The sequence below is a fragment of the Citrus sinensis genome, chromosome 3, assembly GCF_022201045.2.
Source record: "Citrus sinensis cultivar Valencia sweet orange chromosome 3, DVS_A1.0, whole genome shotgun sequence".
NCBI classification, from domain to species: domain Eukaryota; kingdom Viridiplantae; phylum Streptophyta; class Magnoliopsida; order Sapindales; family Rutaceae; genus Citrus; species Citrus sinensis.
The window spans coordinates 22,288,807-22,360,895 of record NC_068558.1 but is presented as its reverse complement, the minus strand read 5'-3'; the positions used below and the strand labels follow the sequence as shown (position 1 = coordinate 22,360,895).

The 72,089-nt window shown below is 34.5% G+C and overlaps 5 protein-coding genes across 6 annotated transcripts; 2 read left to right on the top strand and 3 right to left on the bottom strand.

The window, feature by feature from the left end:
* Positions 1 to 3,042: 3,042 nt before the first annotated feature.
* LOC102610782 (DNA polymerase epsilon subunit B) lies at positions 3,043 to 7,341 on the bottom strand. The gene is made up of 13 exons (XM_006478038.4): positions 6,989 to 7,341; positions 6,699 to 6,876; positions 6,146 to 6,299; positions 5,926 to 6,057; positions 5,438 to 5,515; positions 5,252 to 5,356; positions 5,062 to 5,142; positions 4,846 to 4,976; positions 4,642 to 4,736; positions 4,470 to 4,569; positions 4,090 to 4,204; positions 3,862 to 3,972; positions 3,043 to 3,456 (listed from the first exon to the last, which is right to left on the bottom strand). Exons 1-13 carry the CDS (start codon positions 7,152 to 7,154, stop codon positions 3,316 to 3,318), a joined length of 1,587 nt encoding a protein of 528 aa, XP_006478101.2. The 5' UTR covers positions 7,155 to 7,341; the 3' UTR covers positions 3,043 to 3,315.
* Positions 7,342 to 30,873: 23,532 nt separating this feature from the next.
* Positions 30,874 to 36,268, bottom strand: LOC102611084 (glutamate decarboxylase 5-like). The gene is made up of 6 exons (XM_006478039.4): positions 36,036 to 36,268; positions 34,688 to 34,892; positions 34,289 to 34,489; positions 33,664 to 34,132; positions 31,982 to 32,034; positions 30,874 to 31,570 (listed from the first exon to the last, which is right to left on the bottom strand). The coding sequence occupies exons 1-6, from the start codon at positions 36,119 to 36,121 to the stop codon at positions 31,088 to 31,090; spliced, it is 1,497 nt and encodes a 498-aa protein (XP_006478102.2). The 5' UTR covers positions 36,122 to 36,268; the 3' UTR covers positions 30,874 to 31,087.
* A 1,924-nt stretch (positions 36,269 to 38,192) lies between these two features.
* On the top strand, positions 38,193 to 42,718 carry LOC102621629 (uncharacterized). Its single transcript, XM_052438790.1, has 5 exons — positions 38,193 to 38,499; positions 39,279 to 41,594; positions 41,692 to 41,746; positions 41,933 to 42,276; positions 42,365 to 42,718. Exons 2-5 carry the CDS (start codon positions 39,279 to 39,281, stop codon positions 42,368 to 42,370), a joined length of 2,721 nt encoding a protein of 906 aa, XP_052294750.1. The 5' UTR covers positions 38,193 to 38,499; the 3' UTR covers positions 42,371 to 42,718.
* An 8,189-nt stretch (positions 42,719 to 50,907) lies between these two features.
* On the top strand, positions 50,908 to 55,371 carry LOC102611388 (uncharacterized). Its single transcript, XM_006478040.4, has 5 exons — positions 50,908 to 51,233; positions 51,557 to 51,618; positions 51,703 to 53,856; positions 53,965 to 54,043; positions 54,132 to 55,371. Exons 1-5 carry the CDS (start codon positions 51,092 to 51,094, stop codon positions 54,755 to 54,757), a joined length of 3,063 nt encoding a protein of 1,020 aa, XP_006478103.2. The 5' UTR covers positions 50,908 to 51,091; the 3' UTR covers positions 54,758 to 55,371.
* A 15-nt stretch (positions 55,372 to 55,386) lies between these two features.
* LOC102611683 (putative D-cysteine desulfhydrase 1, mitochondrial) lies at positions 55,387 to 64,491 on the bottom strand. 2 transcript variants are annotated; one of them, XM_025098418.2, is made up of 10 exons: positions 64,126 to 64,485; positions 63,947 to 64,012; positions 63,374 to 63,647; positions 63,160 to 63,270; positions 61,898 to 61,989; positions 60,308 to 60,400; positions 59,845 to 59,902; positions 57,624 to 57,737; positions 56,306 to 56,403; positions 55,387 to 55,907 (listed from the first exon to the last, which is right to left on the bottom strand). In XM_025098418.2, exons 1-10 carry the CDS (start codon positions 64,233 to 64,235, stop codon positions 55,703 to 55,705), a joined length of 1,221 nt encoding a protein of 406 aa, XP_024954186.2. In that variant the 5' UTR covers positions 64,236 to 64,485; the 3' UTR covers positions 55,387 to 55,702. The 2 variants fall into 2 exon arrangements, with proteins under 2 accessions (XP_024954186.2, XP_024954187.2); XM_025098419.2 differs by lacking the exon at positions 57,624 to 57,737 and having other exon boundaries at positions 64,126 to 64,491.
* Positions 64,492 to 72,089: the final 7,598 nt, after the last annotated feature.

Sequence of the window (72,089 nt, the reverse complement as noted above, 5' to 3'; positions counted from 1 at the left end):
AACTCAAATTCTTTGACACCTGCATCTTTAACTACAAGAATATACAATTATAAGGTCTCTTGTAAACTTTGTTACAGCAGCAGTTTCACAGTGTTCATCAACCAATCAAATGAATCTTCTTCTCAAATAGGCCTCAAACAATCGAATAATGTTTAAGGTACTGTTATTTTTCTAACAGAGACAAAAATTCTTCCCAGTTGGTCACCAAAAATCTTCATATAATGAATGCCGTTATGAACATGTTAACTAATTAGAGATCAGGGTTTCTGAGGCTAGAAGTTTTTTCTAATTTCTTAACTGCAAAACTGCCACAAACCAACTTGTGCACCATTCATAGAGATTTCTTTTGCTTCTTCAGCTAGCTTAACTCAAAAACAAAAACCAAAAAAGTACAGATACCTAACTATCAAAACTGTGTAATTTTGAGTTTTTCACATCCCTGTAACTACCTATCTTCTCATTTCTATACTCAGTAGGTGTCAAAACCATCTTTTTCCCCACCAATTGGACTCCGTTTGGAAACATAAATGGCAAAGAGATTATATTAAATGAAAATTCTTTCTTTTTGTTTGTGGAACTAGAAAACACAATGCAAAAAAATAATAAAAAAATTCCTTGAGTGAAGATCACTTTTGAGCTTTGTGGGTATTAGGTAGAAGACAGAGATGTTAATGTCAAAACTGTTGGCATAGATACATTCCTTTAAATGGATTTTTATACTAACCTTGATGGAATATAACACCTTTACATCATTTAATACAACTGAATTACTTCTATTATATGCCTCCTCCAGGATCAAAGGATATAACTCCTTTTCAAGTGGGATGAACAGGCTATTATCCCACCTTTTTCTATTAATACATAAATTTTGAAAAACAAAAACAAGAATTAAATCATCTAAAAAAAGAGACTATGAAAGGGATCCTCAGAAAACGAGCATCAACATCAGTAAGTTATTTTTTGCAATTAATATATGAGAAAATCCCACTATCGAATTGGACGTGTAGTTGAAGAAAACTTTATCTTTATTGCAGTAGGAAAATCTATCAATAGCATGAAGAACAAGTGCACTCAAATACCATTGCTTTCGGCTCAAGTGTTGATTGATGCAATAAACTCACAAGTCCAGCATGATGCAATGTGTTGTCAAGTTCAAGTTTGACAAATAGAGAGCTGATATCCATATATCAAATAACTACCTCATCTCCGAGAATCATAAGGAAAAGGAATCATAAAGTTTTCAAGAGTAATAAAGAATGCGGCAGCATTCACTCTTTTAGCCACTAATATGATGACAAGTTCACCTCCTATCCCAGATTTTTCGTGATCAAATAGTTAAGTTCCATGCCACGGTGTATTCCACAAAGTTAAAATGATTATATTTTTGTTTGCGTGTATACAAAGATATACCGACAAGCCATTCTGTTCCACAAAATCTTTGATTCTTATGATATAACATTCAAGGTTTAATGATACTAACTAGAAAATGGAGTGCTCAAACAAGAAACACATAATAATAGCAAGGAACTTTTCAGTTTTTTATCCACCAGTTGATACTATTAATCAAACACAAAGTTTATTAGTTAGTTATCAGTTCTTGAGGAGTCCCCATTCACTTCCCAACCAATTTAATCAATAATATCAACGAACACTAAGTGATTGAATACCACTGAATATTAACACGGTCATTTGTTTTCTCCTTCTCTATACCGTGACTATTCATTCCCGTAATAACAAAACCCCCCAACCACATAAGCTACTTTTTCAGAATTAGTATGACAGGAGTACCTCAAGCTAAAATCACATACAGAAAAGACCTCAATATTTGGATGACAAATGTTAAGTCCATTAAGAGATTAGATAAGCATACAGCTAATACTAAAATGAAAAAAGAAAAATGCAAACATAACATGCTTCAAAGATAGGGCTACAAAGTGACTTATAAAACAACTGGGATTACCTCTCTAGGATTAGCTAAAAATTTGGCATCAACTTACTGTCACAGCCAATCTAATAAGGAAAGCACCACTATGGTTTGGTGGGAAAAAAAATTAAAAAAAAAATAATAATTCCTGAATTTTTATTCAATATACAACACATTCCCACATTATGTAACACGTCTCTCAGTTCAACAACCTAGCAATATCAAAGAATACAGTTCCATGAAATTATAATAAAATATGATAATTCCTTATACATATTAGAACTTATAACTTTTCCATAAAAATTAAAAAAAAAATTGATTAGAACAGATTGGCGATTATTAATAGGATAATTTTTCCATAATTCAATTTTAAAAGAAACTTGAAACAAAAGTTGATTCTTTAGTGAGTTAAAAAATGAAGTAATTTAAATTATTTAAAACTTTTATATGAAAAAGATGTTTTCAATGAATTGATAATAGCAGAAACACTAATGAATCTTGAAGAATGGTACTCAAAATGGACAAGCTTAGGCCAAACATAAAAGGCAAAGTACTTGCAACAGCAGGATCATGCTCGAGTTATTTCTTATTATATTGCAAGTAATGAAAAATAAACAAATGGGTTGAAAAATTTTACGTTCATGAAATATGTCAGCGGAGTTTGTTCATCCTCTTCTTTACACAAAGCTGATAAGCTAGTCAGTAGGATATGATTCTCATATTTCGACCCATGAAAAGACATTCATACAATGTTAAGCATGAAAGCAAATTCAATTCTGTGTAACATTAAAGCTAATTAAGTTCCCAACTCTTAAAAAACTCGTCGTTTCTTTGGGTAAGCTTTGTAAAACCCAAATGGCAGTCTACCACACTATGCAGGGACAACATTGCCATTGAAGCTACTAACATCAATTAAATCCAAAAGCGCTACATTATACTGATGTAGTAAGACGAAGTATGAAGCGTTTTGTTAAACTAATTGTTTAGGTCCTCATTACCAATGTTCAGTGATAGTAAGGCTCTATTATAAACATTTTTGGTCCTGACTTTGATGAATATTTACTAATGATATTTTCTAAGGAGCATATATCCAACACAGAGATTTTACAGAGTAAAAAAAAAAGAAAATCAAAAGGTGTTTATTAATATATAATATCCAGCTATCACAGAAATGCAACATGCTTTCTCCAAGATCTGAATAAAATAATTTACAAGAGTTATAGTGACCAGCAAGGTTAGTCTGCAACTAAAAGTCACGATACTAAAGGAACTATAATCATGGATAAAATTGCTAAACTACAATGCAGAAGATGGTTTTACACCCTCAGTTAAACAATGAAATTCACCTTATCAATCTAAAAGACATAGAAGATATAGCTTCTTTATGATACTCACAAGGCTGAAAATTCAACTTCCTGAGTACAAGGACGATATGCTACAAAGGTACTATCACTTGAGAAGGAACCAGGATTAAAACAAGTGATTCCAGTGTATTTAAATGCCTTCTGCTCGCTTTTATCAGCTAAAACTATCTGCATGAAGGAATGAAATAAATATCAGTTTTTCTCTCCTCAGTTCTGATGGAAAAGTTTATTTCGGAATTTTTGAGTAAATTTTAAAATAATGGTTAATTGCTTTCTCCATACTTAGCACAGGCAACAAATCAAATTTTTTCTATTTGTCTACACAATAAATATTCCCTAGATTAAAAAATGTTCAAATCTAATGTTTCCATAATGACTTGATAGGCTGTTGCCTGCTTGGGTTCTAGTTTTAAATTATAGTGGGTGGTGATATACAAACTATTATATGCAGCCTGCATTCCTGTCATTCACATGGAATCTAAGGATGAATAAGTAACATAATGCTGCATCAAATAGAGTGATCATAATCCCATCAAAATTAAATTAAAAACACAAACGTAATGGGAGTAATACCGCATGTGGAGTCGGATACAGATGAAGAGAGTGATCATAATTCCAAATAATGGGCTGTACCGTAAGAGGGAGTGGACACAGATGACTCTGGTGTGTTATGGTTGCAACAAGCTGCAGCAGAAACACAGAAAACTAGTTAGTAGGATGACCCAATATCCGCAGATGATAAGTCAGTTCGCAGAATGTTTACAAGAACTAGATTGGGGGAGGATTAGAGAAGAAAAATACATGCTCAAAAGGATCATCAGTTTCTTCTCTAGATGGAGGGATCAAACATGAACGACGCATTCGGTATAGAAGATCCTGGCGAAAAAACACAATTTCTTGGGTGTAGAACTTGATTCTGTGTTCAAACATGAGAATTTATAACACGTTGAAACAGTTAGATCTGAAAGTTACTATAGTGAATTCGCAAGGCACCAAATTTTAAACAGCAAGATTCAACTCAAAAGAAGAGCATCCTCTGTAATCCAACATTACACAGTCCATGGAATTCAAAGACCATGTATTTAAGACACCGCTGACTAAAAACTCTAAGGGATCTCTTCTAGATAACAATAAACTATGTTCATCAATGATTTAACTGGACAGTGATCAGAAAGTTTAACCTGCAAGGATTACTCGAAAATATGGCATTTGGGATGTATTTTTTAAGCTCCTCAGTCAGATATTTTGGTAAAGCACACCTGGGAAGAACGGTTGACGGGCCTGAAATTGTCAAACAGCTAAGTTCTATGCACGAAAATATTAAGGAAGCATGCAATAATCAATGTAACATACCTGCATCATCAGGACCAGGAATAAACAGAAACCGACTATGCTCTTTTAGACGTGGATGGGCTGCAATCATTTGCCCGAGTTTGCCAAACTGCAATCTATATCCAGGTTGCGTGTTTTTATTTTCATTTATGCTAGAAACAAAATTATATGCTTATAGAATGACGAGAAAACAAAAATCATTCACCTAAGACTAAAATCATTCACCTGAGACTAGAAAAGGAATGAAAGGAGAGATTGCACGGGTGAGAACAGAAGTTTCCCATAAATACAAATAATGAAGGAACCACCTCCACACTCTCAAAACCATCAAGGACAACCTCCAGCTTTCCCATAACCTTCTCTAAGGACAGGACAGTCAAATGATTAAGCCATGGCATTCTGATAAAATAAGAGTGAAAAGTAGTAGAAGTTGTGGTTCACCTCTTCATTGTCCAACCAAATGTCAGAGAGTATAACAAACATGTCATTGGCTGCTCTCTTTTCCAGATCAGCAAGTCTGAGCTATAAACAACGTAATAGGAAAACCATGATCAATCATATTACTTAATTGCTACTCGAAGAAGTTCCAGAAGAAACATCAGATATGTATTATCAAAGCTGATAAGGATACAGTATCCTCTTTTTTTAGTGTACCACCACCAAAGAAGTCATATCCTGCAAGCAGTTTGAGTGACTGATCCCTGTCCTCGAGTGGAGGAAATCCACATGTAATTACCTGCATGATAAAACAACTATTGGCATAAAACCAATAAAGACAGATATAGCAACTTTTTCTCAAGAGGACGCACATCTCTACCTGAAAAATACCATCTACAAGCATCTCCCCTTCTGCTACAACAATGGTGTTTTCTGTAAAAAACCCAGTGGTGATCTTGTAATAATTGTTAATGAAAACAATGATTTTGCATCTCCATTATGACTGCAACAAATTAAAGAATTTAAGATTTTTGAATATGAGTGAATTTGAAGAAAAAAAAAAAAAAAGGAATTCTAAGATCCAATGATACTGAAAGTAAATTTTGAAACAAAATCAACAACTAAGGAGGTTCTTAACACACAAAGACAACATTCAAGAACTGCAGAAGAGTACAATGGGCGGCAGTAAAATGGCTTCAAATTGGACAAAAAGCAAACAGAGTCGAAGAAATGTTTTGGAAGAAGAGAAAACTAGAAAGCTGATATTCACAAACAAGTTGTAGTACAAAAAAAAATGCCACCGTGAAGTAAAAGCATTAGGAACTAAGTCTGGAAAATGATAGCTAGTGCATTGAAGGCAAAGGATATTGCTTTAGACAGATCAATTTCCACTGAAGCAGCAAGATCTTCCAAATAGAAGTGGCCATCCTCCAACTGAGATATTACGCCCATCACCCATCTTCTCCCCGTTTGCCCAACCAAAGACTGAATTGTTGAAATCTGTCCAGCACCAAAAATAGCACCATATTTTTTTTGGAGATATGCAGTCCAAAACAGAATAAGAGCGCGAGAGAGGAGAGAGAACAACCTCACAACTTCCAAATTCTGAGTTTACAACATCAAAAGAGGGTCTGGAGAAATGTTGGTCACGAGAAACCCTCTGAAATAACAACAGAAACCTATCCCGGTACAATGCTGCTTTTGCAGAAGCCTCACCATGAATAGGCAGGCTGCCCGCATGCCTAAAATCAAAACAACACTAACTTCAATGCCATAAATCACTAATACAATTTAAATTCCATTATATCATCTTCCTTCTCTTCTCCTCAATTTCCAAATTTACAATTACACAATTTTGCAACCTGAACTAGAATCTGAATCATTACACACATTTGGTCTCTGATTTAGAAAACTCTTCAAAAATTAGTATCCAATCTTACATAGAGTCTCGAACAGAATCAGCAAAAATAATCATTTTTTATTTTAAAAATTTTTCTTCTTCATCATTTGCTTTCAGAGCTAAAGAAGTGTATCTGAATTGCAAATCAAACATGCACATAGGCTCGCTTTACAAAAATTTTAAAAATGCAATACATAGCAGGTGATAATAAATAGGAAAAACTGCATAAGCATAAACGTACTGATAAAAGTGTTTCTTGATAGAATCGTATCGAAATTTAGGAACCAAAAAGGCATCAATTACACGAATAGCAGAATGATTAGAAGCAGAGCCACTATCTCCCTCGGCGGCAGCCTCTGCTTGTAACAAAACACTAGTCACTCGATTCACGGATTCTTTATCTATTATCGAAGACTTCACTGCCAATTAATTCAACATTTAAAACAGAAATCAATCAAGCAAACACAAAAAAAAAAAAACCTAAATTAAATTACATAAAAAAGGAAAAAATAATGAATTGATAATACGTACAAGAGGATTCGTGTTCGAACTGATCAAGGAGGAGATCGATGGCCTCGTCTTCGGCGTCGGGAAAACGATTGACGAAAGAGAGAATTTCATCGAGAGCATCCATTCTGAGGCCGTATCCTCTGATTTTCATTTTTTTTTGTATTTTTTTTCTCGTCTGTCCACTCATTTTGATTTTTTTTTTTTAACTAACTTTTCAGTATGATTGGTTTGGATCTCTCGTTCTTTCTTTCAATGTTAGCTTAGCTATTGCCTGCCTAATGGCCACTGCTGCTCATTCGCTCTGCTTTTGAGCGGGAAATAAACGGCGGGAATATTTTTAATTATTTTATTTCTTCTAAACCCTAAATACCATCTCCTGATAGTGTGCCAGTACTAGGCGTGTTCGCGGATCGAATTTTACGGATTAGACATTAATTTATATCTGATCCATGATTTTATGGATTATAATTTTTTAATCTAATCTAATACACAGATTGATAAAATTCAATCCAAATCCAATCCATACATCTGTGGATCGGATGCGGATTTAACTCAATCCATATCCAATCCATACATTTGCGGATTGAATGAGGATTTGACTCAATCCATATGCAATCCACCATTTTGCGCATTAGTTTTCGAATTAAAAATTTTTAGTTCTCTCCAACTAATGAAATAAAAAAATCTAATATAAAAATAATTTTGCTACCAATTAAATTTAAAATTGAATAAAATTTAAATAAATTAATTGTTTAAATAAAGCTAAAATAATACATTTAAAGTTTCAAAATATAACACATCGAGACTAATTATTCAAATAAAGCTACAATAATATGTTCAAAGTTTCAAAATATAACACACCAAGCTTAATTGTTCAAATAAAGTTATAATAATACGTTAATATAACACCGAAATTAATTGTTCAAATAAAGCCACAATTAATTGAAATGGCGAAATTTCGGAAACCAAACACAGTCTAATCCTTCACTAGGGCTGTTGCGTCTGTCGAAAAGTGGTGATTACGGAGCCATCCACGATGGGAACCAAGAGAAGCCGTACGGATGACGATCTTGAAGGTTGTGATAGTGAAATTGTTCAGCTGGAATCAATGAATATGAAGTGGCTCGATGGACTTGGGAAAGAAGATGGCTTGCTCTCGCCGGAATCGCGCGGCCGATGTCCTTTAAATCTGTGTCGAGAGTGTATCCAACTAGTATTGAGTGTTGCTAGTGTGTGTGACGGCAGGAAAGCTTAGGGTTTTTTGTTTGCAAATTGTTGGTGACTTGGCGTTATGTTACTTTGCTTTTGCTAGTGCATGTGACTTTGCTTTTATTTTATTTTACAATTTTTACAAGTTATATTTGTATATTTGATTATTTAATTATTTTTCATTTTATATTATTATTGGGTAATGGTTAAGATATGTTATAGTGCTTAGTAACTATGCAATGTCTAATTAAATTTATAATTTTATATATATATATATATATTTGCGGATTCACGGATTTCTGTGGATTTACAGAAGTAAATCCATATCCAATTCATCGACTGTGGATTTTTAAATTTTCAATCCATATCCAATCCACCAATCCACGGATCGGATTTATACGGATCAGATTCAGCGGATCGGACGAATTGAGCAGATTGGATTGGATTCTGAACACTCCTATGTGCTACACACAGCCCAAAAATAAGGTTGCACGTTTAATGGTCCAAATATAATGCGTAGATTAAATAAAGCTTTTTTTTTTAATCAAATTTTTGGGTGGAGATATTTTCCACCTACAATTTAATCCACCGCATTACAAATAAAATTCACATTTTTTAAATTTAAAATCAATAAAAAGTTTAAATAATTAATTAACTATATTATTTTCTTTATATAAATTTCTTGACCACTATTGACTACTAAATTTAAATCCACTAAAACCCTCACTGAATAGAGTTGGTAAAATTTATGGCTCGAGCATGTCCCTTATTGAGGTCAGGCTAGGCTTTTTTCAAGCTGAGCTTAAAAGTCTGAATTTATGTGTTGCATTTTTCTAGAAATTCTTTTCATTATATTTTACAATTTAATAATATATAAAATTTTGTTTTTGCTAGATTAAGCTTTAAAAGTTTGAATTAAAATGATTTAAAATTTTAAATATATGTTATAGGTGGGTTAAATAAATGTTAAAAGGTATATTTTAATTAAAATAAAATATTTTTTTTTTAGACATTTATCAAGTTTTGGGGTTAAGCTCGAGCTTTTTCAATGAGACCTGAGCTCAGCCTGAGTGTTTAAAGAATGTGGTTGAATCAAGCTTAAAACACCTGGATTCAGGTCGGACATGCTATTTCTACCATCCCTATCACTAAACCCACATTTGGATTAAATTTTAGATTTCTAAAATATCCATAGACGACAGTTGGAAAAACTTGGGCAGCGGATGAATTTCTAGGCGCCTCTGAATAAGAAAAATACATTGTTAATAAGTTGTGCTGAGCTTTTACTTTAAAACTACTTACTTTTTTTCACCTTTTATTTGCCGTAAATTTATGCAATATATCAATCCACTTTTTTCGGAGATGATACTTGTAATAAGATTGGATGATGCACTTGGTGTAATATACTAGTTTTTGGTGGATTTTTAGAGATGATATGTAGAAAATATTATGTTCGATATAGAAATATTTAATTTGATTTATTTTCATTAGATTGTGTTTCCTATAATTACTAAACAAAATAAAATGAATTGATTTAGCAGAATGGGGAAATAAGCCTATAAATTTGTAGGGAAATTAATGGAATTAAAAATGGTTACAAGGTTATTTACGGTTGAGATTTTGGCTACAAAAAGTGCCAGTAGAATAGAAGAGTTCTTTTAAATTTATTTGCGAGGCTACTTAGTGCAACCACTATTATTTGGCTCATTTTTTTTTATCAAATTTAATTCATATATTGCTTTAGCACAGTTTTAACCAAATTGAAGGCATACATTGCTTAGCTAGAATTTCAATAATAATTAAAACAATTATGATTATTGATATAATAATTAACAACCTGAAACCAAATATTTATAGATTCAATCATATTTTTTTAATAAAAAGCGAGTATTATGTTTCAGGGGTTAAAATTAAAGATAACACACTAAGAGGCTTGGGTAGTCCTCCAAGCAAATGCAAGATTTAGAACACTTAAGAGCAAATTTGATTTAGATCACTTAAGAGCAAATTTAGCTTAGAATATGTCGAAATCGGAAGCTGTCGTGCTGGAATTAGCCTCTGTTCCTAAGAAATGATCAAAATCACTACGTATATGATATATGCCTAAAACATATTGAGTAACCAGCAATGAATTTGACTCCACCACCAATGGTGACAAACTAGTCTCACTAGCAAGTCGTACGTCGAAGCGAAGTACTTTAGTCTTTGCAATATTCACATCATCTGAAAAAAACCCCTGATCTATGTAAATAAAGGTAAATTGATTAGCACTTGGCTCATTTTTTTTAATCAAATTATAATATTTAGTACTACTTTTATATTTAAATCACCTATATAATAGCATTCCAATGAAGATGAATCATGAAGATAAAACGCGAAATTAATGAACTCATTTTGTAGAAATTACTTACTATCAAATAAGATAATGTTAGTAACTGAACAAGAAACCTCTTATTGTACACTTGAGTTGTTAAAAAATATCTGAAAATTTAACCATTAATCTTAATGCAGGGACCATTAAAAAGAAAACTAATGCTAACTAGAAACTTGCTGCAATAAACATTAAACATGGAATTATAAAATTGCAATCCTAGAAATCATGAAAATCACGGACTAATAAAAATGAAACATATACTATTAATCGTGATATTGGGATCATTAAACTTAGACCAATATAACTTGAAACTTAAGGAAATGAACATGAAACACAAGATCATAAACTTGCAATCCTAAAAATTATACAAATCATAGACTAATAAATACGAAACACGTACCATTAACCTTAATATTAGGATCATTAAACGTGAAACCAACGTAACTTGAAACTTAAGAAAATGAACATGAAACATAGGATCATAAACTTGCAATCCTAAAAATCATGCAAATTAGGGAATAATAAATATGAAACACATACCATTAACCTTGATATTAGGACCATTAAACTTGAAACTAAGGTAACTTGAAATTTAGGGTAATGAACATGAAACATAGGAGCATAAACTTGCAATAAAAAAAAAATCATGCAAATCATGGACCAATAACTATGAAACACTTGCCATTAGTCTTGATATTGAAACTATTAAACTTGAAACCAAAGTCACTTGGAACTTAGGGCAATGAATATGAAACATAGATCTTGCAAATAATGGACTGAAAAATATTTGATGCCGAAGAGAAAATGAAGCATGCAAATCCATAGAGCAGCATGGAGCATGGAAACAATAAAAAGACAAAAGTCCAAAAACTAGGAACCAAGAAAAGTAAAAGTGAAAAGAGGAAAGAGACAAAAGTCCAAGAATCAGGAACCAGGAACCAGGAACCGAGAAAAGAAAAGTGGAAAGAGACAAAAGTCCAAGAACTAGGAACCAAGAACCAGAAACCAGGAACCAGGAGCCAAGAAAAGTAAAAAATGAACCAAGAAAGCAACAAATAAAAGAAAACATGGCCTGCATTATAGAAGGAAGCAAAGCGTAATAAAATTCTAATTAATCTAGAAGCTTCGGAACCTACTTTCAGAAGGAGATAAAAATAGACTCCAAATAAAATTCTAAGTAGAAAAAGTCGATCAAAATAAGGAATCAGTGACGATTTAAAATACTAAAAATTTGTATTATAATAGAGAGCTCTAGAGGTATTGAAGCAAGCAAAAAAAAATTCAGAAAAGAGTAGCAAGAAAGAAAAACTCCATTGTAATCGTTGTTTAATAGTGGAATTTGCTCTCTTGACTCCCGTGGACGTAGACCAAGCACTGAACCACGTAAATCCTTGGTGTTTTGCTCTTTACATCATCCTCTTTATTCAATTTCAATTCTTTGGTTGACCAAAATTAGCGTCATCTGTGGGGAGGATATAATTAATTGCAAAAAAAAAAAATCACTCAACTCAACATCATGAGCTAGTGAAGCCAGCGCAACCATGGATTACCGAGAGTGCCAAGCCCCCCAAGGAGGCAGCGTAGCAACATGGGCTTGCAGCCACCACTTGCGCGACAAGTGGCTGATCTGACACAAAACATGAATTTGGTGCTCCAATAGATAGAAGATCAAAGGAATCGAGGATATGCCCCGCTAGTGCAAGAGCAACAACAACATCACCAGTATCATGATCAACATGGTCATGAAAAAGAAAGATCTTAAGATGGCTCACGAGTCAGGAGCCACGCCAGTCATGATAATTATGAAAAAGTCGATCAACGACAAGCATTGAACTCTAGAGACCTGTAGGAGAGATTAAATGAAAAACATCAATCTAAATCCAATCTAGAGGTTGTGAACATGTTGAGTCTAGTGCTGACTCGGCGGGCTTGGAGGCACAGTTACGAAAGCTCAAGAAAAGAATCGATGATATTGAGAAGACTCCGGTTGGACCATACATGGAAGAGATATAACCTCATTTCGTTAAGGACATATTGGATGCACCTCTTCCTCCAAAATTTAAGATGCCCCAAATAAAGTTATATGGAGGGAAAGGAGATCCGACAGAACATCTAAAGACTTACAGATCTTGGATGGAGCTGCAAGGAGCATCAGGAGCAGCCATGTGTAGGGCCTTCTCGTTGACACTTATTGAAGCAGCACGAAGGTGGTATAGAAAGTTAAGACCGGGATCTATTTCCTCATTTGCCCAGCTGAGTCAAATATTGGTTAACCAATTTGTTGGGGCTAGAGACCATCAGTTTCCACCGACTTATTTTCTATTGGTTAAACAAGGAAAGGATGAGTCGCTGAAAGATTGCATTACTCGTTTCAACAAAGAAGTTGTAAGGGTAGAAAACTACAGTGATGCAATGGCCTTGACTACCATTATGGTCGGATTACAACCAGGAAAATTTCATTACTCACTCGCAAAAAACCCATCAAGAACTTTCACAGAGTTGTTATCAAGAGCCCAAAAGTATTCTAATGTGGATGAGTTAACTAATGCGAAAAGAGGAGCTAACTCAGACTCACCAAGAGTGGCAGAAAAGAGGAAGATCAAGGAAGAACAAATTAAAAACAAAGAAAAAACAAGTAGACTAGAAAAAAAAAGGTCCAAAGATTTTGCAGAGCAGGTTTCCAGGGTATACACCGCTTAACTTGCCTGAAGAGCAGGTGCTGATGCAAATTAGGAACTTAGATTTACTGCGAAAGCCTAAGGACATCAAAACAGCACCCAATCGAAGGGATAGAAGCAAATATTACCGATACCACCGAGATCATCGCCACAATATAGAAGATTGTTTTGATCTCAAGGAAGAAATAAAATCTTTGATCCAAAGAGGATATCTTAAAGAATTTGTGAGGAATGATGGTGGAAGAATACGTGATGAGGAGCCATCCCATGCTCCACAAAAAATATCATCATTTGCAACCGTGCAAGCAGGAGGCCAAGACATTGCAGGTGGCACACTCATAAGGACTATATTCGGTGGACCCCAAGTGGAGGAGATTCTAATAGGGCCCGAAAAGCTTATACTAGAGAGGCTAGAAACACACCAGGAGTTTTCCTCGTAAATTTAGCCAACATACCTAAAAAAGAAGCCAAAATAAAACATAACGCCATCACATTTACAGATGAAGAGGCAAGAGGAATACATTAGCCCCATGATGATTCCCTGATCATCTCTATAATCCTGGCAAATAGAAAGGTCTATAGAGTTCTGATAGACAATGAAAGTTCGGCAAATATTCTATATGCAGCAGCATTTGACAAAATTAAGATTGGAAGAGAAAAATTAAAACCAATACGCACACTCTTAATTGGTTTTGGGGGAGAATGTTTGATCCCTTTGGGTAGCATAGAGTTGCCGGTCACAATGGGGGAGCCACCCCACTAAGTTACTAAGATGGTAAATTTCTCAGTATTGGAGCATCTGTCGGTTTACAATGTCATCTTGGGGAGTCCCGCTTTAAACATGTTCCGAGCAGTAACTTCAACTTACCATTTGATGATAAAGTTTATAGCAAAAAGAGGAGTTGGAGTCTTAAGAGTTGATCAAGAGAAGTCTAGAAAATGCTACACTACAGTTTTGAGAGGTAGGATGGACATACATGAAAACCTACAGATTATACTTGACCTAAGAGAGGAAAAAGGTGAGCAAAGAGGTTCTCCGGTAGAAGAATTAGACATTGTCCAGCTACAACAAGGAGATCAAAGTAATTGCACACGAGTTGGCCAACCATTGACTCTAGAGCTATGTGCACAAATCGAAAGTTTCCTTAAAGCGAATTCTTATGTATTCGCATGGTCCCATGAAGATATAGCTGGTATAAATCCCGAAGTAATACCAATGTAGTAATGGTTAAAAAACCAAATGGAAAGTGGAAAATTTGCATAGACTTTACTGATGTGCCCCAAAGATAGCTTTCCTTTACTTAGAATCAACCAGATAGTTGATGCAACCAAAGGGCATGAATTACTCACGTTTATGGATGCGTACTTGGGTTACAACCAAATTCAAATGCATCATTCAGATAGGGAGAAAACAACATTCATTACAAATAAAGGCTTATAATGTTATAATGTAATGCCTTTTGGGTTAAAAAATGTTAGAACAACTTATCAAAGGTTGGTCAACAAGATATTTGCTGGACAGATTGGAAGGAATATAGAAGTTTATGTAGATGACATGCTTGTTAAAAGTAAGGAAATGGAAGATCACATTGCAGACCCAGACGAAACTTTTAAAATTTTGAAACATTTTAATATGAAGCTTAATCCAAGTAAATGGGCTATTAGAGTCTCCTCTGAAAAATTCTTAGGATTTATGGTCAGTCAACGAGGAATAGAAGCTAATCTAGAAAAATTTCAAGCTCTGTTGGATATGGAGTCACTAAAGACGATAAAGAAGGTCCAAAGATAAACATGGAGGGTTACTGCTTTGAGTCGCTTTATTTCGCGAGCAACAGATAAATGCTTGCCATTCTTTAAAACTCTTCATAGGGGAAAGAATCTAGTGTGGACAGATAAATGCGAGAAAGCATTCCAGGAATTGAAAAAGTATATGGGCAGCCCACAAATTCTTTTTAAATCAGTGCTAGGGGAAAATCTGTATATTTATCTAGTTGTGTTGGACTCAGCAGTAAGCTCAGTATTAATAAGAGAGGAGGATAGAGTGCAAAAACCTATCTACTACATGAGCCATGTACTGTTAGATGCGGAAACAAAATATCCAATGATAGAAAAAATGGCCATGGCATTGGTGATCTTTGCTAGGAAATTAAGGCCTTATTTTCAAGCCTACACAATAGTGGTACTGACAAATCAGCCCCTTAGACAGGTCATGCAAAAGCTAGAAGCGTCGGGAAGATTAGTTCAATAGGTAGTAGAACTGGAAGAGCATGATATTCAGTATCAACCCAGAACGGCAATTAAAGGACAAGTTGCTGCAAATTTTGTGGCAGAATTTACTAGTAATCGACTCAAAAAGGAAAGAATTAACTCCGGAGTTTTGTCGATTAAGAAGTTGTATGTGGACGATTCATCAAATCGATAAGGAATTGGGGCATGACTAATTTTAATGACTCTAAAAAATATAGAACTAAGTTATGCCCTTCGATTTGGATTCTACGCCTCCAATAATGAAGTGGAATATGAAGCACTACTTGTTAGACTTAGATGGCCAAAAGAAATGAGGGCAGAAGGACTAGAAATATATAATGATTCACAATTGATTATGAACCAGGTTAAGTTAGAATATCAGGCAATAAAAAGATAAAATGATGGAATATCTTGGGAAAGCTAAGGATCTGCTTGAAAGTTTTGTGGAATACACTATAACACAAATCTTAAGGGAAGAAAATAGTAAAGTAGATGCTCTTGCCAGATTAGCTTTAGCTACTGACACAAGCCTGACTAGACTTATTCTTGTGGAATTTTTGCCAAGCTCAAGTATTAATTGTTAGCCTAAAAGGCTATACATAATGTAATTTTGATGATAACAAACATGTGTATTAAGTAATTTAATAAATATTATATTTCACATTTTCACTAGTTTTTTAAGGATAATATTTATGCAAGTGAATCAAGTGAAATCAAGATTGAAGACACTCAACGGACAACGGCGACATCAAGAATATAGTTTAGAGCTCAACGAACAAATTAGTGCGATAAATTCTTGTAAAGCTGGTATGATTTAATTGATGCATGATTTAGCATTTGAGAAGTTCAAGAGATTAATTTAATTAAATACTTTTCATAAACTAAAATGTTTTATTTTTATAAAGTAAAGTATTTTGTGAATTTAAGTAATTTGGACTTAAATGCTAAGATTTGAAATTTTTAATTTTAATAAGTATTAAATTTCGAAGTTGGACGTTTTTACAAACATTTGAAATGCTTTGGGCCATACTATAATTTATGAATATTTTGGACTAAAGTGAAAAGTTTTGAGAACTTTGAAAAATATGGGTAAAAGGACCTTTGTGCGAAATAATAAAATCTTTGGGGCCATATCATAATTTCAAAAAGTTTGGAAAAGACAACTATTTTTAGGAAGTTCTGAAATTAGACCTATTTGCAAAGTTTTATGACGTTTTGGGCTATAGTATAATTATAAAAAGTTTTGGACAAAAAGTGTAATTTCAGTGAACATTGTTACTGTAGCAAAATTCAAAAATAACGGTAATATCACTGTTCCTGAGCGGCTAGCCGGATAATCAAGCGGCTAACCGCTTGAGCGCGGGAATTTACCTATAACGGCTAGTTTTTTGGCTTTCCACTACTAGAAAAATGATCTTTACTAACTTTAGAATAGTGTCAGAAATTACTTTCACTGACACTTGTTAATTGTGTTAGTAATCTGGGAGTCAGAAAAATAGTGACACTTATAAGTGGTGTCAGTGATTACTATTACTATAGTATCACCGATATTATGACACCATAGTGTTAGTAATTATTGATATTTTATTAGTGTCTATAATTATTGTTACCATGGTAACACTAGTTAATTTATTTTTAAAAAAATAAAAAATTGAATTGGATCATTGCCTATTGATTTATTGGTAAAATTAAAAGCACCACAAAATAACAAAAAGAAATTTATTTATATCACAAAATCTTTCATTTCACATTTAAATATGATTAGTATATATTACAAATTCAACTTCAATAGCCAAAATATAAGATATCCTACTCTCATAACTAAATAATCTAAATTCAATACATAAAAATTTCTACCATCCAATCAAACGCCTACTACTTGTGGCTAAATTTAATAAATCTAGAAGCTAAATTGATAATAATGACTGTCTTTCACTCTTTGAATATGAGTAGTATAATTACGTTATCACACAAGTAGCTTCTCCATTCAATAGACTGTATGGGTTAGGATACAAGTGAAGTTGAGGAATAAACACTTCAAACACATTGAGTAAATCTGCATACATGGAAAAGCGAGAAAAAATTAGCTGCCAATTCCCAACCATTAAAGAAACAATGGTTAATTGTTTCAGAGCAGCAGAGTTTAAAAAATCATTAAAAATAACCTGCAAGTTCAATCAACATAAAAATTTTCAGATTTGAAGTATGCATATAGAACTTTAGTTTCTCCGAATTTCAGCTCATTCAAACATGTTTAGACTATTGTTTTGCACCACCAAACATGATACATGAGTAATTTATGAAAGATTGGACAGCAACCAACCATTTTGAAAAATCGATTAAAAATCAGTTATAGACCCAATTCATTCCAAAATTTCCAGAACTGAAACATACACATTTAACTTTAATTATTTCAAACATATGGTAAAGTTTGGACAAAATATTTCAATAATTTGAGAGTTTATTCCAAAATCATTACTTATAAACAAGTCTTATGATTTTGGCCATCAGTCATATAAATATAAATAAGAAAAATTAAACAACTGAAGTAGATATTGCCTTATTATGAACATAAATATAAATAAGACAAATCTAATATTGCCTTAGTAATGAACTGAAGAAACAAAATTCAGTTTTGCCCTGTAAACAAATCCATTAAAGAAATGATAAAGACACCTCATTTCTCAACCTAAGCCACATACTTCAAACTTTTCCTTTGTAAAAGCATCTATTTGATAGTTTGTAATAAGTAATCATCCAATGAGACTGTTTATAGCAAATAAAAATTGAAATCTATTCGATATGAACAAAACTAAAAAATAACAGCCGAAAAAAAATGAAAAGATTGCTTTTGAAAAAAAAAACTAATAACACATGAACAAATGGTTAATAAGCAATAAGTTATATCAACATAGAACCACTATGAACCAATATAAACCATCAATTTTAGCATAATCATGATGCTCTTAAGAATTCCCAAATTAGAAAATTTTAGGGTTTTAGTGTAAAAAATGTTTAATGCCGTTCATCAGCGAAATAAAGTTAATCTTACAGTGACGATCACCCTAAACACAATATTTTTCAAAGTAGATATAATGAAGGCTATTTGGTGCCAATAAAAGAAAAGAAAGTAGCAAAGAAAAAAACACAATAAAAGTTAAATCTTTACCTTCTTGTTTCTTCCAAGTAGCCAAAGATACATAGAAGCTCTTCTCCAAATCACTTATTTAAACCTAAAAAAAACAATTAAAACAAAAAAAAACTCAAGATCTAATGACAATAAGAGAGACCCGAAATCATAAAATAAAAAAAGAAACAAGAAGTTAGGATTTTGAAGGCAAATGGTGAACCTGTGCCACTGGTTTGACAGGATCACGGCTGAGCACTTTTTGACAATTTTTTTTAGCACAAAAATAATTTTCAGATTTACATATGGAAAATCATCAGTCACTTGCTGATAATGGAGAACAATTTCATAATAATTTAAGTTCTTAACTAGAGGCATATGGTTACATAAATTTTGTCAAAAATTATATTCATAATTGATTTTCTTTTTTACACGAAATGGAAAGAGCTCAACGATTAATGAAGAATGTCATACACAAAAGTCTCCAGCTCCTTTTTTGCAAAATCTTCCCTTTTGGCCTTTAATCTGGCACTTCTTTGCACCTCAAAATCACGTGGATTCGAAGAGGCTCGCTTTCCACTGCTGATGCTTTCGCTCACGTGCTGGGTTTGAAGAGGCTCGTTGGCTGCTGATGCTACTGCTCGCGCTCGCGTACTGGGTTCGCAGAGGCTTACTGGCCGCTGATGCTGCTCGCGCTCTCGTGTTGGGTTCGCCGCTGTTGCTGCATGGTTCTCGTGGCTGCTGCATCACTAGCTGGTGGTGATAGCTGATGGGTTCGATTGGCATTCAACAATGGTTGGATTGATCGGTGATGGCGATTTAAGTTGTATGGGTGTCGGCCGACGGTTGTTGGCTTTTGATTCTCGCTTGTGTTTAATTTAGGGATTGGTAGTTGAGCACTTTTTGACAATTTGGATGTTAGGGATTTTTCAGATCTGGGAATTTTTCAGATCTGGGGAGCTTAGGAGGGAACGAAATACTTTGGTAGAGGGAGTTGAAAAATTATATTTTGGATAAGATAAGACTTGTCCATTTGTTTTGTTTTTATCCACTCAAAAAGCACAATTCTAAAAAAATTAAAAATCGTAGCCTAGTGGTCTTTTGATTCAATGTAGAAGCTCTAGGTTTAAGAGGTCTTGGGTTCGAATTCGGACTAAAACAAAATTAAAATGATAATTTTTAATTGTTGATACCTAAGCGTCATTGATCGCTATTACTAAAGCTATTGATACTTCAGTATTAGTAATTACTGATACATATCTGTTAAACGCGGAAAATGATCCAAATATATGTATATATTGATACTTTTAAATAAAGTGTCAGAACACAAGTATCAGTAAAGACCATTTTTCTAGTAGTGAATTCACTATAAAAACTCAACTCAAACTTCATTCTAAGGATCAATGCAAGCAAATATAAGGTCATACAACATATATTGAGCTTTCAAAACGCAAATCATCATTGATTGAATCATTATTGAGCTAGTAGTTGCATATCCACTCTTAAAGAGATTTTTTGTTGTAATTTTCATTTCTTATCAAATTGTGAGTGTGTAAGTGTGGGAAACACTTGGGGTGAAGAGATTGAGGAGATAATCTCTTGGTTGTAAAGGTTCATTGACACCTTGGAAGTCAATTATAAAAACTTGAAGCCTTAGGAGGCTTGGATAGTGAAATCCTCGAGCTTGGTTGGCTTGAAGGCGTGGACGTAAGCGGGGATTGCCGAATCACGTAAAAATCCGCGTGTTTGTTTTTCTCTTCCCTTGCTCTTTTATTTTTACACTTGTTTGAATTTATTATTCTCTATTTCATTAAGGCGTTAGATTGATTTATTGTGCGAATCGTATTGCATTATTTTTAAAAATCCAATTCACCCCCCCTCTTGGGTTGCGTTACTTGCATTTCATTAATAAGAAGGAGAGTAGTAAGGTCAGTCTCGTTGCCACAAGTGGGAGTTGGATGGATCCCACCATCGATTATCTAAAAAATGAAAGTTTACCAAACAATAAGCAAGAAGCAAGAAGGGTAAAACCGAGGTCAGCATGATACATGATTCTAGAGGATGTGTTATACAAAAGGGGATACTCGTTGCCCTACCTTCGATGCCTGGCTCCAGATGAAGCAAGTTATGTAATGAGAGAAATCCATGACAGAATCAACGGCAATAATTCTGGAACTAGGTCTCTAGCTCTAAAAGCAGTTCGCCAAGGATACTTTTGGCCCACGATAAAAGAAGATGTATACAAGTTTGTCCAGCAATGTGACAAATATAAGAGATATTCTAATATCCCTCGCTAGCCTCCAGAACAACTCACTCCAGTCACCAACCCCTAACCGTTTGCGCAATGGGACATAGACATCATTAGTCCAATGCCAACAGGCAAAGGGCAAACCAAATTCGCTGTGGTGGCAGTGGACTATTTTACTAAATGGGCGAAAACAAAACCTTTGGCGCAAATTACAGAACAAAAGACAATGGCTTTTGTATGGAAATCTATAATATATAGATTCAGAATTCCTTAAGCTATTGTTACAGATAATGGAAAGCAATTTGATAATCCTCGTTTTAGGGGATTATGTCAGAGTCTTGGAATCAAGAATTTTTTTTCTTCACCAGCCCACCCTCAAGCCAACATGCAAGTAGAGGCTATTAATAAAATAATTAAGCACCACTTGAAGACCAAGTTAGAAAAGCACAAGGGAGCTTGGGCAGATCAGCTCTTATTTGAATTGTGGTCTTATAGGACAACGCATATTACAACAACTGGAGAAACACCATATTCCCTAACATTTGGTATGGAGGTAGTGGTTCCAGTTGAAATAGGGATACCATCATATAGAGTGCAACACTTTTAATCAGAGCAAAATGAGGAGCAACTAAAATTCAATCTTGACTTACGGGAAGAAAAGAGAGAACATACCTGACTTAGAGCTGCAGCGTATAAGCAAAATGCAATTTGATATTTTAATTCAAAAGTAAATCCAAGAAGCTTCCGGGTTAGGGACTTGGTTCTTAGAAAAGTATTTCAAAACACCAGAGAGCATAATGTTGGAGTGCTATGGCCGAACTGGGAAGGTCCCTACAAAATAAAAGAAATTATTCGTCCTAGAACCTACAGGATAAAAGATATGAGTGGAGTCGTGCTCCTGTGTCCTTGGAATGCAGAGCATTTAAAGATCTACTATCAGTAGAAAGTTTATTAATTTTTTAGTAGTAATAATAAAGCCTTCTTTGAGCCATTAGAAAATTTAGTTGTTACTAAAGGACCGTTCACAGTCAAACTAATAACTATTTATTAATAAAGGCATTTTTTTCACAATCTAAGTTGTTTTCTTTTTATTTTCTTGTTCTAACCAGAAAGAAACAGGAAAAGCTAAGAGCAAATTTTAAGTAATTTCTCGAAAAAGTTAAAGCATGCAGGAAAAATTAAAGTAAATTTCCTGGAAAAGTTAAAGCAATGTCCTCTAGCATGCAAGAAAAGTTAAAGCATGCAGAAAAAATTAAAACATGCAAGAAAATTTAAAGTAAATTTCCAGGCAAAGTTAAAGCAATTTTCCTCAAGCATGCAAGAAAAGTTAAAGCATGCAGAAAAAATTAAAGTAATTGTTAAAGCAAGTTTCCTGGTGCAGGAAACCAGTAAAAGAAAAGTTAAAGTAGGAAAAGTCAAAAAAGAAAAGTTAAGGCAGGAAAGTTAAAGCAAATTTCAAAGCCTAGTGCAGAAAAGTCAGAAGTTGAGCAAATTCCTGGTTCAGGAAAGGCTTAGTGCACAAAAACATTAAAGAAATTCGGGTGACAAATAAAAAAAAAAGTTTTCATAAGTTCATTATAAGAGAAGTGTGAAGTAGAGGCATCATATAATCCTACTAGCTTGGTACAAAAAAGGGGGGGGCATCATGCCATGATCAGTCCTTTTTTTCATCATCTTTTAGGAAACTATAGTCAAGGTGGGGATAGTGACTTTCCATTAATGCTTTCACCTTGGCAGCCCCCTTAAAAAATTCTTCATCAATAATGTTGCCAAACTCAGCAGAAGTCTTGTATTCCTCCACAGCCGAAGCTTTGGTTGTGGACATTTGAAAATTAAGTTGATTTAAGGAATTGGACAAATCTTAAATCTCAAATTGTGACTAAGCCCTCAGGTTGCCATACTCAGTTTTCAGGTTATCATAATTTGCTTATAGTTGCGCCACACGAGTTTTTTCTTCAGCCAAGTTTTCCTCTAGCTCAGCAATCCGCCTTTTAGAAGCTCGCCTAGATTCAATTGGTATGTTCCTTTCTAAGATCAAACTTTTAATTCTTTTTCTGGATACTTGGATGGCATAGGAAAGCTGCATTGAAATAAATAAGAAATTTTAAAAGATAAACATCTTGTTAAAACACTAAGAGTAAGGACGCGTAAGGTACTTGACAGATGTTATTTAGTATGATATCGGTTGGGTCATAATTTTCAATATGCCTCTCGTTGTTGGAAGTAACGTACTGAGGTCAAAGTTGGCTGAAAGAATTAAGATACGTCTAAGCTGAGTCCTCCCAAGCAAAGCTGAGTAAGCCCTCCACCGCAAGCAAGGTCCCTTGGCTGGAGTCTGATGGGAAATGAGTAGAAGCATATATGTTGGCAGTGGCAGAAGAGCTAATAGATGGTGGATACACAGCCATGTTAACAATCGATAGAGGCAAGGTCTCTTACTAAGGATGATTGGGAATAGTAACTTAGGAAGATGACCCTCCAACATGAAAGATAGGCTTGTCCCTTAGCTTTCTACTAATCTTAGCAAAAGGAAACTTTTCAATCTTCCTCTTTTTGCGTGCTTCGTCGTTCTTAGAAGACATGGCTAGAAAAAAAAATTACATGTTTCTGTGTGACCAAAATTATAGAAAAAGAGCAAAAACTCACTTCTAGGAGAATCTATAAAGTGTGCAGAGAAGATAAAACCAAAAATTGACAAAAAAACCCGATTAGGAAAGATATGTCCAAGATCTATATTCTGACGAAAAATTGAGGACACTCAATTGCAACTCTCTCTCATTACCAAAAATAGGAAGAGATGTATTCCAAGTAGCTAAAAAAAAAGTTAGTGACGTCGCGGTAACATATTAAAATAGTGCCCAACCAATTACCTGGGGTGCAAAAATGGGTTTGAACCCGACATTCGGAGTTTATATCACTAAATTCCCCAAATTCCTAGTGTCCACCAGCTAAAAACCATGAGTCTTTCCAAGACCCCCCAGAAGATTTCTTTTGGACAATTAAGGGAGGAAGCTTAGGCCAGGTGCGCACGCAATACCAACCCTTAATGAGAGGGCCCCGATTAGGATTGGGGATAGCCATTAATTAGTAAAAAAATTGAAATTATTGGAAAGTGGGGCCAGAAAGGTTTCTCTATTTCCAAAGAATGTACATACTTATCATAGCACGCCATATAATCGAACTTAATTGAGCAGAAGCGCACTTGAAGTTGCTAAGCATGTACTTGAGAAAATGATGGAAAATGAGTCTCACACCGTGGGTAAAAAAAATCAGGGTGCATGGTGACAATGTCGGGAGGAGGATGGCTAGGTTTATCATTTTCTCCAGCCCTTTCTAAGGAAATGGAACGAGGTATGCTGTAAGAAACATGGAGGGATTCAAGTGACATTTCACCCATGTAGTTAACCCTCTTTATCTATGCTCCACTCTGTAGAAATAAAAGAGGGACCAGTAGAGATAGAAGGGGGAAAAAGAAGCAGGGGTAAAGTTTACAGTAAATGATTCACTGATTACTGGTTGATAATCATCCTCCTCTAAAAGATATTCACAAAGTTCAGATTCAGAAACGTCTGGAGAATCGGATGACATTGTTGATAAAAAAAAAGAGTAAGAAAAACAATGGTAAATACTCACCAAAAAAGAGTGGATAAAAAAATTGATTGTTGAACAAGAGAGAAGACTAATTTCCATAAGTGAGAGTTAGATTCGTTGATGGATAGAAGAGGTGACAACCAAGGTATAAATAGGCGACGAGGTAGCTCTTTTAAGCTTGAACCATAAAGCTCCAAAAGAGTTAGGGGCCAACTGATGCCGAAGAGAAAATGAAGCAGGCAAATCCATGGAGCATAGAAACGATAAAAAGACAAAAGTCCAAAAACCAAGAACTAAGAAAAGTAAAAGTGAAAAGAGAAAAGAGACAAAAGTCCAGGAATCAGGAACCAGTAACCAAGAACCAATAAAAGAAAAGTGGAAAGAGACAAAAGTCCAAGAACAAGGAACCAGGAACCAAGAACCACGAACCAAGAAAAGTAAAAAATGAACCAAGAAAGCAACAAATAAAAGGAAGCATGGCCTGTAACATACAAGGAAGCAAAGCGTAATAAAATTCTAATTAATCTAGAAGCTTCGAAACCTACTTTGAGAAGGAGACAAAAATAGACTCCAAATAAAATTCTAAGTAGGAAAAATCGATTAAAATAAGGAATTAGTGAAGACTTAGGATACTAAAAATTTGTATTATAAATAGAGAGCTCTGGAGGTATAGGAACAAGCCAAAAAAAAATTCAGAGGCGAGTAGCAAAAAAGAAAAACTTCGTTATAATCATTGTTTAATAATGGAATTTGTTCTCTTGACTCTCGTGGACGTAGGCCAAGCGTTGAACCACATAAATCTTTGGTGTTTTGCTCTTTATATCATCCCCTTTATTCAATTTCAATTCTTCGGTTGACCAAAATTAGCATCAACAATATCAAACACCTATCACTAATCTTGAAATTTGGATCATTAAACTTGAAACTTAGAGTAGTGAACATGAAACATAGGTTAATTAATTTGCAACCATGTAAATCTTCTAAATAATGGACCGATAAACATGAAACACTTACCATTAATCTTGAAATTGGGATCATTAAACTTGAAACTATTATAACTTGAAACATAAGGCAATGATCATGAAATATAGGATCATTAACTTGAAAATAAAGATGATTAACTTGCAACCCTAAAAATCTTCTAAATAATGCACCAATAAATATGAAACACCTACCATTAATCTTGAATTAGGACTATTAAACTTGAAACCAAAGTAACTCGAAACTTAGGGCAATAGACATTAAACATAAGATCATTAACTTGAAACCAAAGATCGTTAACTTGCAACCTTAAAAATCTTCCAAGTAATGGATCAATAAATATGAAACACTTGCCGTTAATCTTAAAATTGGAGTCATTAAACTCGAAACCAAAGTAACTTGAAACTTAAGACAATGAACATGAAATATATGATCATTAATTTGAAATAAAAAATCATTAACCGGCAACCCTGTAAATCTTCCAAATAATGGACCAATTAAAATGAAACACAACACATGCCATTAATCTCGAAATTAGGACCATTAAACTCGAAACCAAAGTCACTTGGGACTTAGGGTAATGAATATGAAATATAGGATCACTAACTTGCAACTTATTTTTTGTCATTATAAAACTAATTTTTTATTATTATGTGGCCTTTACTACTAAAATAATTATTATTTATTTATTACAATTAATTATTATATTATTTATTATTATTTAATTCATTTAAGAGGCAACCGGTTGCTCTTGAATTTTTTTTTTATTGTTTGATTGTAAAGTTTTTTAAATTTTTAATTGCTTGCATGTATCTCATTCATGCATGTATTGTAGCATATATATATATATATATATATATATAGGACAATGATCCAATCCGGAAGTCCCGGATTGGATCATTGTCCGAGAATCAACCCAGGGGTCGTTGGATTTCAATCCAACGGCCGCTGGTGGCTTCTTTTTTTTATTTTTTATTTGTGGGCTGCACATGGTGGAGTCCACCACGTGCAGCCACTAGTTTTTGTCCCGGAAACTGTTCCAATCCGGGACTCCCGGATTGGAACAGTACCCTAAATATATATTAGTAGTTTTCTGATCAGGAATTTTAAAGTGCGTGAAAGTCCGGGAAAGCTTTAAAATCACACGGCTTTAAAGGCTTACAGTTTTAAGCCTTTAAAACCATGCGGTTTTAAAGGTTTCCCGCATTTTCCCACACTTTAAAATTCATGACTGGAACATTTCTCATATATGTAAACACACACACATATACATAGGCGGTGCCACGGTAGGACTGGGAGCTCAAGCCCCCTCTAACTTTTCAAAATTTACAAATTTAATTTAATATTTGTCTCATTTATCATAAAAGTCCCTATAAAAATTTAAAAATAACCAAAATATTAAATATTTATCTTTAACTTCCAACCCACAAAGAAATTGTTATTTTGAGATTCGTTGCACGCTAACTCTCCTCACACAAAAAAATAGGAATTATTTTATCTTATTGAATTTATCAAAATGATTTTTCTTTAATGAATCTTATGACACTTAAAATTCAATTTGATGTTTATATTACATAGATGGGTTCTAATAACAAATTTTCAAAATTGAAAGAGATTGATAGGCTAACAAGAAAAATAATTGATACTAAAAAAGATAAATTGTATTCATTAATTTATTTATTAATAACATTAGCATTGATTTTACTAGTTGTCATGATTACAGTAGTAAAATATATTTTTAAATATGAATTTTGTGAAAAATCGTGTGTGAATCAAATTAGAGATTAATAATTGAATAATATTATTATTGCACATGTAGAAAAAGATTTATTTTGTATTCTTGATGATAAATTTATTTTTTAATATTTTTAACATATAAAAATATGTTGAGATCAATTATAAATATATTGAATATATTAATAAATTTTTATTTTTAATACTTATTACTTATTAAATTTTTTAAATTATATTATTATTTAAACTTAGCCCATGCTATGTTGAATTTCTGGCACCGCCGCTAATATATATATATTTTGCTACAGAATTACTGAGACACAATTTGTAGCCGTCAAATCAAATTCAACGACAATTTATATTTTTATTTCAAATATCGACCCCCACATAGGGGCCCACATGCAGACTTTTATAATTTTTAATATAAAAAAAATGGCAAAGCTGCGTAATAGATTTTTAGAGGGGTAATTTTTAAAAACCTCCCCTGAGGTTTGAGCTTGTTGCAAGTAAATGGTGAGAATTCATTTATTTGTAAAAAAAAATCCCTGTGTTTTTGCTCCATTTGGTTTCCGTTTGGTTGCCGTCTGGGTAGTTGTGGGCATTGTTGACATTTCGCAATAAAATAATTTTTTTGCAACTTTCGTTGCCTTGAGAATAGTAACTAGTCATTTCAGTTATTTTATTCTGACACAAATAAAAGCCAAACTTGCAAAAAGAAGTTTGCAATAAATTGTTTTAACTTAAATATCTAATCAAATCAATTGTAAACACACAACACACACAAACTCACTAATCTAATCAAATTAACACACAAGAAAATATCAAAAAGTGAAAACACAATCCAATACAGCGCACACACGGCTGGCCAAGCAGCTACCCAGCCCAGCCATCCCATCACCGTGAAGCCAAGTCAGCGCAACGCAACCTCTTCTCCACCGCGACACGACCTTTGGTCCACCGCGACCTCGCTGCAATCTGCCCCCTGCAACCTCTGCTGCAACTTATTTGACTTCGAACGCGCTGTCTCGAAGTTGACCGACTGCCACCTCTTAGATCCAAGCTGAACGACAGCCGCCTAGCACCAATAGTGAAGATTTATTTCATGCTATATGTTAAATAATTAATTTCAATTTCCGATGGCATTTCTAGTTATTTAAATTCAATATTTTTATTATCCTTAATGATTTTTGATCGGTTACTTTTTTATTAGTACTAGCTTCCTTTTGATTAATTGTAGGTTCCTGAGTCGGTTTCGGTTTAAAATTCTCCACTAAAGATAATTAGTCAAGTTTTCAATTAATTTTTTGTGATTATTATTATTATTATTATTCCAAAATTAAGCAACCAAAAATGATTATTTTGCAAAAATGAAATATATGGTCTTGGTGGTGCAAGTTCTTTTTTTCGAGTGCCAGGGGACTGTTGTAGCTTCATACGAGTGTTTATCCTTGGGGAATAAAAAGGATTTGTGACAACAATCTCCGCATTTTTTAGCTAGTTAGTCTACAAATTATCATTAGGAGTAATATTATCTTTACACAGTTAATTAATGTTCAACGTAAAAGCTAACTGACGGTGGAGATTATTTTATAAATAAACGGATTCTCGCCATCTACTTACAACAACAAGCCTAATCCTCATAAGAGATTTTTTAAAATTAACCATTTTTAGAGAGAGAACTGATCTTCCCCATCGGTTTCTTTGTCATCTTTCTTTTCAAAATCTCAATATCCTCTTCATTTCATTCCTGCAAGACTTCAACTTTCTTCTCGTTTGACTCAATGGCGATTGACCCATTTGAGTTTTTAACGATCGGAACCGAACCGTGGGGGTTAAAGATCAGTTCTTTTGCGGCTTTTGAGGCTTCCTTTTAAAGTTTGGATCTGGATGGGAGGGGTTTCAACGATTGGGCCGTGACCGACGCGAGTGTGACTGCCGGTGAGTTGAGAGGGGTCGAAGGGACCGATGAAGAGGCAAAGGGAGAGCCACAGGAGAAGGGATTAGAAGGGCTTGCTGCTTTCGAAGAAGAAGAAAGCGAGAAAAATGAGAAACGAAGAGACTGTAAAGGTGATTAAGTGAGATAGTTTTGTGAGTTTTTGATGGATGTTGATGCCTGCACGGATTCTGGAGATCCTGTTCCAGCTCTTCTCTTCAATTGCCGGTGAAGAAAAAAGTGAGATCTTTTTCCAACATTTCTCTCTAGTTGCCTGTGAAGAAAACTTTTTTCTAATCAGATGGATCAAAGATCACCTTATTGATTTAATAAAATCAGATGGATCATGAACTCATCGTTTTTTTATGCTCTCAATATTAATAAAATTACAAAGGTTGTGATAAACAAAGAAAAATTACGGCAGCATCAGCAAGAAATAGTGACAAAATGGAAATTAGTGTGAATGTGCAATCATCTGATTGTTTTATTCCTTTTTTCCCCTTAATTTAAGTTGTACTAAAATGAATTATGGAAAAGTGGAAATCCCAAATCTTTTGGTTTGAATCAGATGGTGAAAGAATCCAGTGGGGAAGATCAGTTCTCTCTTTAAACGCAGCTTTACTTTTTCAATATTAAATATTATAGAAGTCTGCATGTGGGCCCCTATGTGGGAATCGATATTTGAAACAAAAATATAAACTGCCGTTGGATTTGATCCGACGGCTACAAATTATCTCCCGGATTAAAATACCAATCCAGGATACTGGATTGGAAAACTACTCGTATATGTATATATGGTAAATGGAAACGGCGGTGTTCAAAATTGAAAATTAAAATCAGTCTTTACAAACCTCCCATTTTTTCACGTGCGTCGTTGAATTAGGTTGACCGCAGGCTTGCGTTGGACTTGATCGTCGTCATCCGCCTACTCTGGTTAGCAGCGGCATTCTCCCATTGCCTTCAAAAGAAGGACAGCTCAATTAAAATTTAGCCAGTGCTATGAACATGGATGGATTGTTTGCACTAGATTCTCAGTTTTGCTTGCGCATGATGGCGAGGCCAAGCCGTATAAAGGCGAGCAACTGCCTCCGCTCTTGGCCTTCGTGAAGTGGCTGCCTTCTCCGAGTCGATCACTGATTGGTCTTGAACATGCAAAGGTTCGTTCTATTCCAATCTATTTTGTCACTCCGCCCAGCCTTGGACAGCTGGAACGGATACGAGTACTTGCTTTCAAGCGCTTTCGCTTTGCCTCACTACAGCGAGGGGGTTCTATGAGAGTTGCGGTCCAATGATTTTCGGCTTCTACTGAAAAATTTCTTTAGACCAACAGATAGTACTGGAATTTTGAAGGTACTGGAGTTGTTTTTTAAACATGACCCACCTTGGCCAGTGGGCTCGTAGACGAGCCATTGCCAATCCATGCAGTCAAGCCTGAGTGCATGCGATTGTGTCTCAACATGTTAGGACTCGATTTTCCTTCTAATAGAATTAGATAAGGGTCTATTTTTATCCTCATCATTTGGATAAATTAGATATCCCTCCCTCCAGGATTAATATCAGCGTATCAAAAAAAACATAAAAAACGTCACCCACCTTGAATTTGACTTCTTGCTTTTACTGTAAAGGTCTAACCAATTTATCATTAGGGAATATCCCATTCAATATCGTAGAATCAAACAAAGCATAATACTATTAGAAATAATCTAATATATGTAAACCATTTTGACCTACAAAACTTGCGTTATTGCTTTTTTGCCAGTGGAATAATACGTAATAAAAGAGGATGACAATAATTAATTTATTGAAAGACAACGTAATAAGCAATAAGCATATACCTCTATTTGCCACTTCACAAGCGTGCAAGAAAACATAAATAGGCTTCAACAATCACATAAAGTAAACACACCTTCAAGTACGAATATACAGAAAACAGGAAGAAGCAATAGCTTTAATATTCAAACAAGCATACAAATCTTGTCTCATCTTATGTTTGGAACCTCAGCATGCTCCAGCTCTCCGGCCTTTCACGAACCTCTTCCAGTGCCTGGTGACTTCCTCCTGAGTCTCCCTCACACTCTTCTTAAGTGGCTTATCACCCTGAGTTTCGTTGACCATGGGTATGACATGGGCAGTTTTTGTGGATACACGACTTGGAAGCGATTCAATTTCCTTCAAAACTTCCTCGATGTGTGAGATGAGTCTTTCCACCAAGCTACGGCTGAAATCCTCCCTGACAACCACCCGAAGAACCGCCACATTTTCAGCATTAGCAGGCATTGTATAGGCCGGAACTATCCACCCAAACTTTCTCAAACCCTCGGATATCTCAAACACGGTGTGTGCGCTGCTGTCCTTCAAAGAAAAGGCTACTAAGGGTACGCCAACATCCTTGGAGAGAATTTCAAAGCGCCCTGTTTTCTCTAATCCTTCTCTTAGCGCTCTAGCATTCCCCATGCAATTTTCCATAATGTTCTTGTAACCCTAGTTTACAGGACAAGAAAAGGACATACCTTGAGACTTGAAATAAAAGTAAAGGTAATTTCCTGGACAAATGCAGGCCAAATTGTACATTTTATTGAATATATGAGCAGTCAGAATCATTTCAAATCTAGCAAACACTAGTCAGTTTAATATCCAAAAAACATGAGACAACAAGAAAATTGATCCAATCACAACTGATCGATTTTGGTGCATCAGTTCTCAACCTCATTTTGTCAATGTCTACTGGTAACAAACTAACTTTAACTGATGAACTTTAACAATATGCCATATGAACACTTACAAATTAACAGGATTTCATAGTACATGCAAAGTGTCATAAAAGTAGGAGGAATGTATCACAAAGAAACTTGAGAGTTTTTTATGATCAACACAACAAAAGGATGGAATTACCTCAAAGCCAAGCCGTATAAACTGATAATATTGAGCAATTATTTGACTGGAGCCTGCCAAATAGGAATAATTGTCAATTACAAAAATACAACTACAATGGTCGCAAAAATATCAAATTTACAAGTCATCTTCCATTCAATGGAACAACACAATGTTCTTGTAACAGATTACTTGACAGAAGCTCTTGCAAAACAATATAGGCCCATGGGTGTGTCTTAGCTCAAACGAAAAACAGTAAGACCTCTAGAAGGTAGAGATTGAGAATTTAGAGATTTTTTTAAAAGCAAAAGACAAATAGCCTTCAAAGCAAACAATAAATAATACAATAAATTTTTAAAAAAGGCAAGTTTTGAGGCTAAAGTCTAGCAATTGATAAACAGTGAGAATATAGTTAATGACATAATGACTCTTGATGACATTAGTTTTGGCATCACTTCTTATGAATTCTTAAAGCTCTAATTTGAATTTTCCATTGAAAAACTCTTCAAACTTCCATCCATTTTTTTCAGTAAGTTATCCTTAGTATCTGCCCAATCCTACAACTATTAACAACCAATACTGGGGAAATGTCATCAAACTATTTGAATTTTCCATTGAAAAACTCTTCTAACTTCCCATCCATTTTTTTCAGTAAGTTATCCTTAGTAAGTATCTGCCCAATCCTACAACTATAACAACCAATACAGGGGAAATGTCATCAAACTCTAAAGCAGCCACCAAAACAGAACGTAAACTTAACCCCCAAGTCCTAAATCTTAAAACTTTAACCCTAAAAAGATTCACCGTCCTCTATGATTAGCACAAACAGGAGAAATAACACCCTAATGAAATGCTTGAAAACACAAAAGTTTACAAGATTATGGGTAAATGTACACTAACGAGCTTTTATTCTGGTTTAGGTAAGATATACTTAAAAAGTATGACTTTAAAGTTTGATATAGTTTAAAATTTAAAGTTTAGCTGTAAGAATAGCCTTGAATTGTGTGTTTAAAACTTTAAAATCATACTTAAAACTTACTTTCCTTCCTAAACCTTAACAAATGGCCTTGCCCCCGAGCACGTGCCCCTTACCTTCAATCATTTTGTCTGTTCCAGCTTTTTAGCTGGGGATTAGTGGCTGCGTTTGCAAGGCTATGTTACCGCATAAATGTGATACCACTCATAGTGGTGGCAGGTTTGAGCTTTCATTTTAATATTGAGGTGGCTGCATGATTTAGGGTGTGTGGATTCCCACTTCTTTATGCATGCATACACATCTAATCTGCAATAATTTATAACTAAAGCATCTAAAAAGAATTTAAAATCATTGTCTGATAAAGACGAACAAGAAGTTAAATAAATTGCGTGTGCTCAACTTAAAACATATTTTAGCGTTATATAGTCAAAAACCATATCTTTATTATATACATGCCTTTATGAAAAGATTACACAAATAAAAAAGCTTGTGAAAATCACCAATTGATCTGTATGCCATGGAAATTCTAGAAACAAGATGCAATATCTCCATAAGTGCTTCACATATTAGAAAATAAAATCCGAGTTATCTAGTAGCAAAATTATCCTTTAAACATACTGTTATATTTATAATGATGAGAAAGCGTAAACTTATGCACACGCGTGGATGGAGAAATGCTTAGTTGATATATGAAATGAACATATGCGCAGATATGTATGTGTATTACCTTTTGAGAAGTTGAGGGTGAAAGTCGGTTGATCAGATCCAAGGTAGTTGATGTGAAAGACAAGTTCATCCGGCAAGTCATCTTTGGTCCTCCAGACAACCCAGCCAACACCTGCATATACAAGGCCGTACTTGTGACCACTGACATTAATGCTCTTCACCAGTGGCAAACGGAAATCCCATTCAAGGTCTGGATAGAGAAAAGGAGCAATAAATCCGCCGCTAGCAGCATCAACATGAATGGGGGTGTCCCAACCGGTCTCCTCATTCTTTTTGGTGAGGAGGTCATGAAGAAGCTTAACATCCTCAAATTCTCCCGTCAAGGTTGATCCCAGAATGGCTGCAACACAAATGGTGTTCTCATCTACCAACTCAACAGCTTTCACAGGATTCATCACATAATATCCCTGTTCCAGTTTCACCTCCTTCAGCTCAACCTCAAAGTACCTCGCAAATTTCTCCCAGCATACCTGCATAAGCCATGTGAAACATTAAGCTCAACAATAAAATCTCGTTGTTACAAAACAACAGCCGTAGTTCATGCAAGACATTGCTAACACCACAAATGCACAAAACCAAATTTAATTTATAAAAAATTGTGTGCTTGGCAACAATCTAAAATTCACCTGCACATTAGCTCCAGTGACTATATTGGGCTTATCATAGGGTTTGCCTTGCTCTTTTCTCTTCTGCTGCCACTTCCTTTTAAAAGCCAAGCCAGCAAGCATTATTGCCTCTGATGAACCTACAGTCCCCACGCCCACTGCAGTCTTGTCATCCGCAACTGGAGTATTAAATAGGTGGGCAATCATATTCACACACCGATTCTGCAGAATCAGTTAAAACAATTACTTTATGGTTAAAAAAAAAGAAAAAGGAATACGTCCCCAAATACTCAGGATATAAATCGATGCTGTTCGATCAGTATAATACATTGTCCAATTATTTGACAATGCTTAATAAAAAAACCAAGAAATGATTCAGCTGCAATATCTTTACACAAAGGGCCATTGACTCAGAGATACCTGGAGCTCTGTGGTTACAGGGTATTCATCCATGTCAACATAGTTTTTATTAATCGAAGCCATGACAAGCTTATCACACTCGGGCTCCATCCAAGTGGTCACAAAAGATGCCAAGTTCAGCCTTGGATTTCCATCTAACATCAGCTCATCATTTATTACCTGATAGGCTGCCTCCTTTGGCATTGAATTATCTGGCATCTTGAATCTACATCAACATTCACACCCCATAAGATCTAATTGAAAATAAAATAAGTCCTTTTTAATTTTCACTTTTCTCATAACTTTCAAGTTTCAGTTTTGGTTTGCAACTTTTGTAAGTTTGAAACTACAAGGGGAAATAAATTGTAAGAATGTAACAAGGCACTTGTTCATTAATGTAAAAAGAACCAAAAAAAAAAAGGTACAAATTTCTCCTTTTCTCAAGTTCCTTTTTACTTATAATAGGTTTGGTGACAAAAAATCAAAATTTACATCACCCCAGTGAAATATTTTATCATTTCATTAATCTGACTCGATCAGCAAGTAAAATGGCAAATATGAGTTTACAAAAGAGAAAGGTTAATAACTAAGAAACTAGTCAATTAGAGCAATGGAATCGATCACAGTTGCATATTACAAATTCATTCAGCACATGTGTAGGTCATACTCTTGATCTCTTAAAGGATAGCTAAAAATTTTAAAATATGAAATAAATCAGATCAAGATCTCTCTTATTATTCACTAATTAAAACGTATATATAGTGTTTTCATCTAAAAGCTACTCTGATGACTGAACCTACTCATTGTCAAGCCGAAGCTAGAATCTCAGGGATCAAGATCCTCATGATCTGATCTGCTCAGTCCAAGAGGATCATCCAAATTGACTTAGATATATACTAAAGTTCTTCAAGATCTATGGGATAATTGAATAAATTATAAGTTCTAATACAATTTTTTTTTTAAAAAAAAAGAAAAATATAAAATTAATTTTTGAACCAAGGTCAGTACTCAGTATTAACGTTAAGTTGAGTTTTGACTGGGAGGTTAACTGTTTCCATTATTTATAAAACAATCTTTAATGATCTAACCAAATTCACATCTCACCAAACTCTTCCTAGAGCCATATATATATATATTATTCTTTGAATAAAACATTTAAAAAGTTAGTATCCTACAAATAAAAAGAATAATAATCTGAGAGCTATATTTATTATTATCTTTTGACAAAAAAGAAAAAGACACAGAGAGAAGGAAAGCAGAAAATGAATATCCATTTTATATCTGTTAAACATGCAAATTATTAAGAAATCGGATAATATAAAAAAAAAAAAAAAAAAGAGAGAAGAAGTGTTTGTTAATAAGTAGATACCTGGGAATAGCAGCACGGACATATCTTGAAGCAAATGTGGAGCTCAAAATCTCCCTGGAGTCTGTTTCTGTTGTTGAAATCACCATTTTTGATTTTGTTTTTTGCAGAGAAGAGAGGCTCTTGAGTCTGAGAGAAATGAATAGAAATTGTTGAGACACAAAGGAAAGAGAGCGATTGAGAGTGAGTGAGTTTTGACTTTTGATGACAACTTCGCTTTTCACTCTTCGGAGGGAAGTGGAGGTGGCCTCTGCATTAATAATTAATTATCTTGGACGATTTCCCAAGTTAAGCGGCAGTCACGTAAATTCAGGACACGTAATGCAAAGTTGCGTATTACGCCTCAGTTTTTAATTATAATTAAAAAATAAAATCGCGCATATTATTTTTTAAAAATAATTTAATATTATTATTTTTTTAATAAAAATATAAATTAATTTTTTTTTAATATGAGGCAGTCTTATAAAAAATAAAAAAATTTATTAGTTAGCAATATAAATAAATAAGCATCGTAAGATAAAAAATAAAATGAGAGAATATATTATAGATTAATTTTATTCATTTCAATTTTGTACAATTCAATTATGTGTGTACAAAATAAAAAGATGAACTCTCATTTTATAGTTACATAATTATTCTATAAAATTAATGAAAAATTATGGATCATAATTCCTTATGAGATAGTGGGAGTTATGGGGAAGTTAAAGGTTGCTAATGGGAGATAGTGAGGAGACTAAGCGATATATGTTATGACATCTATATTTATTTTAATAAATTCATAACACTCCTCCTTGAATGTTCATTACAAAAAATATACCTCATTAAAATCTTTACATAATTAATTATGAGAAGATAAAAAGTCAAATTTAAAAGAAAATTTTTCTATTTATTAGATAATATAGAATATACAAAGATGAGAAATAGTGATGTCACATCACCTCCTCAAGTCCCAACTTTATATATATATATAGATATAGATTATTTGAGGGGTGTTGTTAAGTTATATTATTATTTTTTTCAAATCACTCAATTTCTAATTATTACATTGGATCTTGATTAATTTAGATTCGGAGTATAGCCATAGTTAAAGTTCTTTATCCATCCTAAATGATGTATTTAGTGATAATTAAATCCGAAAATTCTTTCCACTTATCTTACTTACGTCGCCAATTGGGCCATAACTATTTAATTGTTAAGTTATATTATAATGTAACTTACCTTAACTCAAAAATTATAATTAATGACCTAAAAATAACTTAATTAATTCTATTTTTAAGTCATTAATTATACATTTTGGGTTGACGTAACTTAGCAAGTATATAAGCTTAAATGTAAAGCATCGTTACTTGCCAATGTGGGCATGCATGGGCCCCGCATTTCCTTTTCCTCAATATTCTTTTCTTCAATAATAATCAATCTAGTTGATGATGTCCTTCGGTGGGTCATCCTTGGACCCCAAAACTTGAATAACCGGTAAAATTAAAATAAATTATTTATTTAAATTATAAGAATTAAAATTAAAATAAAATATATTTATTTTATCTTATAAATTAAAAAAACTTTTATTAATTATTAAAAATTATATGTTTGTTTAGTAACAAAAAAAGGAGTAGATATTTTTCTGTAAATATTATTGTCATTTTTATTATTATTACAAATATTATAATAATAAAAATAATTATTATTACAAATATTATAATAATAAAAATAATAATTATTATTACCATTGTTATTATATAATATAATAAAATAATGACAATTATCATTCTTATAAATTAATTATTACTATTATTAAAATTTTATTACCATAATTGTAATGGTAATGGTAATGGTAATAATAATATTATAAATATTCAATTTTATTATAATAATTATAATTAATAATCCATAATTAATACTATTAACAGCATTAACAATAACAATAATCATTGTAAAAGTTACTGTGTCATTACTATTAATGCTATTATTGTTGTTGTTATTATTATTATTACTATTATTTTTTCAATTGTAAATATTCTTATAATTATTAGGGTTATTTTTCGCCACCCCCCATATGTTTCGACAAATATTATCGTGCACCCACTTGTTTCAATAATGATCGCCGCGCACCCATTCCGTTAAGTTCTCCCGTTTAATTTAACAAGCTAAGGGTAAAATAGAGATTGTGTTATAAACAAATAATAAAAAATTAAGTAAAAGTAGTTGCACAGAAGAAAGAGAACAAGGAAGAGAATAGTGTTGTCATTTCAGAAAAACAGTTTCATCTCTGCAAAACGTAATCTGTACAAGCAAATATCGAAGCAAATATGGAGGGAAAATCTTGCGTGTTGGAGACAATTTCGCGCCAATTGCTTGATCTCTTACCTACCACATGTTCGTTTTTCAAGAAGCTTGAGGATTACACAGCTTATTGGATTGTGAGAGCGGGATATACTGGGTTTTGCAGCTTCAGCCCGCACACATTGAGGTGAGGTTTTAAAGTTATTCATGTGGATTTTTTTGTTGGAGAATTACTCGATACATGTTAGATTACATGCATGCGAGTGATAATTATGTGGGATTTGATGAGGTTGGTCATGGGTTTTATCGGTTTTACGTGTTTCCTGTGTTGAAATTGTTCAGACATGCCTTGTTTGGTAATTTATGTCAATAATGTACAGATTGATTGCTTCCATCTTATATCTTAATAATTGATTCTTCATATTAGTTTAATGGTGAGTATTTAATTTTTTAAATGCCCAAGTAGTATTGATTACTTGACATGAGCATATACTTGTTCTGGACATGCCTGTTGTAGACATTAAAGTCATGGTTTGCAGACTCCAGTGGATCCAAACTATATTTATTAGATAATGATACATTAAGTTTATACATTAATTTTTTTTCCCTATTTCGTACTCCATCTGTATATTATAATTGAATCTTTGGCTATTATCCTTTGCCTGCAACCCCAGCTCGTTGATTAAAGAACGTAAAGTTCATCTCCATTTACTTAGTTTTTTAATTTAATTCCATAGATGTTGAGGTGAAATTTTGATTAAAGAAAATTGTCAATTAGTGCGGCATGTCAATGATTCTTTCTGTTGTTAATAACATCAGGTTATATAAATTTTCACATTAATATAGTTTATTTAGTGTTTATGCCTTGTTCTGTTATACAGCATGTGCATGGTTTTTTTTGCCAATATTAAAGAAATTTTTATATAGTTAGCCTTAGCCTTACATTATGCTCTTTTTTAATTGTAGATGGATAAGGATGACGAAAACCCCACAGCTATCAACCTCAATGTTCCTGTCAATGAAGCTCAAACCAGTGATATCCTGATGAAACTTGTACCACCTGACCAATTACATACCCAGCCAAGTCCTATTCACTCTAATGCATCCCTATACGAAGACTTTGTAAATACCTTTGAAAAATCACCAACTTCCCACCAAAGGAGTACTCCCTGTAACAGTAATGCCACACAACAAGTGCATATTGAAGAAGGTGATAATGAAGATTCTAATTTGAGGCTTTGTTTCCCTTCTGATCAGCAGCAACAGACTTTTAATAGTTATGACTCTGATGACAGTATGTACAACATGTTTGACAGTGACGATGAGTTTCAGCAAAATACAGAGCAACCTCAGTTACATGTCCAAGTTACTGATCCAAATATTGGTGAATCTGATGATGATGTTGATGATTGTTTGTTATCAGATTATGAGAGTGACAACAACGAATTTGGTCCATGTGCTGATGAAGATGGTGATAGAGTAATGGAAGTGATGGATGCTGAGGTGAAGGCCAATATGTATATTTCTAGTGATGAGCCTGTTGAGTTCTTTGTTGGGCAGTACTTCAGAAACTTCACTGAACTTGCAGTTGCCTTGAGGAAGTTTGCTGTATACGAGAGGTTTAAGACCAGGAAAGACAAGTTTGAGAGGACTAGGATTTCTGTTGGTTGCGAAGGGTATATGTGCCCTTGGTATTTACATGCAGGTAGAACTGTAATTCGAGAGACTTTCATGGTAAAGCGATATCATAATGTCCATACTTGTACAAGGCTATTGAAAAATCCAGAATGCACTGCTAAGTTCATAGCGGCAAAATTTCAGGAAACAATTCTTTCGCACCCTGAAACTAAAGTTGGTTTTATTATGAGTGAGTTGAACAGAATGTATGGAGTTAAGGTTGACAAGCAGAAGGTGTATCGAGCGAAGAAAATTGCTCTTGAAAGTGGTGGGGCAGACTTTGAATCAAGCTATAGGCTCATCAGATCGTATGCACAGATCATCCTCAACAAGATGCCAGATGCCTTGGCCATTGTGCATGTCATGAGATTGCATGGTAATCAAGTTAAGACACACTTTGATCGATGCATTATTTCATTTTCATCACTCAAAAAAGGCTTCAAAGAGGGCTGCAGACCTTTCATTGGCATTGACGGCTGCCATTTGAAAGGTCCATACAAGGGTATTCTTCTCTCAGCTGTTGCATTAGATGCAAATACTGGTATTTATCCGATTGCTGTTTGTGTGTGTAATGTTGAGAGCACAGATACATGGACTTGGTTTTTAGGACACTTGAAAGAGTATATGAAAGATTCAAGACAACTTACTTTCATGTGTGATAGGCAAAAGGGAATTCAAAATGCCTTAAGACTCGAGTATCCTAATGCACATGTTAGATTTTGTGCAAGACACCTTTTAGCAAACTTAAAGTCTAAGCATCCAAGATCTAACTTTAAATGTGGCTTTTGGGAAGCTGCTCGAGCTGCTAATCAGATTGATTTCGAAAGAGCAATGGAAAAAATCAAGAGTGTAGATGCTGGTGCGTATGAAACACTTAGAAAAGTACATCCAAGATTTTGGTCAAGACATGCATTTGACAAAACTTCCAAATCTGATCATTGCACTAATAACATGACAGAGTCATTCAATGCATGGCTTGGTGAGCAAAGAAAACTACCCCTGCTGACTTTGTTGGACTTCATTCGAAAAAAGATGATGAAGAGGATGATAACTAGAAAGAAGAAAGCTGAAGCTTGGCCATCTGAAATATCCAGGAGAGTGTATGAAAAGATGCAAAAAAACCTACAACTATCTAGAGGCTATGCTGTAGCTCCTGCAAGTGAGTGGTTGTATGAGGTTGAAAGCAAAGGGAGGACTTATATAGTTGATTTGGAACATCATTCATGTGACTGTGGTTTTTGGGACATCAGTGGGTACCCTTGTGTACATGCAATGCCTTGTATAGTATATAGTAGGAAAGACCAAGAACAATTTGTGAACCAGTGTTTCAAGAGAACAGCTTACCTGAAATCTTATGCTGGAATTATACAGCCAATTCCAGACAAAGTCAACTGGCCAGCAGTACCTGGGGATGAGATTTTGCCTCCTTTGGTGAAGAAACAGCCTGGAAGGCCAAAATTAAATCGAAGAAGGGAGCATGATGAGGTTCCTCCACAGAAAAGGAGATACAAGATGCAATGTAAGTGTTGTCATGAGTTTGGCCACAACAAGAGAGCTTGCCCAATTAACCCAGACAATGCCAACAAGAAGACAAGACACTTCCAGGTGAAATAAAGACTAAAACTTATATTTTTCATATTTTATAGATGCTAAAACTGCATGCTACAAATAGAATTAATTCTGTATTTTCCTTGTGAATTAGAACAATCTCAAAGCTTACAAAGAGGCGACTACAAAAGAAAGGGAATTTGAAATTGGTAATATGATAACTACTTTTAAATGTGAATGTAGAGTTATGTTTTTTATTCGTATGAGTTCTGATTGTTGGTAATACATGCATGTATATTTGAGTTTTGTTGGCTGGTTTTATATAACCAGTTTATGAATCTTCTTATAGAAGCAATGCATGGCTTGTAGTTACTTTTATCATGACTAACTTGCAGGACCACTGCAAAGGAACACATCTCAAGGCCATTACAATCCAACAACTACGGGAGTGACTAATCTATTTGAAAGTCATAATGCTGCAGTGACTAATCATCCACTGAATCGGCAACAGTCAGCAGTGTCTCAGAATTTTTGTCATAGTGTTCAGCCACTTAACCACTGTGGGGCTTCAATTTCTAATGTCAGAAGGCCTGAGTCACATGACAGCTGGATTGGAGTTCAAGGTAGAAGAATTATGCAGGGGAGCAGTGTCCAAGTAGGAGGAAAAGACATGGTTATTGGTAATGAACAGTCAAGGGCATTGGATAAGGGGAAAGCACCAGCTTTCCCACCATGGAGGGTATGTTATTTACGTTATAATTTAACATTATTTACAGTAAAATGTAAACAAGAAGCTAATACAAATTATTGTTATTTTTTTTATGCAGCTATGAATTAATTGGGTTGATGTCATTGGCAGCTGTTAGTAAGGTAAATGGTGGAAGTAAAAATGATGTTTGATGACACCTTCCACAATACCACGACAAACTCTAATTAGAAATAGTTATTTTGCAGTATTTTGATGCCTTTTTGAACCATAGGCTTATGAATGAGTGCAAGGACACTATTATATAGGTGTATTTGGAGTTTGTGGTATTTTGAAAGTTGTTGGGTATAGGAAAATCATAGACTTAACAGATATATCAACAATAGTTTTTTGCTTTTTTGTAAAGAATTTGTAGCAGTTGGTATTGTTTCCAAACTGTTATTGATGCTGTCAATGATTAATTAGATATTTCAAATATCAAGTGTTACAAAATGCATTCATATATATATTGGTGGTGATAACCTCTAAATGCATGATATTACAGGTCATGTGTTACCAAATGCATGAATTACAGTAGTGGTAGGATATGAAATCAGTTAATAAATATTACATGTCAATTGTTACCATCTGATTTCTAAATATTACATTTGCTGATGAACAATATAAGAAGTAGAAGGATGATAATCACGTTGACACATGTCTTTGTTGCCTTCAAAGTACTTTCTAAAGTATCAAATCTGCTATTTACTTCATCTCTTACCACTTGAGTTGTGTCCATGCCATTGTCGTCATCATCATGTGTTCCTAGAAATAAATCTCTTCTTGCAATAATCTCATTAGCTTCATTATCAGTTGGTGACCACCATCTGAAAAATCCACATCTGCTTGTTCTGCAATTGTAGAATAGCTTGTGTGGATTATCTGGAGTTTGCGAAATTTTGATTACTGCCCTGTACCCGCAATAACATCTCTTGTTGTAGAACTTTATAATACCACCATTTATGTCTTCCACATGTGGGACACCATGGGTGCTCGATGAAGAAGGATTCTGGTTTGTGTTTGATGCTTGGGGTTTGCCATGACTGTTGGATGTATTAGCTGAAGTAGGCATTGTTTGATAATGATTTTTGGCTGTAGTGGATGACTGGGGTGTGAATGATGAATTCTTCAGTCATGAAAACTAATTGCATGCATTATGAATCTATTTAACATGTTGAGGCAGAATAATTATCTCTTGTTGCCGTTGTGAGCATTTGGGCAAGCAATTGAAACTTGCAGGTTACCGTTATAAGACTTTTGGAGCATTATTTTTTAAGGATAAAATAGTAATTTTTCACTCGTAAATATGTTAAATTTTGTGGGTAATTTTGACTGTTGGCTGTAACAGTTTTTCAGACAATTTCCCAATTCAACGTGCACTTTGTCAGTGATTGATGCATTTTTTGTAATTTAATAATTTGAAATTCAAATTGTGGACAAAATCGTCTTTCACCAAAATAATTGTAACAACCGTTAAATTAAACGGGAGACTTAACGGAATGGGTGTGCGGCGATCATTATTGAAACAAGTGGGTGCACGGTAATATTTGTCGAAACATATGGGGGGTGGCGAAAAATAACCCTAATTATTAAATAAGGTAAAAGAATAAAATTTTGATTTTGAAGTAAATACGCCGCGAATGAGGGATGGATTGGGAATTTTCCGGACCTAAGAAACAAACACCCTGTCAAGTGTCAACATTAAATTGGAATTGTCATTTTGAAAATGGACGGCAATGCAGCCTATGAGGTACAGTCTAATTGGAAAGTGGGTCCATTGTCCACTTCGAGAAGAGTTCTGGTCCCGGTTGCAACAAAACCTTCCCCGCAACATACGTTCATGTCCTTATCTGCGTCGGCAAACTGAAATATACCCAACACGTGCGTCGTCTCACTATCCACCACGTGTCCACTTCTGCATCCTGAAAGGATTGATTGTCCCCACAGGCTACGGTGTAATTATGATGCTCTGTTATAGTTGTATCCAATCGTTGGATACACTTAGATTAATAGAATCCATTAATATCTAACAGTTAGATATAACTGTAATATGATATCACAATTGCACTACGGTTTCCTCACTTCAAATGCCTAAATAGAAAAATAATTAAATGAATGCTAATTTTTTGATTTAGTAATTTTTTAAAAATATATTAAAATTAAAAAAAAAAGTTTAAAGGAAATATTGGTATGCATTAATTCTCACTGATGCTAAAATTAATTTGGTTGGGGTGCGTTTAGGGCAGCAGTACTGTGGAAAGCATTTAATGAAATATGGATTAAGGTGATTAGTGAGATTCTAATTCGACCGTATGACAATTAAATATTACGAGGATCTTTTTATAAAATCGTAATTAATAAATAGAATGGTAGACGAATCTTGTAATGATTTAAAGCATTCCACGGCGTAATAATGCTATTGGTGGTGAATCCATCTCTTATCCAGCTGTTAACCCCACCACCTCATCTTATCAACAATCAAAGTCTATAAGAGAAATGTCACTAACGCATCTCTCTTATCCCTTTGGTTAATTAAGATAATTCTCATTACATTTAGTAGAAAGTTTTTTTTTCTTATTTTTAAAGGTAGAACGAGTGAGTAAAGTTCAAATTAATTGTTAATCTCTTAATTCTTTCAAGACTCGAATTTGAGCAGGGACAGAGAAAGTATACGGCTGAAGATTGGTGCCATGCATGAGAGAGAGTGAACAAATTTCCTCTAAACTCCACCCCCAAACTCGAGTGCTAATTAAATAAATCGACTTAAAATTAAACCACTCGACTAAGCTCCTGAAACTATATTTAGAAGAAATTGTCATCAAGTTCTTTAGTTTTCAAGTCCATCTCAACTTATTTACCCAAATCTAATTGTATTTTCATGAAAGCCTAAGTCTATTCAATCCATCTTATGGCTACAGGTGGTCATTTGTGTAACAATCATATATCTAAACAATATAATCAAAATAAAAATTTAGCAAATTTAAATTGACACCAAAACGACACAATTATTGTGTAAAGATAATTTTTAAATTTAAATTTAGAGTTCTAATGTCTAAATAGATGAATCTACTTGTGATTCCTACTTTCTTAATTAAATTTTACCATTTCAATTTAAAACACATTTTAAACAGATGACGTGATTTTGACGCACTTTACTACTTTAATAATTATATCAAATTAACGTTTTGATTCCTAGCAAGATTAACTAGGTCCTATTCATATTGAAAATAATAGGACCTGCCCATGTGAACTAAAAGTTTTATTATATTTTTGCTCAAGACGTCACAAATATAACTCAACAACTCAAGTTGCCACCTCGATTTATTATTATTTTCTGTTCAATATATATGTTCATGTATATTTATTAAGTTCCTTCATGGGGTATGCTTTTAATGATTTTTTCAAATTGTAGGTGCCATATTTTAAAGATACCACATTACACTGCATGTCCGCTCTTTTAGATAAAAAGAAACTATTTCACCAGAATTAACATTCAAGATAGGATTCCTCAGGAACTTATAAAAAATGACAAGAGGTGGAATTAGACTTACATTAATTCTAAAATCTATGGTCTAAAGAAACTACACTCAAAGTCATAACGATAAAGAAACATGCACATATAGAGTAAATATGTACGATTCCCCGCAACCAAATTTACATCCACATGTGTAGTAATGATGAGTGACACATGTCCTTAGATTGACACATATCCTTAGATTTAGGGTTCAAGGCAGAACTCTAATTTCACGTCACTCATCATTATAAATAGAGGTCCATCTCTAAAAAAAAAAGGGGTCTTTGGGCTTTGGGAAAACTCTTTTTCTTCTTCTTTTTTCTTTCTTTAACTTTAATAAAACACTAATTTGGGTGTTGGAGTGCCTTTTTCATATACCCACCTTGCCAAATTCAAGGTCAACTGATCGTTATAAATTCTCCGTAACCTTCAAATACATCTGAAGGAAAAAATCTAACATCTTCGATTAGCGCTATCTATGGGGAATTTATAAGTTGAAACCATTTTTTCTCACTAAAACCCATACAACTATTATTCCACAGTCATTTGTTTAGATCAGATTTGGTTACATATAGTTGTAAAAAAAGGCAAATACTCACATATGCCCGATTAAAAATGGATTTATATGTGAGGCCTAAATCTAAAATATGATTAAAAGGCAATCAAGCCAAAAATCCAAGCTAAAATAGAGGGCTCTCCTCCATATAAGTTGTTTGAGATAAAGGGCGAGAAAATGAAAAACTCATTTAATCAGTATAATACTTTAAACTTTGGGTTTCTAGCAAAACAACAATCAAGATGGTAAGAAGGGGTCAAAATAGTCTCTAAAACTAAGTCCAAGACCAATTTACCTTTTGTTTTATCTTCATCTTGTTTGCTGCAATTATGCTAATTTTCTAACAGATGCGTTGACTTATTTATGTTTTTGCAATTTTATTTATTTCCATATACTTTTTTATTTTTCCATGGGTGAGGTTAAGGAAAACCTAAGCACTCCCCTTATGAGATAGAATATATGAAGAAGGCTATTAAGCTGACGTGGATTAACATTAATCTACACTATAATCTAATAACTATAATTCCGCATCTGACATTTATATTAATGCAATTTACTTTTCGGTTCTCTGATGCTTGTTATCATGTTAAATGCTCCCTCTTATTTATTAAAAATCATGTTAACATCTTTTATTTTTAATTTTATTATGTCATTTCTAACTTTACTTGACTTATCAATGAGTGAGGCAACCAAAAGCACAAATATTCACCCTGATAGGCAATATACAAAAGGGTATCACGCAAATGTGGATTGATCTAACTTGTTTTGGATTTTAATACTTTATTAAATAAAAACATGATTTATATAAGTCTGCCATAAAAAGCTAATTTTTATTTAAAATTGGCCTATATTTAAGTGTTTATATTTGAAAAAGGCTGAAGAAATAAGGACGAGGGCATTTGCATTATGTACAGTTTCATTATTTACGCAAAAATATAAATATTGAACTATTTTTTCTTATTCTTTTTTCATTGATCGGAGGAGAATAGCAAGTTTTCCGTCTCCGATTACCTAATCATCAATTTAATGAAAGCACCCTTTTTTTTGCTCTATAACATTTTCCCAATACCATCTTTCCACGGATGGAATTTATAGACGTTCATTCAACTCCAATTCTTTAAATTTGGATCTAGTGCTAAATTGAGTTATATTAAACTCGCGTGCATTTATAAATTATAACAATGAATGCTTAGGATTTAATTATATGTTATTTTTTATTGAATAACTATCAATCACAATATTATAAAAAGCTCAACACAAAAATAAATTTCAATTCTTTACCAGGAAGCCATTAAATATATTACACACACACACACACACATATATATATATATATATATATATATTATTCTTTATCCAAAATAAAAATTCCTGGAATTTTGTTGGACTGCATATTGAAGATTATGCATGCATGTGGAGGAGATCCCATTTCATCAAGCAACCTAATCCAAATCTTCATTTCGTGGAGTGAAAGCCCCCTTTTGATGGATCTGCATGGGCATCAGCTGAAAATAGCTGATACTTGTAGTTTTGGTTGTTTTGAGTGGGAAAATATAAATACAATACTTGTTTGATTACGGTCACGATTTTGAGTGGGAAAAATATAAATACAATATTTGTATGATTACTTTCACAACTGAAGTATCTGGAGCATAGGGGAGTAAGAACATAACAAAATATAAAGGGCGTGTTGCGAATCCAATTGGCAAGTATCTAAACTATTCTCTATCTCATTTCTCAATTTTTAAATTGAATGTGATTAAAAATGCCGATGATTATTTATAGCCAATGAAACATATCAATTAATCTTACATTTAGCAACACACTCTTCGAATTTTAAAAGAAAAAGTGTTGTGTGCATAACAACTTGTGTGAATTGACTAGTATGATGCACAACTAATAATATGTTTCAATAGGTATGATACATTTACACCACAAATCATGTAGTTACTTTTAGAATTCATTTCCTAACGTCATTTGTGTGAAACACGTATTACTTTTTTATCAAGGGATAGATAGACATATCTTATTACACTCCTCCTTGTATATTCATCACTTGATGATAATTGTAATTCACCTTTGCTCAAGAAAAACCCTACAGGAGAAGAAGCCCTAAGCAAAAGGAGTACAATTCAACGAATCATAAAGTGGCGTTGAACATGCTTTGAAACTACTTGTTAAAAATCTTTGCTACTAAAACCTAGTGGAATCAAAACTTGCTCAAGGGAACAAAAGTATAGTGCACATGTGTCTAGGTTATTCGCACAATTTCTTCTTAGGAAAGATTGTGCTCCCCCAATTCAGTGCTACCCAATCAATACTTTTGATTGCTGCAAAATACTCTCTCTGATGTTATTACCCATCAGGGTGTTGAGTCATTTTTAAAATACCATGTGCCTTTTGGAGCCTCATTTGTAGCAGGACACTGGCAAAATAACCTTCCCCTTTTGAGGAACCTTTGAAGCAAGTAGTCTACCCTGCTTCGAGCATATTGTAGACCTTTCCTCAACTGCTCACAAAATTATCCCTAAAGAACAATGACCTAGCTAGGTACATTAGCTATTGACTTGGCTATATTTACTGCATCCATAGATGCATTTGCCATCTGCTGCATATAAGTTACCCTCTACACTGGATATGCAGAGAGGTGTGAGGATATAGGTGATATATACTTTATACTTCTTCAAAAAGATCATGCCTTACCCTAAGAGGTGTTTTTTCTCTCGTAATGAAGGAAAACTTATCTCATCAAAGTGATGGCCCTCAAAACATGCAGTAAACATATCACTTGTCAGGGTTTAAAAGACATGATAATTATTGATGAGTTAAAACCAACAAAAATAGCCATTGTTCTTTTCAGAACAAACATAATTTATGCTTAAAGTTTGTGGATCTACAACAAAATAAAAATATATTTGATTTCAAGACAAAAAACATATAAAAAAAAAATTAAATAGATAATCATTTAATTGATAAAGATACTTCCGTTGGCAATTCGATGATTGATACTCTAATCCTTTGTCTTCAATATTTTGTCTTCAGACTTTGCGGACAATGTTAGTTGAAGATAAACATAGAAATATTATAGCCATCCTTATTTTCTAATGTGGAAGTTACAATTTAATGGCAATCACAGAGTATACTTGTAAGCATAATTTATTAAATAAATAGATAAAGTAAAGCGTAGTTGTGCAAATAATGTGTCACGGATCAAATTGAGAAGTATGCATAATGTCCTTCATCTCATTTCTCAATCTCTAAATTGAATGTGATTATAAATTGTGATGACTATTTATGGCCAATGAAACATATTAATTGGTCATGCACTTAGTAACACATCCTTTGTATTTTAAGATGTTGCGTATATGACATCTCATGAATTGATTAGTGTGATGGACAACTCATAATATGTTTTAAGAGGTGTAACACAAACCATCAATTATGTAGCTACTTTTACATTTCACTTCCTAATGTCATTAATGTGAAACACACATTACTTTTATCAAAAGATCGATGAAAATATCTCATAACAAGGGGCTATTTGCACTTGTACTCCAAACACCTCTTTTTCTAAAATATCTACTTATTAAAACTAAAAGTTATTTTTTTTAATCTTATGAGATAAAATATTGCTCTTTTTTAAGATATGAGATCAAGTACAGAATTTGATGTGTTAGTTTTTCATCTATTCCGTTAAATAAACCATTATTTCATGCAATAGCAAATGGGATTGACTGGTCTTAGTGGCTACACTATTAAACAAGAAGAAGAAGTATACAATGAAATATTAATTCAATTACATTAGAACGCCCATAACAGTTAATTACTCTTTCAGTATATTTTCGTTATAACAAATATTTAATAAAAAATGGGTGTTCAATTCAAATTAGCATTTTAGAATGTAAATATACCTATCCAAATGAAAATGGTTAAACAAGTAAAAAGGGTATTCATATATAGTTATGATCAGAGACATAAAAAAAAAAAATTGTTATTTTTAATAGCAATTGAAATTTTCTTCTGACTCTGCGTATACTTCACAAATAGGACTGCTCTGAAATTTTAGCTACTCTTTCTTGCTTTAGATATTAGGGTTGCATCTTTGAGTTCTGTTTTAATAATCTGAATATGCAACTCTTAACTAAACATTGTTTCTGTTTTTTTTTCCAATTATTTAACTGATCTTGAAACAAGTTTCATGTGATTTAGGATGCGTTTGGGATTGAGGTTGGGCAGCTGTAGCTTAAAAGTTACAGCACTAAAGTGTTTGGTAAACACTAGCTGCTGTAGCTTTTAAGTTATGTTGATATGATTTTTCACTTGTATAATATAAAATTTATTATATCTTTAATAATTTTATCAAAATTATTATTTAAAATTTATATTTACTATATATTATTAACTTTTGTTTCATAATTACAGCTTTTTTTTAAGCTACAGCACCTCAATCCCAAACGGACCCTTAATATGTGAATAGCCCCCTGAGATTCTCACTCTCAAACATTGCTTGGATTAGAATCAAAGTCTGGAGAATGAGAATGTTACAGACAGACCTAACGTTGACGTCAAACATCAATTTTATTATTACCATCCCCTGCTGCGAACTTGCTCTTGCCACCACCTTACCCAACTCTGAAAGAACCTTCCCAACTAGATAATAAACAACTCAAAAACATTCCTTTGTCTTTTAACATCTAAACCGGCAGTCCCAAAAACCAACGTGCCAGAGTGACCACCAAATGGCCAAAAGATCAGATTTCGCGCAGAAACTGTTGGATGATCTCCGGTTGAGAAAGGAACGATTGGCTACCTCTTCGTCCTCTCAGAGTTCAAACCGAACGACAAACACCACAGTTGCGGCGGCGGCAGCGGCAGGAAGAGGTAAGCATTCCTTGGAATTCTGCATTAGAATTTAGAAAGCATGCATTCTTTGAGATATCTAAAGATATACTTGTTTCGTTACTTGAAGCAACCGAGAAAAAAAAAAAGCACGTACATGCCTTTTTCTTTTTATAAGGATTAGAAGTCTCATTTGATGACTCTAAAGTGATGACTATAGAAATGTTTGAGTTAAGAATCCTTGACCATATTAAAATCAGAGGTAAATTAAAAAAAAAAAATATACAGATTCAATGTCGTGTATTTTCTCAGACATTAATACGGTCAGGGCCTCAGTACTCTTTGTGTTTGTCTTTGTTTGACAGATGCATATGCTCTTGCGAAGAGAAACTATAGAGGATCCAGGGAACTGAAAACAAGTGAAACTGTAAGTTCTCGAAATTGATGTTTGTGTAATTTGTTGACGTAACACTTGGAATTAGATGGTAATTTATTTCATTTAGTTCAACAGGCTGGTTTTAGAACTGGGGCAGCACGGAACAGGTCAAGCGGTGGCAGCAAATCGTTCGGCAGTAGAGAGGCTGCAAAACAAATTGTTCCTTATGGGGGAGGCCGGAGCTCGGAACAAATAGGAGATTTTTCGAGGGCCCTGACTTTTGCCATCGAGAATGGAGGCAAACTCACAAGAATGGATTCTACAGCCGGCAGTACAACAATGCTGGCTTTTTTGAATCAACTGGGTAGAGGATCAATGGACTACGCGAAGGTGGAAAGAAGAAATATGCTAGACAGGCGGCATAGGCCTTCAACTAGTAACTTCCCTACTTTCTCTCAATTTCATATTGAAGAAATATCAAGGGGAGCGCAAAAATTGAACCAAATCCTGAGAGCCTGCTCTCATGGCCTGAACTTTGATAGATACTCGATAGAAATTGGAAAGGAGCTACTGAAGGGAGCTGTGGATTTGGAAGAGTCTTTGCGGATGCTTGTAAACCTGCAGGAAGCTTCGGAATACATGATAAGCCCACAGAGAAAAAGTCGGATTACATTGCTTGACGAGGATGAAGACGAAGAAGACAGTGATGGCAAAATAGCTGCGCAAAGGCAGTTGGACCTGCCAAGATTTTCCTTTGATAAGCGCTCAAGAAATTATCATGACATTGAAGAAGTTGCAAGGAATGATCTCAAGCTGAGGCTGGCAGCTCTTACTTACCCATCAGAAGCTACTAGTTTCATCTATGAAAAGCAACCAGCATCTCACAAGCGCTCAGCTAGCACTTCGTCACAATCCAAAGGAGAAAAGGTGAGAATTCCTAATGTAATCGCAAAATTAATGGGGCTAGAAGAGCTTCCGGAAAACGAAGATTCAAAATACACTACTCAGAAAGACTCTGGCTCCAAGCAGAAAGTACAGGAAAGAGATTTGAAGAAGACTGTGCAAGGAAGCAGTAAAAATGCAAAAAAGAGAACAGTTGATAGCGGGAATCTGGCACACCTAACTGCAAAGGCAAAGCTGACTCAAACCAACAAGATTCCGGCAGCCCGAAATGATAATGTTGCTTTACAAGCAGAAAGAAACCTGGCTGCCCGCAATGATACCTTGGAAATGACCAGTACCAAAGTTGATAAGCTGCAAAGTAACGTTACACAATCGAATGTCACCAATGGAAGACTGAAGGATGTTCAGGAAAAGCAGAGAGAGCTAAAAGGAAGAGAAAAGAGCAAAATGAAGGAACCAATCTCAAGGGACGAGCTGCAGCTAATGGCACCTCATTTACATAAAAGGTCACAATCTGCAGTCCTATCACCAACAGAAAACGTCTACCCGAACAAACTTCTCAATGTCGCTCAGGGTAAGTCCCAAAACGATATTGGATTACAGCAGCAACCCAAGCTTCAAAACTTGTCCAAGGAACCAGAAGAGAGGGTACATCAGAATGCAAAGCAGAAGAAGCCGATAAGGAAGCAAAAAGGAAGTGAACCGATTTTTACTGCTTTATCAAAATCAAGGCATCATGAAATTGATTTGGAAAAGAAACAGTCACAGAGAAACCAAGCTGCAGCTAGTAAGAAAAGTCTCACTGACGATGTTGATGCAGTTGGTCGACATCATGGAGATATTGCCAGCACTATAAATTCCATCATCTTAAATGCCAACACAAAAGTTTCAGCCAGCAGGAACCCAAATCAGGACCTATCTCTGACAGATCTGCAATCCAAATTGGCAAAACCAAAAGCTGCCATGCAGCCACCACCACCTATAGAAAAGAAACCTGTTCTTGAACCAGACACATGGAAGGCAGAAAGTATTAAGCTGCAAAAAGTAGAGCTTCCACGAAAAATCAATGAAGTAATGATCAGAAGAGGAGGGAATCTGCAGAGCTCCGGTAAGTCTCCAAAACATCAGCATTCCATTCTGCAAGAAATGAAACAGAGGAGTGACAAACTCAGTGGCCCCAAAGAAGCAAGACACCTGAAAGCTAGGAAGTCCAAAGAAACAGAATTAAGTATCATCAAGTCCAAAATATCAGTCGCTAGCATCCAACCTTCAACAAAGGCTGAACAACTGAAGAAAGAAGCTGAACATGTTCCCAATTTGTACAGTCCGGCCGAAGATGAAAGCCAAAGCCTAAAAGAGACACAAACTCTCTCTCCAGATGACAGTGTAAGTCCACTTATACTGCAATCTATTAGCTTTTATTTACATTATAAGAACTACAACCTTCTCTTTATATTAGGTTCATTCATTTAAGCTTTTCTGTGTGATTTGCAGTGTCCAGAGGCGGTCTTTACCCTTATGAAAGATCAGCAATTCAAGCACCACATCGCGGAATCCAATTCAATGGATGGTGGTAATTAATTCACTTTCCCAACTATTAATCATGTCTTGCTTTTGGACCCTTCACGACTGAGTAACCAAGTTTGTTTTTCTTTTTGCAGGAACCCACGAAGGCATTACTGATGTCTCTTACACTTCACAGCTTGAGTGGCAGAAAGTTTCTAAACCAGAAACTCCGGCTCCATTGACTGAAAGTGAAAATGATCTCAAGCAAATACTAGTTAAAAGCCAAGTATTTCTTCATACAGCAGAGGCTCTTTTCAAACTCAACATGCCTTATGGCATTCTTCATGGCGGTGGCCTTGACTGTCAAGATGAAGACAGAAAGCTCATATTAGACTGTGGCTATGAGGTAATGAAAAGAAAAGGGAGAATGCAGGAGCTAAGCGTTCATCCTTTCATAAAGGTCTCAATCACAACAACAAAAGTAAGGTCTTTGGATGAATTGGTTAAAGAGCTGTATAAAGACATTGGCAAGTTGAAACTCTATGGCAGAAATGGGAATGCTGAAGTTGCCATTGAAGATTATTTGCCTAAAATGCTTGAACTTGATGTGTACAACAAGGACCCAGATGTGAACTGTATGTGGGACTTGAGTTGGAATGAGATGATGTTTGCATTTATTGAAAAAGATGATGTTGTAAGGGATGTGGAAAGGTCTGTTCTCAATGGACTTGTGGATGAGATCACCAGAGACCTTTATCGGGTCCAAGTTCAAGCATTTTGATCAGATTGGGGCAGAATCCTGTGAAAATGATTCAGGCAACTTTGGTTTTGGAATCCAGTTTGTTGTGTGAAGGAAAAATCGATTTGGAATCAAATTTGGACAGGTATAATTATATTGTAAATATAGAGAGCTCACCTGCACTTGTAACAGTTGCCTGTTATTAGTTGGCACTCGAGGAAGATGTGAAAGATGTAAAAGAACCTCAGCGGTTGGGCGTCGACGACTGGACGGCTGGATTTTAGAATACATTAGAAATGCTGTATCCAGTTTATGTATGTATACCATGTATGCTGTTTTGGATATTATTCCACAAATATACAATATGTCCCCATTGGATCTCGTGGTTTTGAGGGCATGAGCTTGAACTTCATAGACTTCATTCAAAGTTTCTCTCTCAAATATGTAAATTAAAGGCAGATTTTTTTTTTTTCTGAACATATGAACATTTTTTTTACGAATATATGAACATTCTTCGACTGTAATATGCAAGTTTATGCATATAATATTTTTGTCTGGACATAAATTTACATTTGTTACGATCACTTATGTATACTGATGAAGCCAAGTGCCAGAGCTGTTTCAGTCATTAACCAAAAAAAAAAAAAAAAAAAAAACTGTATAATAAAATATGATGTACAAGTACAATGACAATTTCTAAGAAACAACCACTTTCGAAGTTTGTCCCATCTTCGATTTGAAAATAAAACGGTTTCTACATGATAACCCCATCCCTGCCAACAGCCAAAGGCGGCCTCTCAAACATATTTGAATAAAAAAAGTGGAAGAGATGAAGGATGAGGAACTGCTCGCGTACACCATTGTCTATGCAAAAGTATAAATATTAAAAGCCTATATTTTCACCTTTTTTTTAATGATTCGAGGGCAAGTTTTTTTGGAATCCGATTATCCAAGTATCTATTTAATGAGATCACATTTTGTTTTGCTCTAGAACATTTTCCCAGTACCATCTTTCCGCGGAACAGATTCATGAACGTCCATTCGACTCCAATTCTTTACCCGGGGGGCCATTTGGTCAACTTTGTCGAACAACCCAAGGAGCCCGCCGGTGTGTACAAAGAGGACCTTCCTCCCTTCCCACTTCTTTGGATTCTGAGCCATGTCGTTCAGCATCCCATAGGCAGCTTTTCCACTGAAAGGGAAGACAATCCCACCCACCAAAAATAAGTCTAGATGCCCAACAAAGTAAGAAGCTCAAGTAAAATCAAGAACGAATATAAAAAATGAAAATAGAGTTTGATTTTATGTAGTAATTATGTTCACAATTTTGCAAATGAGTATTAGCTGATGTGACATCAAAAGCAATGCACGGTGTTGGGAGGGATCCGGAGCACCCCTAGCTTAAAACAACAATTTTGTTTATGCAAACTCTTAGATATTCATAATTGAAAGCATCCTTTTAATCACTGATCACATGCATAAATTATGCTGATTACGAATAATTAAAATGCAAACAACCCCTCCCCCCAAATCAAGTCGGAGCCCCCATATTATAAAAAATTATATATGCAGTATAATTAATTGTCGTACCTGTAAACTGGATCAAGAACTACACCAGTTGCTGCAGCAATATCTTTAACAAAATTAAGCTCCTCAGAAGTGTTGATTGCATAGCCTAGACCTTTAGACTGAGAAAAACAAGAACACAGAAGGAAAAAGAGAAATCTTGTTATTTCACATTCAAAGAATCAATCTGTCAATGGAGGAACCATTAAAATGGAAAAATATCACACCCTGTCTATTTAGATATGCACAAGAAGAAAAGCTGTCCTACCTTTTGTGTAAAGTTAAAAAGCAGGAGACCTACCAAACTCAGTTACAATTACACAGGCAAAATTTTACATGCTAAGCAACATATGTTCTCAAGTTGCCGGTGAAATTGTACCCAAATTAGATAAACCTTTGCCCATTTATTGACTTGCATGACACAAACCAGTATAACCTCTGTGTGTGTGTGTTTCTTTCATTTTTAATTAATATTTAATTGATTTAAGTTCGGTAATATGAATTGACATCAAAAACAAGACCAATATGATTGTATTTTATTTCCAGTCCACTACTCCAATCAACGGTGAAGATAGCAGTCTAGTCACCACTCACCAACAGAAGTTTCCAGTATCCATTAGTTTCATTGAATCAGTTCTAGCTAACAAATGTGTTAAAGGGAAATGAATGAAATCATGCCATTCTCACATGCTAAGTCAAAAAACCATTTGGTTCACGATTTTCCTTCTCTACTAGCATCTAAATAACCAAATTTGGAGTCACACTCAATAAAATTATACTGTATCTGAAATTTCAGGTAGTTATTTTGGCATCTAACAAAGAAGTGAAGAGCAAAGCCATCATTGTCATCTTTGGAGAAGCAGAGGGAGTAAAGGAATAAAATGGTGGCTAGGTGGACGAGGATGTGAAAGATTTAACCACTGGTGGCAAATTTATGCTTAAAAATATGAGAGAAGGGGAAGGTGAGAACTGACAACACATGGAGTTTTTGGAGTTTTTCCTAGTTACAAGCTGAGTATGTTAAATCTTTGAACAAGTCTTGTCAATACGGATGACCACAGTTTGAAGTACTCCTTTAAGTTTTATTCTTATAGAATATAATTTTGAAAAATGAAATTTGGCTACTGCCTTTGAATTGACAAAACAAGAACTTTATGAGGAGAGTAAAAAGCCCCAAAAGAAGAATAAACCAGTTAGCTGGTTCAACTGTTGAAATCTCTTGGATGGTCCAAGAGGCCTGGAGTTCAAATCCCACTCACTGGGTTGTGGTGGGCAGCGTGGGTTGTTTTCCATTCATCAAAATATTCATCAAAATATTTTTAAAAGTCATGTATACACTCACATTTTGAATGTTAACAATATCATGCGAGTCAACTCCTGCATTGAGCCCATCAAGTAGGCCTTGGGTATAGTCGTAGAAGTAATCAGGGTCATCACAAACAGAAAAAGCATGAACCTGTATGAAAAAAAAGAACATACTAAAATTTAATTGGCATATTCAGATCAAGTATGAATCAAGGCTAAATACAGTTTACTCTTCTGCAGTTTGGCCTGTTTCTACTTTGCCACTCTGTTGCTTCATTTATGACATATTGGACCCTGATAGGACTTAGGCTAAATTAGAGCTGATTTTTATTGATTGAATCAAAAGAAAGAACAATCCTGACCTACAATTCGAGAGGTAGGTCAAACTCTCCTAAAACTCCTAATTATTCCTAACACTAGACAAAACTCAACATAAACCCTAAATGACTCCTTAATCTCTTATTTATACCTGAGCTAATTAACGAATAAATAAAATTACTAAACTGCCCCTCCCCTTAAAATTACTAAATTGTCCTTGCCCCTTTATATTTGTGCATAACATAAATTTTATTGGCCTAACATTACTCCCCTCCCCCTAGACGCCTCGATAGTAACTCAAACTTCTCCCTATACTCCATGACTGTTCTCTACTGGGTCAGAGCAAAAACTGTTCATGCAAATCTCCCTCTTGAGTGGCCCGAAACCTCTCCAATAGCCGGTCCTTAAATTCACCCCACGACCTCAATGGTTGTCATTGTTCTCGCCATTGAAACCACGCAAGGGCCTTTCCCTCCAAAGATAATGTCGCTGCCATCAGTTTTCCCCTTTCTGAGAGTCCATTGAAGGCGAAATAGTGCTCTACCCTATACACCCATCCATAGGCATCATCGCCTTCAAAAATAGGCATTTTCCGTTTCCTTCCCCCCCCCCCCCCCCCAATTTCGCACCATTGGAGGTCTCCAACCTCCCGAATCTACTCCAGTTTCCGCATATCCTGAAGACCCAGCCCAAAATTCTCCTTGCCGAGCCCTATATTGGGTTGAAATCCCTTGCCCAGCCACATTCCGGTCATAACCACTCCCTCTCTCGCCAAAAACCCCTCCTCCTGGTCATCGGCCCCCAAATCCTACCTGTCCAAACCCAAAACTGCCCTGCCCGAGCCCAAATCCAGCCTGCCCTAGCCCAAAGCAGCCCTGCCCGACCTGCCCAGTCCCAAAATTTGGACTGCGCAGGCCGTGCATCACCCCCAAACGCCACCGAGTTGCCAAGCCCAACCATCCCCGACTCCTACGCGCCCCATTTTGATGCCAAAACGCCGATTCCTAACCTTAAGCCGCCTCCTCCAGTTGCGTAACCCTCAAATCCACCAACCACCAGCCGTGACCCAGCTTCCTCTGCCTTGCCCAACACCGGGAAAGGCTCCGCGAGGCCATGAGTCCCCGGGGCCGACCACCCCGCCTCCAAATCTGCCGTGACCCATCACCCCTAGCTGTGCTAGATTGGTGGTTTTCGGCCCTCCGCCCTCTGCGTCGCCGCCAACCACGGGTTCCGTACCATCGAATCCTTCTCCCGACACACCGTCGTGGCCTGTCGATGTTGCCAGTGGTGGGTTAAGGTGGAGTTCCGTCAACTTTAGCAACATGACTTCAAGGGATGAAAATTGTTGTTGAACGGTGTTAAATCGCTCGTCAATGGTGGACTTGAGCGATCCAACCTATGCTTCCAATTTCTCTTCAAGAGCATCCACCTTCTTCGCTGCCATTCTTGCTCTGATATCACTTTGATAGGACTTAGGGCTAAATTAGGGCTGTAGGTCAATCTTTCCCAAAACTCCTAATTATTCCTAACACTAGACAAAACTCAACATAAACCCTAAATGACTCCTTAATCTCTTATTTATACCTGAGCCCTACTTAACGAATAAATAAAATTATTAAACTGCCCCTGCCCCTAAAATTACTAAATTGTCCCTGCCTCTTTATATTTGCGCCTAACATAAATTTTATTGGCCTAACAAACCCCTGTCGTTCATTCGGATCAAGGTATAAAACACCAAAAAACCACTTCATGGAGCTCATATATGACTTGTGGGATATTTTTATTATTGTTATTATTATTATTTTCTTTTGTTTTACGCCTGTACTTAAACTACAATGGATATGTGACAAACAAAATAACAGGGTGGCAAAGAGGCGAAAGGCCATACCAAATTGTTCAAGATGTATGTAACCCACAGCTTTATAGAAATGAAAACATACTTTTGCTTTCAATGTTCCAAGCCATGACCCCAATGACAAACCAGCAATTGTTCCTCCACTGTCAATCAATCAAAAGAGATATCAGATCCATTGGCAGTATGGAACCAAACAGGATTCCGCATTCAATTTGTAAACATTAAATGTATACACAAAATACCAAATGTATAAATCAGGACCTTGTCATTCAATTTCTAGAGATACAGTGCACATGGAACTTTCCAAAATGTATATATGAACATATAGTAAACATATACTAAGCAACGACTGTACGAATAAATAATGTAATCAGGACGAACAAGGGCAGATGTTGCCTGGGTGATGCCATGAAAGGGATAATTATATGAAGAAAGCATATTCACGAATCATGGTAGAGACCATGCAACAGGAAATTTATGCAAATTTTCAAATTTTGGCACTCATTTGTTTTTTAATCTATGAAGTCAACAGACAAGCAGAGCAGAACCTGCCACAAGCTACAACAATATCATCAAATTTCACTCCACCAGTCCCAGTCTGAAGTTGCTGCTCAATCTCCTTAATTGCTTCAATATAACCCCTAAACAGAAGTCAAGAAACTTATTATCTCAAAAAGACAACCATCATGAATTCATAATAACCTTTCAATAAGAAATCCAAAGAGAATTCTGCAAAAAGAGAACAAAAAACATTGAAAATTTTACTACTTGTCCGAGTGCTTAAGGGGAGACAATTATTTCTAACTTATCTATCGCCCCATTCGAGTTGAATGCTCAGGTAAGTCCTTGAACGAGGTCAAATAAAAGCAAAAGCAACTTAAAGGCCAACCTCTGCAAGGATTAAGACAACCAAAGCCTTAACCAAGAACCTAGCTGTAAATTCTACAACTAGAAGATTTGCAATCCCATCCGAAAGGGATTCCACTACTTTGGTAGTCACTAAAGACATGATCAAATAAACTTAAAAATGCTCTCCAAATTATGCAAAACAGAGAAAATGTCAAGCTCTAACCAACCAACCGAAGAAAAGAATAAAAATAATTATAGACCCTCAAAATAGACACCAAAGCATCTATGCCAGCGTCTGCTGAAATGCTACCACTACAAATTAAACAAATGGAAGACCAAACCACAGTAGCAAATTAACAATAGTGGAAGAAACAAACATATGATGTTCCATGTCACAAGAATTATTCACCTACTAAATAAAATCCTCCTGTTCAATTTGTTTCCCCATGTGAAATCCATTCAAAATGGAGATAGACGTAGCTAATATACTAAAGAAAGATCAAGAAGGAACAAGATATTGTTTACAGAAGAGACTTCTTTGGAAATATGTACTAGACAGAGAAGCATAATGTGACGGGAATCACTATATTTAACAAAAATAGAACAACATGATGGCAAACATTATATTTAACAAAAATAAACTAATCATTATATTTAACAAAAATAAACTATCTCCTCTACTCCCATTGCATCCTGTACTGATTAAATGAATAAGCTTCAACATACTGATTCTCATCTGGTAAGCCTTAATTGTTTGATTTTCTAAACGCAAAAAAAAAATAAATAAATAAAAGAAAGAAAGGAAACATGGGGCAAAAGAGGACTTCCCAAAGTAAAGAGCTATTGTTTCTTCAATTGTTTGTCATAAAGCTGAGATCACTCTTCACCCAACCAAGAACTGCATTCTAACATCGGAACTCTTTATCATCCCATTCACAAGTGACAGCCGACCAACAAAATCTCACTGTCTTCTCTCCAAAAACACACACACATCTAGACAATATTTAGATAGAATAACAACTCAGCCAGCACAACCAAATTGAGAACCATAGAATACATGAAACCAATTATTTAACAATATAGAAGCCACTGTTAATGGGTAGAACAATTAGAGCACCTAACGTGCTCCTAAATTGTTATCAGCTAGTATGAATAAATGATATAACAGACATATAGACTTTCAACAAATATATATCAACTTACTGAGAACTTGCAAGCACCAAAGAATTTAAATGCAATAATATAATGCTCAAAATAAAGAGAGTATAGATGATAGTGATCAATCTCACCATGTCCCTATTGAGTTTGACCCACCAACAGGAATAACATATGGTCTTCTCCCTTCCTTTAGCAACTTTTCTTTTAAAATGTTAGTAAGAGTCTGACATCAGAAGTAACAAGGCAATCAAAATTTACCAATTAAGTAATCTCTTGAGCATACTCAACTCACATAATTGGAGAAATCTCAATTCAGTCAATCAATAATCCTTTATTCAACCAATTGAAAAAAAAAAAAAAACATAAAACCAGTTCAGCCCTCAAAATCCACAAAAATGTCAAAGCACTGAAGCAAGAACATAACAATGGCAAAAACATTATCAAGTTAACAATTGATCCATGTAAACTACAATTGAATGTATTAAAAAAGAATGCAAAATGGTTAGCTTTAGCCACTCATAATCCAAAGAAGTTCCCAATTCATCCATGTAGCTTATTTATGAAATCAAAAATTACAAATGCACAAAAGTAGACAAAGGCTTCTGCACGTGTATACAATTGAATTTTCAGCTACATGTAGAAAGGTCAAAGAAAATAGAAGTTCAGGAAGTTATCCAAAGTTCCAAATGATTAACTCCAACAAAATCCAAGTTTCTTTATTGGCCTCCAGCTAAAGGGAGAATCAGTATAGCAGTAAGTCAATCAAGGAAACATCCAAATATGACTCTTGTTCTTGGTGCATTATGTGCAGAGAAAATGACGAGACAGCTGACCATCCCTTTCTTCACTGCTCAGAAATACCAAGTTTATGGGACAACTTTTGAGGGGAGATCAAAATATTAAGTGCTGATGAGCTCTTGCTCTTGTGTTATTGGAGATTGTGTTTGCATTTAACAGAGGAAAGTGCCCTTGAAAAATGTTAAATAAGGAAATATAAGAAGATCTCATGCCTACTAGGCAACTTAGAGAAATAAAAGCGTTTATTCTTCTTACTTTCTAAGCACTAGAATTGTCAAATGCACATCCATTGGCCATATCATACTCGAGTTATATGAAATATCTGCAATGAACTCTTCAAATAATCACAATTTTCCACATAAAGGAGTAATGCTTAAGGAAATGATTCAAAATTCAAAATTTTTAAAAATTTGTGAACTTATGTATATGTTGGGTCTATTAGATTATCAAAATAGGATATCAAATTCATCAATGATTGGGGTTCTAGTTTTTATATCTTTCTCTCATTTTCCTTAGGCAGTAAGTATAGATTCTTTGCAATCTGTTAAAAAGAAAAGAAAAGAAAAGAAAAGAAAAGAAAGAGCAATAGACAAACCACACTCCCAATTTTTGAATACTCTTCTTTAGAGATAAGTTCAATATGAGCTCCAACTAAACGTTCAACTAGTAGATTGCCAGTCAAACCAGGATCTTGGTCCACCAGAACCTGCAACAATGACATTACATCAATAGACATTGTAGCATAAAAAAGGATGAAAAAAAAAAGCATGACATGAAATTTCTAAAAGAAAGAAAGAAAGAGGCTTAACCTTAGAGGTGCGAAGAATAAGATAACAATCAAGATTGAGATACTTGGCAGCAACGGCAGCAGCACGACAATGATTGCTTTGGATGCCTCCAATGGTGATGATGCAATCAGCACCTTGAGCCACTGCATCTGCCATCAAAAACTCTAATTTCCTTACCTTGTTTCCACTCAATTGCATGCCGGAAAGGTCATCACGCTGCAATAACAGCACGTAGCAAATTCTTTCAAACACGCCACAGGTTCCAGAAGTCATCCGAAACTCCACTAAAATTCCTCTAATATTAATCAAAAACTCAGTGAAGTAGTTAAAAGATTTTATAAAAAAAAAAAAAAAAAAACCACCCGCTGGCTTATACTTTACGGCCAATGGTTACATTCCACAACAGTTCTGGATTAAAAGCAACAACACCCTAATGCTTTATTTATTTATTTACAACAGGAAATTAAATCTTCTCCCTCACATGGGTGATCCGGGTTTGAACCCAGAAGAGATTTTACAAACTAAACTAAACTGGCTGGCACAGAAACAACACCACAACTGCAAACATAAACTAAGATTGGAAGTGGAAATTACCTTGAGCCAGACCTCAGTGTTATGGGGCAAATTAGGGAGGTTCCATTTGTGAATTGGAGTTGGAAACTGAAAGCAAATTTACTTTGATTAATTAAAAAAGAAAAGAAAAGAAAAGAAAAGAAAAGAGAAAGAAAGAAAAATTATATGATACACAAAATATAGTTGCAATTGAAACCTACGTGGCCGAGAGAGAAGACGTGAGAAGGGATGGGGGTGAGATGAGAAGCCCAAGAAGGAGAAGCGTATGGGGTTTTGGTGAGGAATTTGAAACCGAAAGCATCACTATCATTACCGCTCTCTTTTCTTTCCATTTTGATTTTATGCTGCTGATGATGATGAAGCTGAGACTCAGAGACTCTGATTAGGCGTTGTCTTAATTTTGGAGAAACAATTGAACTCAGAAGGTTACCGCTGCAGCTGCTGCACAACAACATGATTCCATTTGCTTTAACCGCTGCTGCTGCTGCATGACACTACCAAAATCCAAAACCCATGGCCTCGTAATTTCGTTTTACTTCTCGACTTTTTTATGTCAGGCCCAATTATTTGGTTCTTGAACCTAATGTAACGCCTCTGTAATTAGCTTAAGAAAATTGTAATTTACTATTTTATATATTACTTAAATAATTCTTGCATATACTCTAAATTTGGATGCAACTGAATTTTTCTTTTTGTTCCTTTTTTTTTGAAAAATTATCTCCTGTCCACTCATTTTTCCACACTTTTTTAAAAATACACAATTTTTTTTTTACATCACTCCACCTGAAATTAACAAATTTTTCATTGGTCCACTCTCGTCATAACACCGTTAGAACTTTGCTAACATTATAAGGGTAAAATTGTCATTTCACAACGACACAGTAGTGGAAATGTACAAAACAATATAATTTCAAGTGGAGTTCAGCAAAAAAAAAAAAATTAAGAATTGTGTATTTTTAAAAAAATACGAAAAAAGTAGGTGGTCGGTAGATAATTTATCTTTTACATTTGAGGGTAAAAAAATCATTTATACAAAATTCCGTTAGCTTTCTTAATGGTCTCCAAACGAAAGTGGACAAGTGCAAAGAAAAGTAACTTCAGGTGGATTCTAACAAAAAAAAAAGATTTGTGTATTTTTTAAAAAGCTCGAAAAAATAGGTGGTCGGTGGATTTTTTTTTAAAAAACAAAAACTCATTGTGGTATACTAGTTTTGATGACCTGTTAACTGCATTAAGTTGACATACTAAATACTTATGTTAGCCGCAGACTGTATGGTGTAAAAAATTAACAGAACAATTGCAAAAACACACAGCGGAAGCAAAATTTATTTCAATGACCCTAGCGAAATATAATAAATAATTGGGCAATTATCCACCGACCACCTATTTTTTCGACTTTTTTAAAAAACACACAATTTTTTTTTTAGCTGAATTCCACCTCAAGTTACATTTCTTTGCACTTGTCCACTTCCGTTTGGAGACTGTTATAACATTACTGACATCATAAGGGCAAATTGGTCATTTCACCAGTGCAGCCCCAAAAACGACGTCGTTTTGCTACTTTGATTAGAGAAAAAGGTAAAAAAAAAAAGGCAAAATGGTCAAGAGTAGAGCAAACAATGAGAATAGCCATACGTTCACACATTGGGTAACCCACCACCATGCATGAAGAACCAATAAAGAATTGTAATGTTTCATTTGGGGGGCAAAACAATTATTTGCTCAAGATTCTATTAGTTTTCTTAACATTCTCTAGACGGAAGTGGACAGGTGCAAAGAAATGTAACTTCATGTGGAATTCAGTAAAAAAAAAAAAAGATTTGTGTATTTTTTAAATAGTCAAAAAAAATGTGGTCGGTATATAATTTTCCTAAATAATTTCCTCACAAGCAATTATATGATGGGCAGAATAATGAGACTCACATTTGAACGTAGTAGTTTGAGTCGTCCAATGTAAATAAGGACTGAAATTTTCTCTGTCGATTAAAAACTAATTGAGTGAAGACAATCTTTTCGTCTATTATATAAATAATATTATTGATTTAATGATAGTTGAAGAACACTCAAAATTTATTTCATAATTGATTTATAACTTTTCTTTTTTAAATATTATGCATCACAAAGTTACTTCCGAACTTTCTATATTAATATAGTTTTACCTTCTTTATAAGTTGAATGCATAACAAACAAAGAATCGTTTGAAAAAGAATCTGATAACTTTTATTCAAAGTTAAAAAGAAGATTTACATTTTACACCTAAAATTGTAAAAGAAAAAAAATAGTATTCAAAGAAAAGAGAGAGAGAGAGAGAAAAAAAACATTTCTTCACTTTCCTAAATGTCTACAAATGTGTAGTGATTTGCCAACATCACTCTCCGATGGGCCTCCTCGATCTGCTCCATTACAGCACTCTCTCTGCAATTCTAAGAAAGAGTTATTCAGATGAAATCACCTGGAATGGGAATTATTTGCATAGTTTTGAAAAAAAAAATCTTTTAACCAATCTGAAATACGTATTCATTTGAGATACTTAAAAGCAAAAGTTACATGTCATTGCAACATGAAATCAGACTATATATCACCTTCTGTAACCAGTAATTCAGCACGTTGATTCTTTAAACCAATAGCAAAATGCCTTGAAATACAATCACTTATAAGATGCTCAAGCAAGCAAACAAAGAAAAGGCAGCAGCAATCATGCAGGCAATTACAACTTTTGAAATTAAAAGCAATCGAAATTTATCAACAGAAATGTTCAGCCAACACCAAAATCAGCACTACGAAAAGCACCTGGAAAAGGAATTGTATATTTTCAAGTTTTTCTTCAACCAATTGTTGGATTTTAAATCTAGCATTGCTACATCTTTAATCCAATATTGGACTTATATGTAAATAATTATGTGTTTCAGACTGTCATATAAGATTAAACCTATTTAAAAGTGATCTATTAAGGTTTTCAGTAATATGAGCTTTAATGTATTTAATAAGCTATAGGTCTTTAATGTGTAGAGACTTGAGGGTAATTCCTATTTCTATGATGGGCAAAAATAGGAATACTTAAAGACAATAGGAAAAGTTATCTACATAAGTGGTCACGACCTCTAGGTCACACATATCCTTCTATTTTTTCTAACATCCCATCATCAGAGAGAGAGCACAGAGAAGGCTAAAGGATTCTCTAGGAGAAAGTATTAATTTGGAAGACCAACTGGCCAACCACACATCCCTAAAGAGCAATTGTGTATTATGGATTCAGGTATGCTTTCGCATATTTTGTTATTGATTTTTGGTGATATAACATGAATGTTCCTAGATTAGGTGATGGTTTTCACAAAAGGAATTTCTTGTTTTAACAAGTGGTATCAGAGTCTCTTCATGTTGAATAATTGAAAATCAATTTTATTTTTGATTAATGATTAAATAATCTTTGGTGTTCTCGAATTTAATAATACCGAAATTATTAAAATTATTGAATTTAAGAACAAATCGATGATTAAATAATTTTTTGTTTTCTTGAATCTAATAATTCCTGAATCAAATTTGAGTGACTTCTGGTATTAAGCAAAGGGAAATTTGTAACCTACCCCCAAATAAATTGACATTTTGCACCGCGTTCCCAACAAATTTGACTTGTTGCACTGTGCACCCAAAAAAATTGACATTTTTGCATCACGCCCCCAATTCCGTTATTTTCTCAGTTAAGTTTAACGGTGGAGGGGTAAAATTGGAAGTTTATTCCTTAAATTAATTTTAATGGGAATTCTCTTTATTGTAATTAAAATAAAAATCTTTAAAAAATTAAAGGAAAAATAATAGTGGTGACAATGTACATGTAACAAGAAATTTTTTTATTACAATTAAAATAAAAATCTTTAAAAAATTAAAGGAAAATAATAGTGGTGATAAATGTACATGTAACAAGAATTTTTTTATTAAAATTGAATTAAAAATCTTTAAAAAATTAAAGAAAAAATAATAGTGGTGACAATGTACGTGTAACAAGAAATTTTTTTATTGCAATTGAAATAAAGATCTTTAAAAAAATTAAAGGAAAATAATAGTGGTGACAAATGTACATGTAACAAGAATTTTTTTTTATTAAAATTGAAAAAAAATCTTAAAAAAATTAAAGAAAAAATAATAGTGGTGACAATGAACATGTAAGAAGAATTGTTTTTTTTTTATTGCAATTGAAAAAAAAAACCTTAAAAAATTAAATGAGCTAAAAATTTTGTTTTTTTACATAGAGGGGCATTTTTGTCATTCAATCAAAAGTTAAACGGAGCCGTTAAACTTAACTGAGAAAATAACGGAATTGGGGGCGTGGTGCAAAAATGTCAATTTTTTTGGGTGCGCAGTGCAACAAGTCAAATTTGTTGGGGACGCGGTGCAAAATGTCAATTTATTTGGGGGTAGGTTACAAATTTCCCTTAAGCAAAATAAATTTGGAATTGGAGAAACTTTTTTTTTTTGGGGAAAAATTGGATTAAAAAAACAAATTCATTTATTCTTTTTAAAGGATTCAAGCCAACGGTAGTCTTGCCACCACCGGCGTTTGGGGAACGGTCGTGCCATCAAGCAAGCCGTGACTGATCAAGTTGAAGTAGCGACCATCTAGAAGCCAAGCACAAAAAAAAGGACAGTGGCCGTCTGTTGGCTAAGATGGTTGTGCCACCAAGAAAGTCGTAGGGCTATGGCCGCCGCTTAAGGAAAAGAAAGAAAAGAGGAAAAAAAATTAGGGTTCGAGTTTTTGGTTTGTTTGATTTGGGGATGGTTAAGATCCAGTTTGGTTCAACCTCGAACCAGTTCAACCCTGAACCGGTCAATGGTTAATCGGTCAATTGTCAACTTTGTGACCGTCGACCGAACTTTGATCTGAATTTTTTTTTGGTAATTTTTAGTGCAATTTTAAATGCAATGTCGGTTGAACCCTAACATGAAAGAAGTTGTTAGAACTAAAGTCCTTAAACTATTAGATGCGGGTATCATTTACTATATTTCTCATGAATTTTATTGCTTTCTAGATGGCTACTCAGGATATAATTAGAATTCCATAGCACCAAAATATCAAGAGAAGACCACTTTTACTTGCCTTTTTGGCACTTTTGCGTATAGGAAAATGCCATTTGGATTATGTAATGCACTTGCTACATTTCAACGATGCATGTTAAGCATTTTTTCTGATATGGTTGAATGATTCCTTGAAGTCTTTATGGATGATTTTTCTGTCTTTGGTGATTCATTCGATCAATATTTACATCAACTAACACTAGTTCTGCAGAGATGTATAGAGAAGAATTTAGTCTTAAATTAAGAGAAGTGTCATTTTATGGTAAAATAAGGTATTGTTCTCGGTCATATCATTTCAAGCAAAGGTATTGAGGTTGATAAAGGAAAGGTGGATCTCATTTCCAATCTTTCTCCACCTAAAACAATTAGAGAAGTAAGATTTTTCCTTAGGTATGCTGGTTTTTATAAATGTTTCATTAAAGACTTTAGTAAAATTTCTAGACCCTTATGCAATCTACTTGCTAAGGATGTATCTTTTGTCTTTTATGATTCATGTCTTGTAGCATTTGAAAAACTAAAACAATTGTTGACATCATCAACCATCATTTAGCCCCTAAACTGGAACTTACTATTTGAGCTCATGTGTGATGTATTTGATTATGCAGTAAGAGCAGTATTAGGATAAAGAGTTAATCGAATTCCTCATGTCATTTACTGTGCTAGTATGATATTGAATGATGCACAATTGAACTATTCAATCACTAAAAAAGAAATGCTAGCATTAGTGTTTGCATTAGAGAAATTTCAATCTTATCTTATTGGTTGTAAAATAATTGTGTTCATAGATCATGTTGGTCTTAAATATATTCTCACAAAGAAATATGCAAAAGCTAGACTAATTCGTTGAGTGTTACTTTTGCAAGAATTTGGCGTTGAATTCAAAGATAAGAAAGGCAAAGAAAATGTTGTGGTAGACCATTTCTCTCGTCTCAATTTTGACACAATTACAGAACCATTACCATTGAATGAATCATTTCTAAATGAACAATTGATGAGTGTGAAAGTATTACCATGGTATGTTGATATCGTTAATTATTTTATTATAGGTCAATTTTTAGAGCATTAGACCAAGTAGGACAAAGCCAATTTTTTTGTGGAAACAAAGAATTTCTTTTGGGATGACCCTTATATGTTCAAGTATTGTGCAGATCAAATTATCAGATGATGTGTCCTAGAAAGTGAATTTCAAAACATCCTTTCATTCTGCCATGAACAAGCTTGTGGAGCTCATTTCAGCGCTAAGAAAACAACTACTAAAATTTTACAATGTGGTTTCTATCGGCCAATTGTATTTCAATATGCGTACACTTTTTGCTCTTCATGTAATAGGTGTCAACGAATGGGGAGCGTTACATAAAGAAATTTGATGCTATTAAACCCAATTTTAGTGGTTGAGATTTTTGATGTACGGGTATCGACTTCCTGAGACATTTACCCCTTCATTTGGCCATCAATACATATTGGTTGCTGTTGACTACGTATCGAAATAGATAGAAGCAATTCCATGTAGAACTAATGATCAGAAGGTGGTGATAGGATTTTTGAAAAGCAATATTGTTTCACGCTTTTGATTCCCTCAAGCAATAATTAATGATGGTGGTGCCAACTTTTGTAACAAATCATTCAAAGATCTTTTCACAAAGTATTCCATCACTCATAAAGTGGTGACCCATATCATCCGCAAACTAGTGACCAAGTTGAGATCACCAATCGAGAAATAAAGCATATATTGGAAAAGATGGTGAGACCAGACATAAAAGATTGGTCATTAATCCTCGATGATGCATTATGGGCATATAGAATGACTTTCAAGATCCCGATCGGGATGTCACCCTACAGACTAGTGTATGGAAAAGCTTGCCACCTACTTGTGAAACTCGAGCATTATGCGTACTAGGCCATCAAGAAATTCAACTTTGACATGTAGCAAGCTAGCTCAGAAAGAAGATTACAATTGGCAGAACTTGAAGAAATTCACAATGATGCATATAAAAATGCAAAGATTTACAAGCAGCAAATGAAAGTCTTTCATGACAAGCAAATTATGAGAAAATCTTTCACCCTAGGTCAAAAAGTGATTTTATTCAACTCTCTCTTGCATCTATTCCTCGGTAAGTTACGCTTTTGATAGTCTGGCCCCTTTATTGTTCACGCTATTTTTGCACATAGAGCAATTAAAATTAAGGATCCAAAGAACGGTGTCACTTTTAAAGTTAATGATCAAAGATTAAAGCCATATCTAGAGTACTAACCACATGGAGAGTACACTAAAATAAATTCGAGTGACCAACTAAATTTGAATTGAGATTTTTTTTTCTTTTCTTTCTCTTTACTATTCTTTTGCTGATTGAAATTATTTTTGCATAAGTGTGTTTGTTTAACCATTAAGTTTTCTTTTATCACTGTCAATCATGAGTGCCTCAATTAGATAGATCCTCTTGGACCTTATTAGATGACTGTAACGTGTAAAATCTCATCTTAGAGGCCAGATATGATTTTATAAAACACATCATATTTGGGATCTACAACCACCAGAGTTAGTATCCCATGTTAAGGCTTTAGAGAGACTACTCAGAGAAACTAAGGGAGGTATCTATGATGTCTAATTAGAGTTTTGGTAAATTCAATAAAAGGACGATTGTGAAATTAATTTTCTTTGTATGCTTTAGTTTGTTACCCTGTTTGTGTGCTTTAGTTTGTTACCCTGGTTAAGTGGTAGATAACGGTACTCTGTGACAATCAGAGCCGGTTACTTTAGTTTCCCATAATTACTGATATTCTAAGGCGAAAGTATGGACAAAAACGCGATTTTAGCTAAACTTCACAATCAATATCCTTCACTTCCTTAGAATGCCCTCCTTATAATTTATAAAGCTCGGTTCGAACGCTTGCGATTGCTTATGAGGAATAACATCACTGCTGACATTCGTTGGTTAATCGAGGCTAAAGTGCGATTGACAGGTAAGTTGCCTCCCAAATTTATTGCATACATGCTTGGTTGTGGTAAAGGAAATTATTCAAGAAAACGAAGATCTTGAAAACTTTTTGTTGCTTGTCATAAGTGTGCCATAATGAGATGCGATAAAAATCCATA

Bases quoted from the DNA above. Each gene is read 5' to 3' on its own strand.
- LOC102610782 (XM_006478038.4), bottom strand. From the start codon at position 7,154: ATGAGTGGACAGACGAGAAAAAAAATACAAAAAAAAATGAAAATCAGA. The intron at 4,737-4,845 runs GTGAATGATTTT...ACCTGGATATAG, and splicing joins CATTCCTTTTCTAGTCTCAG to ATTGCAGTTTGGCAAACTCG. The intron at 3,457-3,861 runs GTATTACTCCCA...TCCTTCATGCAG, and splicing joins TGTATCCGACTCCACATGCG to ATAGTTTTAGCTGATAAAAG.
- LOC102611084 (XM_006478039.4), bottom strand. From the start codon at position 36,121: ATGGTGATTTCAACAACAGAAACAGACTCCAGGGAGATTTTGAGCTCC. The intron at 32,035-33,663 runs GTAATACACATA...CCTATTTGGCAG, and splicing joins CACCCTCAACTTCTCAAAAG to GCTCCAGTCAAATAATTGCT. The intron at 31,571-31,981 runs GTAATTCCATCC...CCTGTAAACTAG, and splicing joins TTATACGGCTTGGCTTTGAG to GGTTACAAGAACATTATGGA.
- LOC102621629 (XM_052438790.1), top strand. From the start codon at position 39,279: ATGGATAAGGATGACGAAAACCCCACAGCTATCAACCTCAATGTTCCT. The intron at 41,595-41,691 runs GTGAAATAAAGA...CTTGTGAATTAG, and splicing joins AGAAGACAAGACACTTCCAG to AACAATCTCAAAGCTTACAA. The intron at 41,747-41,932 runs GTAATATGATAA...ACTAACTTGCAG, and splicing joins AGAAAGGGAATTTGAAATTG to GACCACTGCAAAGGAACACA.
- LOC102611388 (XM_006478040.4), top strand. From the start codon at position 51,092: ATGGCCAAAAGATCAGATTTCGCGCAGAAACTGTTGGATGATCTCCGG. The intron at 53,857-53,964 runs GTAAGTCCACTT...TGTGATTTGCAG, and splicing joins CTCTCTCTCCAGATGACAGT to TGTCCAGAGGCGGTCTTTAC. The intron at 54,044-54,131 runs GTAATTAATTCA...TTCTTTTTGCAG, and splicing joins ATCCAATTCAATGGATGGTG to GAACCCACGAAGGCATTACT.
- LOC102611683 (XM_025098418.2), bottom strand. From the start codon at position 64,235: ATGATAGTGATGCTTTCGGTTTCAAATTCCTCACCAAAACCCCATACG. The intron at 63,648-63,946 runs GTAATTTCCACT...GATTAATATTAG, and splicing joins ACACTGAGGTCTGGCTCAAG to AGGAATTTTAGTGGAGTTTC. The intron at 55,908-56,305 runs GTACGACAATTA...CTTCCCTTTCAG, and splicing joins GTTCTTGATCCAGTTTACAG to TGGAAAAGCTGCCTATGGGA.